Source organism: Leptosomus discolor, unplaced genomic scaffold, assembly GCF_034619465.1.
Source record: "Leptosomus discolor isolate bLepDis1 unplaced genomic scaffold, bLepDis1.hap2 HAP2_SCAFFOLD_135, whole genome shotgun sequence".
Lineage (NCBI taxonomy): Eukaryota > Metazoa > Chordata > Aves > Leptosomiformes > Leptosomidae > Leptosomus > Leptosomus discolor.
In genome coordinates, this window is record NW_028237792.1 from 1 (window position 1) to 57,565 (window position 57,565).

The 57,565-nt window shown below is 68.1% G+C and overlaps 10 protein-coding genes across 13 annotated transcripts; 5 read left to right on the forward strand and 5 right to left on the reverse strand.

Annotated features, from left to right (window-relative positions):
- Positions 1–2,659: 2,659 nt before the first annotated feature.
- LOC104349537 (5'-3' exonuclease PLD3) lies at positions 2,660–5,632 on the reverse strand. Its single transcript, XM_086481012.1, has 11 exons — positions 5,606–5,632; positions 5,080–5,130; positions 4,789–4,928; positions 4,508–4,691; positions 4,238–4,358; positions 4,030–4,157; positions 3,644–3,844; positions 3,417–3,556; positions 3,183–3,348; positions 3,006–3,105; positions 2,660–2,874 (listed from the first exon to the last, which is right to left on the reverse strand). The coding sequence occupies exons 1-11, from the start codon at positions 5,630–5,632 to the stop codon at positions 2,660–2,662; spliced, it is 1,473 nt and encodes a 490-aa protein (XP_086337138.1).
- Positions 5,633–7,119: 1,487 nt separating this feature from the next.
- CUNH19orf47 (chromosome unknown C19orf47 homolog) lies at positions 7,120–10,625 on the forward strand. Its single transcript, XM_086481036.1, has 8 exons — positions 7,120–7,165; positions 7,440–7,527; positions 7,823–7,937; positions 8,068–8,149; positions 8,382–8,507; positions 8,928–9,074; positions 9,410–9,480; positions 10,134–10,625. The coding sequence occupies exons 1-8, from the start codon at positions 7,147–7,149 to the stop codon at positions 10,623–10,625; spliced, it is 1,140 nt and encodes a 379-aa protein (XP_086337162.1). The 5' UTR covers positions 7,120–7,146.
- A 4,838-nt stretch (positions 10,626–15,463) lies between these two features.
- AKT2 (AKT serine/threonine kinase 2) lies at positions 15,464–20,957 on the forward strand. Of its 2 annotated transcripts, XM_086481040.1 has the most exons (13): positions 15,464–15,548; positions 16,638–16,766; positions 16,927–17,038; positions 17,233–17,386; positions 17,590–17,721; positions 18,189–18,254; positions 18,366–18,434; positions 19,026–19,148; positions 19,625–19,753; positions 19,983–20,197; positions 20,275–20,362; positions 20,446–20,548; positions 20,823–20,957. In XM_086481040.1, the coding sequence occupies exons 1-13, from the start codon at positions 15,503–15,505 to the stop codon at positions 20,900–20,902; spliced, it is 1,446 nt and encodes a 481-aa protein (XP_086337166.1). In that variant the 5' UTR covers positions 15,464–15,502; the 3' UTR covers positions 20,903–20,957. The 2 variants fall into 2 exon arrangements, with proteins under 2 accessions (XP_086337166.1, XP_086337167.1); XM_086481041.1 differs by lacking the exon at positions 19,625–19,753.
- A 1,529-nt stretch (positions 20,958–22,486) lies between these two features.
- Positions 22,487–25,006, reverse strand: QPCTL (glutaminyl-peptide cyclotransferase like). 2 transcript variants are annotated; one of them, XM_086481023.1, is made up of 7 exons: positions 24,794–25,006; positions 24,165–24,305; positions 23,765–24,052; positions 23,478–23,630; positions 23,180–23,279; positions 22,777–22,893; positions 22,487–22,632 (listed from the first exon to the last, which is right to left on the reverse strand). In XM_086481023.1, the coding sequence occupies exons 1-7, from the start codon at positions 25,004–25,006 to the stop codon at positions 22,487–22,489; spliced, it is 1,158 nt and encodes a 385-aa protein (XP_086337149.1). The 2 variants fall into 2 exon arrangements, with proteins under 2 accessions (XP_086337149.1, XP_086337148.1); XM_086481022.1 differs by having other exon boundaries at positions 24,165–24,337; positions 24,793–25,006.
- Positions 25,007–25,767: 761 nt separating this feature from the next.
- FBXO46 (F-box protein 46) lies at positions 25,768–27,621 on the reverse strand. The gene has a single exon (XM_086481039.1). The coding sequence runs from the start codon at positions 27,619–27,621 to the stop codon at positions 25,768–25,770; it is 1,854 nt and encodes a 617-aa protein (XP_086337165.1).
- Positions 27,622–29,673: 2,052 nt separating this feature from the next.
- On the reverse strand, positions 29,674–35,390 carry GIPR (gastric inhibitory polypeptide receptor). Its single transcript, XM_086481013.1, has 14 exons — positions 35,230–35,390; positions 34,929–35,048; positions 33,401–33,492; positions 33,215–33,322; positions 33,015–33,136; positions 32,164–32,267; positions 31,924–32,071; positions 31,513–31,672; positions 31,371–31,431; positions 31,186–31,255; positions 30,997–31,085; positions 30,339–30,477; positions 29,920–29,961; positions 29,674–29,835 (listed from the first exon to the last, which is right to left on the reverse strand). The coding sequence occupies exons 1-14, from the start codon at positions 35,388–35,390 to the stop codon at positions 29,674–29,676; spliced, it is 1,578 nt and encodes a 525-aa protein (XP_086337139.1).
- A 551-nt stretch (positions 35,391–35,941) lies between these two features.
- Positions 35,942–36,678, forward strand: OPA3 (outer mitochondrial membrane lipid metabolism regulator OPA3). Its single transcript, XM_086481014.1, has 2 exons — positions 35,942–36,083; positions 36,254–36,678. The coding sequence occupies exons 1-2, from the start codon at positions 35,942–35,944 to the stop codon at positions 36,676–36,678; spliced, it is 567 nt and encodes a 188-aa protein (XP_086337140.1).
- Positions 36,679–37,844: 1,166 nt separating this feature from the next.
- On the reverse strand, positions 37,845–41,022 carry VASP (vasodilator stimulated phosphoprotein). Its single transcript, XM_086481015.1, has 13 exons — positions 40,997–41,022; positions 40,587–40,761; positions 40,005–40,173; positions 39,848–39,911; positions 39,695–39,735; positions 39,371–39,582; positions 39,178–39,287; positions 38,998–39,058; positions 38,760–38,802; positions 38,551–38,596; positions 38,254–38,332; positions 38,110–38,167; positions 37,845–37,965 (listed from the first exon to the last, which is right to left on the reverse strand). The coding sequence occupies exons 1-13, from the start codon at positions 41,020–41,022 to the stop codon at positions 37,928–37,930; spliced, it is 1,122 nt and encodes a 373-aa protein (XP_086337141.1). The 3' UTR covers positions 37,845–37,927.
- Positions 41,023–43,099: 2,077 nt separating this feature from the next.
- On the forward strand, positions 43,100–47,789 carry RTN2 (reticulon 2). Its single transcript, XM_086481016.1, is given in 10 exon segments — positions 43,100–43,130; positions 43,822–43,866; positions 43,977–44,270; positions 44,802–44,915; positions 45,590–45,824; positions 46,522–46,630; positions 46,846–46,915; positions 47,405–47,451; positions 47,556–47,614; positions 47,747–47,789. Coding segments are annotated over 10 exon segments (1,047 nt in total).
- A 3,143-nt stretch (positions 47,790–50,932) lies between these two features.
- Positions 50,933–54,570, forward strand: FOSB (FosB proto-oncogene, AP-1 transcription factor subunit). 2 transcript variants are annotated; one of them, XM_086481035.1, is made up of 5 exons: positions 50,933–51,058; positions 52,378–52,662; positions 52,768–52,875; positions 54,151–54,303; positions 54,388–54,570. In XM_086481035.1, the coding sequence occupies exons 1-5, from the start codon at positions 50,933–50,935 to the stop codon at positions 54,568–54,570; spliced, it is 855 nt and encodes a 284-aa protein (XP_086337161.1). The 2 variants fall into 2 exon arrangements, with proteins under 2 accessions (XP_086337161.1, XP_086337160.1); XM_086481034.1 differs by having other exon boundaries at positions 54,151–54,570.
- Positions 54,571–57,565: the final 2,995 nt, after the last annotated feature.

The window sequence follows — 57,565 nt, forward strand, 5'->3', positions numbered from 1 at the left end:
GAGCCAGCCATCACCAGCAGGCCGCCGCGGCTGGAGGCGAAGCTGCCGGCACAGCGGCTGGAGTCGCTGCCGGCAGCAGCGGCTCCGTTGACCTTCCCGGAGGCGGTGGTGCCGTCCATCGATATCGCTGTGCCGCGTGTTGGCGTGGGTTTGGCATTGCCAGCCGGTGCTGGTGCCGCAGCGGATGAGGGGGATGCCGCAGCAACGCCAGACGTGGCGGCCCGGTTTGCCAAAGGGCTCAGAAAGCTCAGCCTGGAGCTGGAGCCCGCAGCACCGCTGCCGGCGGTGGAAATCACCACCCCGGCACGGCTCGCCACGGATGTGCCGGCCACTGGCGCCAAACCCAAACCCCCCAAGTTCACCCTGCCGCGGTTCGGGCTGTCCCTCGCCAAGCTCAAACTGGGCGGTGACGGCAACGGGTATCCCCCAGCGCCCCGTGGCACAGCCGCGCCGGCGCCGCCCAGCATCGCCGTCACCAGTCCCACCGTGGCCTTAGACCTGGGTTTGGGGGCAGCTGGTGCCGCCGGTGCCGGGGTCAAGCTGAAGGTCCCCAAATTATCCCTGGCGCCTTTCGGCGTCAAGGATGGGGACAAGGGTGCTGGCGGTAAGGAGGGTCCCCAGGATGCCAGCGCGGTGATGAAGCTGCCGCAGCTGGGAATCGGGGGGTCGCGGGGGGACGACGGGAGGTCAGCAGAACCAGGGTCTCCCAGGACCCCCCGGCTTCGGGTACCACAGGTGGGCATTGACCTGCCCGCAACTGGCAGCCGGCGCGTGCCATCGCTGCCTAAACTCCCTGCCGGGTCGGAGCTGGGCAGGGGGGTAAAGTTGCCAAAATTTGGGGGCTCCAGCCCCGACATCCGCGTTGGGGGTGACCTTAAAACGATGAGACGGGGGGGAAGCGCCGAGAGCCTGAGCATTGGCGCACCGGGGAGGAAGATGACGGAGTCTCCCAGCACGATCCGGTTGAAGCTGAAAACCCGGGGGGCGGCGGGTGACGGGGGTGCACAGCCATCGGCCACCCAGTTCACCATCCCCGCTGTGGGCTTCACCATGCCAGTAAAACGGCCGGAGGATCCAGCAAGCCGGAAGATCCCAAAAGCCACCGGTGTGCCGGCACTGAAGGTGCCAGCGTTGGAGCTGGCACCGCCGGGGATGGATGGGACGGAGGAGGCCAGCAGGAAGGATATGGCACCGGGACGCCGGTCTAGGGTCAAACTACCAAAATTCGGCGCGGGCTTTGCTGGGAGCAAGTTGGAAGGGGAGGGGAGGATGAGGATGGGCGGCATGAAGAAGGCGGTGCTGGTGTTGGTGAAGCCGAAGGAGAAAGGAGAAGACGAGCGGGTGGTGGACACGCAGCCGGTCAACGGGGAAGCAGAGGGCAAGGCCCAGCGCCGGCGGTGGGTGCCCAGGGTGGGCTTTTCCCCTGGGGGCTCCCCGCCAGAGCCCCCCATCACCCAAGCCAAGGGGGGGAAGATGTGGTTACCCAACCTTGAGCTCTCCCCTGGGGACCCCGAATTCAACCAGCAGCCACCAGTGATGACCGAAGCCACCCCACGCTTCAATTTGGGGGGGGTCGGGGGTTCGGGGACCCCTAAATTTCAGCTGCCTAAGCTGGCACTGAGCCCCCAGCCCTGCGGTGAGTGGTGAACACGCCCCCCCAAGCACGGGGGTCTTTGGGGACACCCTGAAATGGTGATGGGGTGCTGGAGCATCACTTGCTCCCCTAGAAGACCCTCTTTAACCCCCTTACCCCACCAAAAAAAACTCCTAATCCAGCTGGTTTTGGGTGTGCTTGAAGCTTTTTTGCCAATTTTCCAGGTGTTAGTATTAACTGGGGCGGGGAGGGGGGGGGGGGGTGAGCAGCAGCATCGCCCGCGCCCCCACATCCGCTTGCTCTCAGCTCAGCCAGAATAAATGTTAACCCAAAAAAAGCCCTGAGCGTGTCTGTGGGGTCTGGGGGTGGGCTTTGGGGGGACCAGGGGTGGGTTTTGGGGGGCTGGAAAGGGGTTTTAGGGGTCTGGGGATGGATTTTGGGGTCTGGGGATGGGTTTCAGAGGATCAGGGATGGGGTTTGGGGGGGCTGGGGATGGGCGAACGCTGGTGGCGGGTGCTGAGCGCTACGACGCGGTGGCGGCGGTGGGCTGGGGCCACCCCGCTGTCCCCGGCACGCTCCTCCTGGCGCAGCGCCGGCAGCACCCCCAGCACTGCTGAGCCACCACAGCAACCCCGGCGGCCGAGAGCTCGCCAAAGACCTTCCTCTTCCTCACCTCTGGTCACCCTGACCAGCAAAACTCAGCTCCGTGCCGGCAGAGGAGGCAGCCAGGGATGCACCAGGGTGCGTGCCCGATGCCGCCAGCACCGGTTCTTGCCATGATCCCCCAACAAATGGTTCATGGGTGGACGAGCTTTTCACCTGACCCTTTGCCAGGACGGGTTTGGCACCGCCGAGACTCGAGGGGTGTCTCGGCTTCCCTGCCGGTGCTGGCACGGCATCCGGCAAAGGCCCGGCGCTCTCCATCACCGTGGCGCGGAGGATCCCCCCCCCCCAATAACAGCAATGCAAAATCCAGAAAAATTCGAGGTTTGGGTGTTTTTCTTCCCCCAAATCGGAGCAGGACGGCCAGATTCAGCACAGCCAGGAACAGCGGCTCCCCGGCACCTACCGGGAGCCGCAGAGGCTCTCCCACCGCGCGGCATCGCCGATGTCAGCGCTGTACTGGGAGCTCCAGTCCCGCTCAAAAAGCGCCTGCAGCTGCTCCCGGATGGTGCTGGCGTCACCGGCGGCGCTGGCGCCAGCTCGGCTCACCGCCTGACTCACCACCAGCGCCGACCCCGCCGTCCGCACAAAGTAGTCACCGGACCAGTTGGACGTCCCTGCAAGGCGATGGGGGGGGTGGGGGGTGGGGAGCGATGAGACACGGACCCCAAAAACCGCCCCCCGAGCCACCGTCACCAGCAGCTGGCGGCGACTCGCAGGGCAGCGCCGCCGCTCGCGCCGCGCTCACCGACATACGCCGCCTTCTCCGTCACCATGTACTTGTTGTGGTTCACCCGGGCGTACGGGATCCGCGCTTGGGCCGCGCTCGCCGGCACCACGAAGAGCCGCTGCGGGGCGGGGGGGAGGCCGTCACGCGCCGAACCGCCGCCCGCCGGCACCCCCGCGGCCGCGCTGCGGTACCCACCACCTCCACGCTGTAGCGGGTCCGGTTATCGGCCACAGCCGCCAGGGATTTGAGGAAGGGGAACATGGTCGCCTTGCTGTGCCGCCAACAGCCCGCCAGCAACCGAACCCTGACCCGGCGTTCGAAGACAGCTTTCCGCAGCCGGTTGTCGATCGCTGGCCAAAACCTGCGGAGGAAAAGCGGTGAGGCCTCGCCAGGGCCGGCAAGCCAGGGCTGCCGTAGGACCGCACGAACCTCTCCGGGTGGGAGAACTCGGTGGTGGGCAGGTAGCTCATCACCGCGATGTCCACAAAGTCCTCGGCGGCATCGATGACGCCGAGGAGGGCGCCGAGATCCTGGGTCCGACCAGTGGCACAGAGCGCCGGCGGGGAGCTCTGCCGGAATCATCGGAGACGGGTCGAGCGCTGGCGCAGCCGATCCTCAGCGCCAAGACACCCAACCGCCGCGGGCCGGGGACGTACCGAGAAGTAGACGGCAGCGTCGGTGTCGTTGAGCTTCAGCTCCAACGGCGTCTCCATGTTGAAGGCGGTGGAATAATTCGCTGGCCACGGTACCGGGATGGAAGCGCCAGGAACACCAAGAGCCCAATAAGCTTCAAAAATTTTGCCTAAATCTTTGGCCAAGCAGCTGCAGTTGTAGACAGCAGCACCAAGCTCCTTCACCTGCGGCAAGCGGCACAGAAGCCCTCTCCTATCCCTGGAAGGTCCATCATCCCTCTCCAACGCCCGAAATCCCGTCTCATGGCATTGAGCAGCCCTTCACGGGGATGGGGGGGGCGGTTTGGGACCGCCCCAGTGCCGTTCAGCACCGGTTCGGCACCGTCTCCCGGTACGACGGTGCTGCCTACCTGGGTCAAAGATCTCCAGTCCATGTTGGCGCTCCCAAGGTAGAGGTGGGTGCCGTCAACGAGCCAAAACTTGGTGTGCAGCACGCCGCCCGTCAGCCGCGGCATGTCGACGGTGCGCACCGCAGCGCCTGCACGACCACGAGCTGGGCGTCTCCCACTCAAAACCGCCCCCAAACCCCCAATTTCGGTGGATCTTTCCGTCACTCACCGCTTTGCTCCAGCGCTTGGAGATCGTTCAGGGGGGATTTTGCTGACGGGTGGCTGACAGCGATTCGGACGGTGACGCCGCGCTGGGGTAACCGGAGGAGTTCCTCCAGGATTTGTTCACCCTGAATCAGCACACAGTTGCCAAAAAAAAAAAAAAAAAAAGGCAGAAATGATTAAAAATTACGGGGAGGCAAGGAAATGGCGGCTGGCACCAGGTTGAAGTGCCGGAATCGGCGCCGTGCCGCGCGTGCCGGCTGCCAGCAGCGCGGACCTGGGCAGCAGAGGGTTCGTGCGTCCGTGTGTCCTCGTTGGTCATGGTCCAGTAGAACGAGGCGATGTCCAGGCTGTGGGTGACAGTCCCCAAGAGGGTCATCCACGTGGAGAAGGTGGACGGGTTTGGCACGGAACCGCTGCCGAAGCTCATTCCCTCCGGGATGCTCTCCACCAGGACAATCCTATGGCGGAAACCCAACGGCACCGGCGCTGGTGAGGCTGTAGCGCCGGGACGCCAAGGGTCTCAGGGCAGCATCACCCCCCATCAGCTCATCTTACCGGCACGTGTCACCGCAGGATCTGGCATCGCCGCCAGCATCGTCATGGAGGGCTGAGCTCAGCCGAAGATTGAAGACGAGGAGGAAGATGAGGGTGAAGAGGGGGAGGAGGACGGCAAAGAGCAACGTGCTGCGGGAGCACTGGAATGGAGAGGGGGCATTGGCAACCCAAAATGAAGGAATCAATTAATTTATAAGGTTTAAAGCCACCCCCAGCACCGGTAGGATCCGGCAAGGTCGGCACTGGAGCCGGTCGGCACTGGAGCCAGCCCCCACAGGCCGAGGGAGTTACCTTCGGTGGGAAGCGGGTGGGCTGCACCCCACGGTCCTCCAGCGCGTCAAGCTGTGATGGGCACAGAGAACTGGGGTGGGGAGCAGCCCGAACCAGGGTGCGGGCTGGTTCGGGGGTAAAACCCATCCCAAAATGCCCGGCAACCCCAGGGAAAAGTAAGTGACACCACCCCCCCCCACCCCACCCCGGCCTGCAATATGGCCGGGGGTTCCCACAGGGTGCAGGGTCTGGGTGAAAACGGGTGTGCCCCGGTTTGGGGTTGGGCAGTACTGGGCAGGGAGCTGTGGAGCACCCTGGTTTGGGGTTGTAGGGTGCTGGGCAGGGGGCTGTGGGGCACCCCAGTTTAAGGCTGTAGGGTGACAGAGCAGAGCAGGGGCCTACGTGGCACCTCAGTTTGGGATTTCAGGGCGCCAGGACAAGGCAAGGAGCCATGGGGTGACCCAGTTTGGGGTTGCAGGGTGCCAGGGTGGGGCAGGGAGCTCCAGGACCTTCCATTTGGGGTCTTGGGACGCCGCCAACACTGTACCTGCTTGTAGGCGCCATCGGGCTTCATCGCGGCCTGACGCTGGAACAGAACACACCGGATTTCTGCCAACGCGCCTGGACAGGTGAGACCCCCACCCTCACCAGGCTGTGGCACCACCAGGATTTTCGGGGTGCGGATAAGTGCAGAGTTCCCCAAAAACCCGGGCGGGGCAGAGGCTTTCCCAGCTGACTCACGGGATCAGGGCGCTCACGTGCCCCGACCCATTTGGGGCGGGGAGGGGAAGTGCCTGGTTCTCCCCCGCCCTTGGAGCTGATCCCCCCTGGGAGTAGGGTGGGGCACACCAATTTTGGGGTGCAGACCCCCCCCCCCCCAGGCCCCCTATCCTGTGTCTCAGGGGCCTCACAAAAAGCGGGTGCTCAACCCCAGGGATCAGCCCCCCCCCCCCCCCCGCCCTGTTTGGGGGCAAGGGGTTAGGGTCGGGAGGGGGTGTTGAGCTCAGTCCGGTGTCACCTCCCTACCTCAGCTGAATTGGGGGGGTCAAGGCTGTGTTTTGGGCTGAAGATGATGTTTACGGGTGGGTGTAGGGCCAGAGCCGGGGTCAGGGTGATGTTTGGGGGTTGTTTAGGGGCAGGGACATCTTTAGGACCGGGTTTAGGGCCAGAGGCTTGTTTAGGGCAGGTGAAGCGGCCAGGAGGCACGTACAGGTGCAGGGTTGGGCCCAGGCCCGGGTTTAGGCCCGGGTTTAAGGCCAGGGCCACGGTCAGGGCCACGTTTGGGCCAGGGCCGGGCTCAGGGCCGCGGTCAGGGCCAGGGCCCCGCTCAAGGCCGCGGCTCCCGGGGGTGCCCGGTGCCCCCCACCGCCCCCCACCCCCCGGTACCGGAGACACCGGCGTCCGCGGGGGGGGCGGCTGTTCCCGGAGCCGCCCGCGGGGTGGCGCGCTCGGTCCTCCAGAGCTCTATGGTCGCCCCTCCCGCCGCTCCCGCGCCGCCGCTGCGTAGAGCGGCCCCCGCCCCGGCTCGCGCGACGGGCGGCGGGCTGGGCCGGCCCGCGAGGTCACTTCCGGCGCTCAGTGACCGGTATTTCCGGTGGGGAACGGCCCGGCTGCCGGACGGAGCGGGATGGGTCGCGGCGGAGGCGGAGAGGTGAGGGGAGGGGAGGGGAGGGGAGGGGGCGTGGGGCAGGGGGAGGGGGAGGGGGCGTGGGGGAGGGGGAGGGGGAGGGGCGTGGGGCAGGAGGCGGCAGGGGGGAAGGGGACGGTGTGTGGGGCAGGAGGAGGGGGCAGGAGGGGGCAGGGAACGGTGTGTGGGGCAGGAGGAGGGGGGTGTGGGGCAGGAGGAGGGGGCAGGAGGGGGCAGGGGGGGGAGGGAACGGTGTGTGGGGCAGGAGGAGGGGGGTGTGGGGCAGGAGGAGGGGGCAGGAGGAGGCAGGGGGGGAGGGAACGGGGTGTGGGGCAGGAGGAGGGGGCAGAGGGGCAGCAGCAGCCCCGTGCCTGCCCGCTGGCCCTCAGGGGGGGCCGCACGGCCGCCTCTCCCCCCGCAGGCTGCCCCCGGCGCTGCCCCCTAGCCCCGCGTCCTCCGCTATGGTGTCCGTCACGATGGGTAAGGGACATTTTCCTCTACACCCCCGCCCCCAAAATCACCCCAGTCGCTGTAAAACCCCTCAAATTGTGTGTTTTCACCTGGGAGACCATCCCCCCACCCCCTCACGGCCGCCCCGGGAGCCCTTTGCCTCCTGATCCCGTTAATCACCCGGCGACAGCTGCCAATGCCCGGAACGAGCCTCTTGGCCGGCGCCTGCTGAACCCTGGGCGGCCGGCCCACCCCCTTTTTCGTACCCTGCTTCATTTTCCCTTTTCTGTGGCTTTTTTTTCAGCAACATCCGAATGGATTCAGTTTTTCAAGGAAGCCGGGATCCCCCCGGGCCCCGCTGTCAACTACGCCGTCATGTTTGTGGATAACAGGTGAGGTCAGCGACACGGCGGTGCCTCTTCATGACATCACCGGGGGAAAATAGCCCCGAAAGTTCCCCCCCAGTGAGGGGGGAGGAAGGAATTAACCGGTTATCAGGCTCCTTAATTAGTGACATTAGTTATTCGTCTCTGCCGAGCTGGTTTTTCTTTAGCAGTGCGGGTTCTGTGAGGGCGGGGATGTCCGAACCCCGGCTGGGGGTGTCACGGTGCACCTCGCTCGAGGCTTAATTAACCACAGCCCGTCACGGGGGAGGACCTCGTTAAGCTGAGCCTTTCCTTCCTGCAGGATCCAGAAGAACATGTTGATGGATCTGAACAAGGAGATCATGAACGAGCTGGGGATCACAGTGGTGGGAGACATCATCGCCATCCTCAAACACGCCAAAATCGTGTACAGGCAGGTACGGTGGAGCCTCGCCGCCGCGGGGGGAGCCTCGCCGGCTCGTTTAGCAGCGGAGTTTTGCCCCGAGGCTCCTCATTTGCCTCCGACGAGCCCGAGGGAAAACGTTTCCCTGTGTTTTTTCCCTGCAGGAGGTGTGCAAGGCGGCCACCGAACTGCTCTGCCCCGGCTCCCCCAGCGTTCAGGCCGAGCTGCGCCGCAACGCCAGCAGCGGTGAGTGCGGGCGGGAGCTTTCCGGGAGGTAACACCCCCCCCTCGCCTGATTAACGAGGTGCATTAATCACCTTGAAACTGCAAGGTCTCTCCAACGGTTGCTGCCTTCCCCCCACCCCCCCGGGGAAGGGCCGCTCTTCCGTTTAGCCGAGGAGACGAACCCTCGTCCCGCTCGCCGGAGCCCCCCTGGGGGTTCACACCTCCCCCTCACGGCGCTGCCCTCCCCTTCCAGCCGCCAGCCGGATGATCGCCAACAGCTTGAGCCGGGAGTCGCCCCCCGCCACCCCGCTCCGGCCGCGGCCCCACGCCTCCAAAATCTCCGTCACCGTCTCCAACAAGCTGGCGGCCACGCAGGAGGGTAGGGAGGGAGGGGGCGGGGCCCGGTGGGAGCGGCCCCCAGAGCGGCTTTTTGGGTTTCTGCCCCCCATCAGTCCCTGTCCCCGCCTCGACCGTGAGGGTGGGGGGCACGGGGGGAGGTTGCCCAGGGAAGCTGCGGACGCCCCTGCCCTGGGCGCGTTCGAGTCCACCCGGGACAGGGCTGGGGGCGACGTCCCGGGCCACGGCAGGGGCTGGGTGGTCTCCAAGGTCCCCTCTGGCCCAAATGACACTGGGATGGGGCGGCTGGCAGGGGCAGGAGGGTGTTGGCAGAGCCCCGGGGCCGCTGGTGGTGCCGAGGCAGCGGGACTGGGAGCTCGTGCCCGAGCGCTCCTCCAACCCCTCTGACCCCCCAGTCGCGCCGCAGCGAGGGTCCTCGACCCGCTCCGCCTTCGCCCCCCAGGTCTCTGTGACGCGGCGGATGAAAATCCAACCGTCCCGGTAAAACGCCGGCGGGTGACGGCGGAAATGGAAGGGAAGTACGTCATCACCATGCCCAAGGGCACCACGCCGAGGACGAAGAAAATCCTGGAGCAGCAGGCGGCCAAAGGTACCAGCGGGGGGTGGGGGGGGTGGGGGGGGTGTTTCATCTCCATTTTCCTTCCCGGAAGCCCCGTTTAGTCCCGATTTAGCCCGTTCACCAGGATTTTCGTGCCCAGAGAGTCGCTGCCCAGGAGCTGTGTCGTCCCACGGGAGTTCTGACTCCTCGTGAGCCGTCAGGGCTCGGCGCGTGGCCAAGTCGCGTGGATTTTGTTTTGCCACGTGCCCCCGTGGCGGGATGAGGCTGAGAGGCCGCGAGCCCTCCGCTCCGACCCGGCGTAGCTTTGTTTTCCGGGCAAACCTCCCAAAAAAAACCCCACCCCCACGTTTTCTTGAAAACTTCAGGTCTGCAGAGGACGTCTGTGTTTGACCGGCTGGGAGCCGAGGCAAAAGCCGACACCCCCCCAGGAGGGAAGGTGAGAGGACGCGGGATTTTGGCCGTGGTTCCGTTTAGCCGTCGCTCTCGGCGGCTGGGCACAACCCTACCGAGACCCTGGCCTGAGGGTCCTCTCCCCAGAGATTGTTTGGGGATCTGCAGCCGCCCGCTCGCCACGGAGGTGCTGAAGGAACCTTGAAATAACTGGGAAATGGTGGGGAAAGACTGGGAAAAGCAGAGTGGAGCCCCCAGAGGGAAGCAGATCCCAGATCCCTGGGCGATCCCCATCTGCGCTTCTGGTTTGACCCCTTTAAGGGGGGGTACGGGAGGGTTTTTTCTCTCCTCTGAAGGCAAGAAGGTGTTTATTGGGGGGTACAGGGGATTTTTTGTGTCCTTTGGTGTTGAAAACCGCAGTGTGGAAGTCGTGGCGTGTCACACACGTTGCAGGCTCAGCCCCTGGAGAAAAACCGGAGGGAGGAAGGTTTTATAGGCGACTTATGGAGCTGTTTGGGAGCCTGATGGTTAATGGGATCGTATCGTTCCATCCCAAAACGCTTCCTGGGCGAGGCCGGCCTCCCCCTCGCCTCCACCCTGGCGGCAGAATTCGGGGGGGGGGCAAAGGGGGAGGGCAAGCCAAGCACCCCAAAACGGGGGGCGTGCATGCTGACGGGCTCCTCCTGCCTTGTCTCGCAGCCCACGGGGGTCTTCAGCAGGTTGGGTGACACCTTGGGGACCGGCGGGGACAAAGCCAGCGAGAGCGACGACGACGGCTCCGTCCTGCCGTACGCCGGCGTCCTCAAGGCCCTCCCCAAACCTCCCCGCCAGGAGGGCGCCGAGCCGGGGGGGACCGTCAAGGCCAAAGCCACCAGCTCGGAAGCCAAACCGGTCACTGCCCCCCTCCAGCGGCTCGCTCACCGCAACGCCGCCGCCGCCGCCCGCCCGGCGCCAAAACCCCAACCGGCGGCGGCCAAAACCGGCGCCGTCGGGATCGCCACGGTGCCGCCCGAGGCGCAGGACGGCGATGTCACCAGCACGAGGGATAAAGGCGACCCCGAGTTCCGGGTGACGATCAGGAGGACCTGGGGGTGCGGGAAGGTGAGCAGCACCAGCGAGAGCCCCGGCGCGCAGATGGACAGCGCCGGCGCCGTCAGCGTCTTCAAGCGGCTGGGCAAGAAGCCGGATTGATCCCGCGGCGCCGCTTCCCGCACGGTTTTCCGCTCGGCCCGGCCCCTCCCGACCGTCTCCTGCCGCCCCCCGGTACCGTTTCTTCCCCCCTCAAGAGCCAGCAGGGTCTCATCCCGCCTTCCTCCTCGCTAATCCCACGGGGAAGTGCTTAATCCCCTGGGAAAAGGTTTAATCCCGCAGGGAAACACGAATCCCGTGGGACAGCAGTGGAGGCAGGAGGGGAAAAGCTCTTCCTGATGGGTCTCCCGCCTGCAGAGCCGGCAGATCAAGGCCAAATGGTTGCTCTCCATCTTCTACCAGCACCAAAACCCTCTTTTTTCCCCCCCCCATTTTTCCCTCCTCTGCAGGTTCTTTCCTATATTTAGGAATTCAGACCTGGAGACATCCATACAGAGGGGTTTTTTCCCTATTTTTTCTGGGTCTGCAGGGGTGTTTTTTCCTGTATTTAGGAATTTACACCAAAACGACTCTGTAAATAATTGTTACCGAGTGGCGGCTTGCTGCGGGGGTTCTTAATTTTTAAGGATTTCAGAGCAGCCTCCACAAAAAGACAAACCCAAAAGCTTAAAAAAAAACCCAACTCCTTTGGGGGCTCAAAAAAAATCCCCAAATTGCCTTAATTTAACAACACCTTCAATCCCCGGCTCACGGTTTTGGGCGTGAGCTTGTCCCGCCGTGACACCTAAAATGGCCGCCATGGGGTTTTACCCGAATTATTTATTTCCCCCCAAATTCGTTTCCCCCCCCGCCCCCCCCAGTTTATTTCTGACGAGGTCACCAGGGGTGTCATCACCTCACGCCCGTCCAGTGTTGCTGCAAACCCTGAAAAGATGTTTTTTGTCCCCAAAATAAAGACAACGGGGATGGAGGCAGCTGCGTGGTAAGGCAGGGCCGTAACGGTGAGTCTTTTTAATACAAAAAAGCACCATTTTCGTTACTTTTATCGGGGGGAGGTTTCCTTTGTGGTTTGGGCATTGTTTGGCGTGTGAAAATGAGTGGTTTTTTCCCAATTTTTGGCTTTCTACGTTGCCCGCCCGCCTGCGGGGGAGCTTTTTGCAATAAAGCGTGGACACGGCTCTGTTGGGTGTCGGCTGAGCCCCCCGGGCCTGGGCCGGGACCCCCCGAAACCACCTCGGGGGGCTGAGATGGGGGGGGGGGGGGGGCACCCGGGGCGGGGGGGGCGTTCGCGCCCGGTGGGCGTCAAGCAAACGTCATGCCCTCGCTCCTCGGCCACGCGTGGGTAGAGGGAGCGCGAATTTAGGCAAAAATATTTAAATACATGCAAATGAGCGGAAGCGGGATGTGCGTGCGGGCAAGGTGGGCGCCGCGGGGCGTGGGGGCGCATGCGCGTTGGGGAGGCGGCGCGCTCCCGCCCCTCTCCCGCCCTCAGCGCGCAGGCGCACTGCCCTGGTTCCGCATGCGCAGTCGGAGGCGGCGGCGAGGCGCCTGCGCAGTGCGGCCCCGGGGAGACGAGCGGGGTCTTTGCCTCTCCGTCCCCCCTCGACAACCCCCCCCCCCCCCTTGCCCCCTCCCCGAACGTCTCCGCTTCCTGCGTGCGTGGGCCCGGAGCGGGGCGGAGTTTCCGGGAGCGCGGGCGCCGTCGGCGCTGATAAGGCGGAACGGGGAGGGGGGAAGCCCCACCGCTACCGGGATGAGCGGCGGCGGCCGGCCGGGCCCGCGGCGTCCATGACAGGTGAGGACCTGGCGCTGCTTCCCCACCCCCCCCCCCCCCCACGCACACGCGCTCGTCCTGCGCCGCGCGATGGGCTCGCCCGCCACGCGCTGGGTGCCGCGCGGAACGCACCACCCGCGCCCCTCCGCCAGGAGTGCGTGGCGCCGCCCCCCCCCCCCCCGCGCCGCCGAATGGACCCGCCTGTCTCCTGAGGGGCGCTGCGGGGACTGCACCACCCGCAGAAGGGGGGGGGGGGGCAGGTAGACCGTCCCCCCCCCCCCCCCATTGCCCGCGATGTGGCCGCCCGCCGCGGGGCGGGGGGATGCTGAGGGAACGAACCACTCGCTGCCGGAGCGGGGGGGGAGGCTGCAGGGAGAGGCCGAGCTGCGCTCGGGGGCTCCGTCCCAGTGGTCACTGGAGGGGGGGGGGGGGGGGTCCTGTGCGGGCTGAACTGGGGGGCCGTGGCAGGCCTGGGGGGCCCTGCGCTAGCGGCCTGAGGTGGGGGGGGGGGCAGGCAGTCTTGGGGGGCAGGGCCGGAGGTCTGTTGGGGGGCTTGTCCCAGGGGGCTGGGGGGGGGGGGAAGAGGGGCTCTCCTAGGGGTCTGATGTGGGGGCCCTGGCAGGCTTGGGGGTTCTCCGAGGACCCTGGCAGGCTTTGGGGGGGCCCTGGCATGTTTGGAGGGCCCTGTCCGAGGGGACTGAGGTGTGGGGGCTTGCGGGGGGGACTCCTTGTGTGCCTCTGCGGTGGGGCTCTGCCAGGGGAGAGCTGGGTTGGGGGGGGGCTCTCTGCAGGCTGGGGCATCTCTGCCGGGTGGAGGAGCTGTGCGGTGTCCTCCCGTTCCCCTCCCCAGCCACCCTCTGACTGAGGACCTGCCTGGGGGCTCTGCCCCCACATAAGGAACAGCTGCAGCCCCCTGCCCACCCCCGCAGCAAGGGGGGTGCCCGGCGCAGGGTGCTTGGGCCGTGCTGTCCCCGTGGCTTTTGGCCCCGACACCCCTCAGACCTTCTCTGAAAGTCCCTTGCTGCTCCTCCCGGGGACAGGATGCGCCGCCGCCGCGGTTCGAGATGCAGATCTTCCCCGGCACCGCTCCGCAGCCGGTTTAAAGTCTCTTGAATGGGCCTGAAATTAGGCCTTTTTTGGTGCTTTATTTTTAATCTTCACGCTTTGGCACGTGCCTGGGAACTGCTCTCAGGGGAGCTGTCGGGATTCCCTGGGAACTGCGCTCGGGGGAGCTGTCGGGATTCCTCAGTGGCAGATACGGTCCCTGCCCGTCATCAGAAATAACGATCAGGGCTCTGGGGACGTGTCCGATGGCCGCTGCTCGCTCCTGCTCTTCCTCAGCCTCAGGATCACGTTAAAAATCCCCCAGTGCCCACGAGGATCAGGAGGGGACCGTGGCGGGGTTTGAACGCTTCACGCTGCTGGCGATTCCTGAATCGCGGTCCTCCTGCTGCCGTAATTATCCTTAAACACACCCAAAAAGGAAGGATTTGGGGATTTTTTTTTTTAATCTTTTTTTTTTTTTAAACCAACACCATTATTTTTTCGTGTGGTGCTGTTGAAGGATGACTCTGTACCGGCTTGGAGAAGTCCGCGGGCTCCGGGCTTGAGAGCCTCAGCGTCCTGCGCTTTGCCCAAAAATGTGATGAAAGGTCAGGTACAATCACTGGAAGGCTTTTAATTGCAGCCAGGGTGATTAGCACAGCGTAGAAATAAGCCCCGCATGCAAACGAACAGTGCCCGGACCTCACCGAAAACACCTTCGCTGCTCTCTGCCGTGCCGGGGCTCCGCTGCGGGACGATCCCCAAATCCTGCAGCCTCCGCCCCGCTCAGACCGCTCGTTCAGGGGCCGTTTTTCACCATTTGGTGGATTTTTTTTTTTTTTTTCCATTAAAGCCCCTTACGGTCTCGTTCGCACCTGTGGTCCGACCCCCTCGTGGGACACTCGCAGCGAGCTCAGCCTCTCCAAGCCAGCTTCAAAATCCATTCGAGCCCTTTTCTGCAGCGACCTTTTCGTTTCCTTTTTGATTAACACCCATGAGCTCTTTGCCAGCGCCTGTCCAGGAGTGGATCCATCCAGAGATCGACCCTTCAGCAGCTGGAGCAATGCTGGCTCCCTGCGCTGCCAGATCCTGCCTGTTTTGGTTCTTCCCGAATTCCCTGGCCGCCTGCCCTGCGTCCTTGCCTGCTGCTGGGCGAGCGGTGGAGCCTCAGGGCGGGGGGGGCAAGTGGAGTCCCCAAAATCCTCCTCCCCGTCTGTGATTGCAGGAGCATCCTGGGATGCTCGTGGGGAGGGGCCGTTCCCATTGGGAAGGCACGGGCAGGTTTGTGGGAGCGAGGAAGAGGAGCTGGTTTCCTCCCTTCAGAAACCCCGTCACCCCCACGGCAGAGGCAGCTTCAGCGGTGAGAGCGGAGGTTTTACAAACGAGGCCGGAGTTGGGGAGTTAGGCGGGCACTGGGGGTGACCCAGCGGGGTTGGAGGGGAGCGGGAGCTCCGTCGGGATAACGCAGCGCCTGGGGGATTTCTCTCGGGCTGCTCCGGCTCTCGCCTCGCTCCGGATGCAGCCAGAAATCCTCCAGCCCTGGCGCCGGGACGTAAGGTTTTGGGGTAGGGTTTCGTCCCGCCCCGATGGAAGCCGGGGGTGGGCAGCGAGCCCAAGGTGACCTTGGGGAAACCCCAGGTGGGGACAGTCCCCCCCCCGCCTTGTCCTTCCGTTGCCTGGTGCAGCGGGATTTCGGAGCCAGGGGGGTTAATCCCGTCAGGTGACTCCGATTAATTTCTCTCTGGCTGTTTGTTTTGCAAGGGCCTGTGCCCCCCGCCCCCGAGCTCGTCCAACCCTCCCGAGGCTTTTTAATCCCTCGTGGCGAGGTGGCCCAGTGCAGGGGCGATGCCAGCAAACCTGCTCCGTCGTGGCACCTCCAGGTTCGCGAGGCCACCCTGCGGGTGGCTGGTGTTGGGGAGGGATTTTGGGGGGAAACTTGTGCAGCGGAGGAGTTTTTAACCGGCGTGTGGTGGGTGGCTCTGGGTTAAAACCAGCTGCCTCCCCTCGAGGGGGGGAGCAGAGGAGCGTCAGGAGCTTTGCCGAATTCCTTGGAGCATCTCTCTCTCCTGCAGGTCGCCTCTGCTCTCGACGCTCCTCCCGCCGCCGCTAGCCCCTGCCCCGGTCCTGCGGCAGAGAGGGGCTTGGAGCCCCCAGCACCACCATGAACGAGGTGTCGGTCGTGAAGGAGGGCTGGCTGCACAAGAGAGGTGAGGGGGGCGAGCTGGGGAGCCGGCGCAGCGGCAGTGGCATCCCTCCAGGGCCGGGTCACCGCGGGGAATCCTGCGCTGCAGCTGCTGCCTGGACCAGAGAGCTCTGGTTTCCAGTTACTGGCGGGTTTTAACCTTTCCCTGGCACAAATGCGGGGCGGGGGGGTGATGTGTCTCTGCTTCCCCTCACCCCAGAATGGGGCACGAGGCACCTTGGCACCGCAGGGCATCCCAAAAACCCCCTTCAGCTTCCTCCTCCCCCTGGCTCAGCTCGGCAGCTCTCCCGGCGCTCGGCAGCGCCGCTTGGCCGGTGCTCAGCCCGCGCCGTAAGCGGATCCTCCGGCAGCTCCGTTGTTCGTGGCCGCCTTGGGAGGCTGGAGGGTGATCCTGACCTCTCCCTGCGGACCCTCCAGCCCGCTCTCCCCATCCACCTGCCCCGGTGGCCCTGCAGCGAGCCCCCCAGCCAGCCCTCCTCCTTCCAGCCGGGCAAGGGCGGTGTCACAGCGCTGGAGCAGCGGCACACGTGGGCTTTTATTTTTAGACCCGTTGAAGGTGGCTCTTCCTTTCCCTTCCCTCGCTGAGGGCGGTTTGCAGGGGGAGCGGGCGGGAAGGCCGTCCCCCTCCGGCTCCTTCCTCCCACCAGCAGCCCAGCCGGATCCCAGTGTCCATCGGGTGCATTAATTCCTCCTTCTTCCGGGCAAATAGAGCTGGAGAGAGGGAAGCCAAGGCCTCCCTCCGAGGCTGTTTCTTTACCTGGAGCTGCTGATGCTGCTTTCAGGCCGTGTCAGAGCTGCCAGGGAGAGCATGAGGCCTTTTTTTTGCGCTGCGTTCCCTCCGAGCGAGCGTGTGTCAGCCCAACCCCCTGCTCACACCTCTCCCAGGTGACGGCAGCGGCTGCCCTTTGCAAGAGCTTCTCCGAAGCAGCTGCTAGAAACAGCCCGAAGGAGAACACCCGCTTCATTTTCCACCCCCGAGGGGTCCTTCTGCCGTTTGGTTTTCCATCTGGGCAGCAGGCCCACCCCCTGCAAGGGGTCCTTCCCCCAAAACCCCTGCGCCACCCCCATGCCCCCCTCTCTCTCTCTCTCGCAGGGGAGTACATCAAGACGTGGCGTCCCCGGTATTTCCTGCTGAAGAGCGACGGCTCCTTCATCGGCTACAAGGAGCGGCCGGAGGCGTCGGACCACAGCTTCCCGCCCCTCAATAACTTCTCGGTCGCGGGTACGTCGGCGTTGGGTGGCGTTGGGGGTGTCTGCGGTCACCAGCCGGCGTCGGGCAGGGCGTCTCCGTCCCCGGCGCTCTTAGGGGAGGTTTGAGGATGAGGCTGTTGGATGCCAAACCCTCCTCTTCCCTCTTTGGACTGGTTCTTGCGCCCTTGCAGAGTGCCAGCTGATGAAGACCGAGCGGCCTCGGCCCAACACCTTCGTCATCCGGTGCTTGCAGTGGACGACGGTCATCGAGAGGACCTTCCACGTGGACTCTCCGGAAGAGCGGTAGGCACGTGGGCTGGCCCCTCCGTTTGGGAATCCGGGACCAACGGAGTGTTGCGTTGATCCCGGCTGGAGGAGAGCCGGGAAACCCCTCAGCTCTGACTCCCCTCTGCCTGCAGAGGCCGGAGGGGTGGGCGCAGCCCCCCTTGGGGATCCTCACCACCTCCCTGTGCCGCCCCTCCCCTCTCGCTCCGCAGCGAGGAGTGGATGCGAGCCATCCAGACGGTCGCAAACAGCCTGAAGAACCAGGAACCGGAGCCGGACGCGATGGAGTACAAGTGCGGCTCTCCTAGCGACGGCACCGGCGCCGAGGAGATGGAGGTGGCCGTCAGCAAAACCCGGGCCAAGGCCGTAAGTCGCCCCCAGCGCGGCGCTGCCGGCGGGGTTGCATCGGGCGGGGACCCCCGAGCGATGAGGGAGGTTTATGGGGTGAACCTCACCCCCTGGTGTCTGCTGTCCCGGGATAATCGCGGGTGAAATGGCTTAGGAAACCCTTGGCCATCCCTCACCCCGCTTGCCCGCGCCACAGACTCTCTCTCCCCGTTCCTCCCCAGACCATGAACGACTTCGATTACCTGAAGCTCCTGGGAAAGGGCACGTTTGGCAAAGTCATCTTGGTGCGGGAGAAAGCCACAGGGCGCTACTATGCCATGAAAATCCTGCGGAAAGAGGTCATCATCGCCAAAGTACGTGCCCAGCCCCCGCGGAGGGCGAGGGGAAGAGCTGGGAGCCGGCAGGGCTTCGGGGGTCCAAGGCTCGTCGAGCAGGTTGGGGTGGACGGGACCTTTAAAGGTCGCCCAGTGCAGCCCCGCGGGCGTTGGGGTGGCGCCTCCAAAGCTGCCAAGCCGTGGCTGCCTCCCGGTGAGCCCCAAACGCCGGGGGATTCCAGGAATTATCCGGCCGTGCGTGGCGGGCTGGGATCCACGCGCTCGCCTCTCTTGGGGGAGGTAGCGCGGCCACGGCCTCCTCCGGTCGACCCGAGCGGCGAAGCTTCGCCCCGGGGGGGTGAAAACAGGGCAGAGGTTGGTGCCTCGAGCTCCCGTCCCGGTTTGGTCGGGATTTTTATTTTTTCCTGGGGATAGTTGTGAAAAACCTCTGATTTTTCCAGCAACGGTCGGGGATAAACAGCGCTTCATTTCTCCTCGCTTTGCAGGACGAGGTGGCGCACACCGTTACGGAGAGCCGGGTGCTGCAGAACACCAGGCACCCCTTCCTCACCGTAAGTGCCGCCGTCAAGGGGCCCCCGGAACGACCCTTCCCTTCCCCTCGCTGCCTCCACGGGAAGCGAAGCCCCACAGCTGCCCCAAGAGCTTCTTTGCCCCCCTTGCAGGCGCTGAAATACGCCTTCCAGACCAACGACCGGCTGTGCTTCGTCATGGAGTACGCCAACGGCGGCGAGGTGGGAGCGTGAGGCCCGGCGCTCCCCTGGGGGCCGGGGAGGGTCTTCCCCGCCTGCTCAGTGGCTGCTTTCAGCTCCTGGGGGCACAATTTATTCCCATTTCGGGGGGGGGGGGGGGCCACGCCGCTCGCCTCTGCCTGAGCTTCCTGGCTCCTCGCTTGCCCTCCTGCCGCCCCCGCGCACGGCGAGGCCGCGGGGTGCCCGAGGGAGCCGTCTGGGGCGGGGATCCCCCCGGCTTGGGGCGGGGGCTGCGGGCGTTGCAGCGCCTCCAGCCATCGCCGGCTCCTTCCCTTTCCACCCCGTCCAGCTCCGCTCCCCGCCCCGACACGCTTCCCTGGGGAGGGGGAGCGCAGCCCCTCGCAGAGGGGGCGCAGCGGCGTTTCCCCCCCAGCGAGGAGGGAGCAGCCGCCGGGGTTGTGCCGGCGCCGGGCGGGGGAGCTTAGGACACGCAGGACGGCGTTAGCTGCGCGCTGAGAGCGGTTAACCCGGCTTTCACCGGGTGGCTTGGGGGTTTTTGAGCCCTTGTCGATCAGCTCTTCTCTCTTCTTTTTTTTTTTTTCTTTTTTCTTTTTCTTTTTTCTTTCCCTCAAGCTGTTTTTCCACCTTTCAAGAGAGCGCGTCTTCACGGAGGACCGAGCCCGTTTTTACGGCGCAGAAATAGTCTCTGCACTGGAGTACCTGCACTCCCGGGACGTGGTGTACAGGGACATTAAGGTACGGCGTGGGGCACGGGGACGTTGAGGGACCAGCCCGGTGGCAGCAGCGTCCGTAAGGTGCCTTCTTGGCATCCTCATCCCATCTTGGCACCGCTGCAGTTTTAATCTTTCTGGGCTGGTTTGGAGGGGGGTGGAGCTGGTCCCAGCTCCCCCGAAAATCACCCCGAGGGGCCTGGGAGGGTTTCAGCCGCAGAGCATCGCGCTGGGTCACCGCAAGCCGCCTCCCTCCGCTGTGGGGGGCGCAGAGCCGCTCTCCGCCCGGGGCTGGGGCTGTTTCCAGCCGTGTTGTGCCGGGAGGGAGGGCACGAGCTTGGCTTGAGCCCACCCTGCGGGGAGGCGTCACTCTTGTCCCCGTCACCCATGCAGTGGATCGAGACCCCAGGCGCCCGACGGAGCCTTTTGGGGAGCAGTGTCCCATGCTCCCGCGTTTCCTCAGCTCCAAGCCTTTCCTCCCACCCGCCTGCTCTCTTCCAGCTGGAAAACCTTATGCTGGACAAAGATGGCCACATCAAAATCACCGACTTCGGGCTCTGCAAGGAAGGCATCACGGATGGAGCCACCATGAAGACCTTCTGCGGCACTCCCGAGTACCTGGCTCCGGAGGTAGAGCACAGCCTGGCTCTCCTCGGAACTCCTCTTGTGCCGCAGGGGTTTTCCTGCGGAGGTTGTTCCCAAAGTCCAGGGTGGCAGTGGCTCAGCGGGGCCTTTTCTGAACGCGTGGGCCGTGGGGGGGGGGGTTGTGTCGGGACGGGGTTCCCCTTCTCCCTCCTCGTGTGGCTGCCCGGCTCTTCGGTCTCAGCGGCACCGTCCCTCCCCACCTTCCCCCACGCAGGTCCTGGAGGACAACGACTACGGCCGGGCCGTGGACTGGTGGGGCCTGGGGGTCGTCATGTACGAGATGATGTGCGGCCGCCTCCCCTTCTACAACCAGGACCACGAACGCCTCTTCGAGCTGATCCTCATGGAGGAGATCCGCTTCCCTCGCACCCTCAGCCCCGAGGCCAAGTCCCTGCTGGCCGGGCTGCTCAAGAAGGATCCCAAACAGCGGTGAGGGGCCGCTGGGGACGGCGGGGAGGCACCGCGGCGCTGCCGGCAGTTCTGGACGTGCCTCTCTGTGCCCGCAGGCTGGGGGGAGGCCCCAACGACGCCAAGGAGGTGATGGAGCATCGCTTCTTCGCCCCCATCAACTGGCAGGACGTGGTTCAGAAGAAGGTAGGAAGGGAAGGGGGCACTGGGAGGGGGCGGTGGGTGCTGGGCGCGCTGCCGGCGAGCAAATTCCTCCTGGTCCCCGTCAGCTGGTCCCGCCGTTCAAGCCCCAAGTGACGTCCGAGATCGACACACGGTACTTCGACGATGAGTTCACCGCCCAGTCCATCACCATCACCCCGCCGGATCGCTGTGAGTGCCGGTGCCGCCCGGAAACGGGAACCCGCTGCCTCTCGTGCAGCCTGTCAGCGCCGTGGGGGCGGGTGTCACCTGGGGGGGGGCGGGGGGCTGGTGGTGTTGCTGTCACACCTCTGCAAAACCTCGGCGTCCCTCTCGCTGCCCTCAAGAGGTCTTGGGCAGCTTTGGTGGCATCTCCACCGCGGGAGGGAGCGGGGAAGCTCGTGAATGCACCGGGGGGGCTTTGCCAGCATCCCCCTGGCCCTCAGCCCCATCCCTGGCCTTGCAGATGACAACATGGGCTCCCTGGAGAGTGACCAGCGGACGCACTTCCCCCAGTTCTCGTACTCCGCCAGCATACGGGAGTAACCGGCAGCAGCGGGATTCGGCCTCTGAGGAGGAGGAGGAGGAGGGTTTGGGGGTTCACTCGCAGCGGGGAGCGGGGGGACCTCCGCTTCCGTGCCCGGCAGGAGGGGGCAGGACGCGGCAGCTCCCTGGCCCCGCACCACAGCGCCTTTCGGAAGCCGTACCCCTACCAAGTGCTCTTGCTCCGCGGCTCCCACCGGCACCGAGCCGCGCCGCCCGCCCCTCCCCTAGGACTGCTTCCATTTTAATTATTATTATTTTTATTTTTTAAACTAGAAGTGCTCGCAGCTTTTTAAACCAGCCCCCGCTTCCCCACAACCGTGGCCTTGACCTGCCCCCGGGAAGCTCAGCCAGCCCTCCACCCAGTAAAACCCACTGCTCCCACTTGGGGAGAAGCTGTTTGAGAGCAGAAGGGAGGGGGAGAGAGCGGGGAGAAACCCCGTGGCCAGGATCCAGCACCGGCTGCGATGGGGAGGGGGGAGACAACAGGACAGGACCCCCACCGAGGCCACGGTGGGGGCACGTCTCAGCCCCTCACCTCCTCCCAGCTCTGCTTTGAACTGAACCAGCAGGGACGGGACCCGCCCGTGCCCCCGGATCGGCGCCTCGGCAGCCGGGAGCGCCTCAGCCCCGGCGCGGCCCTAAGGAAACCGCGACCCTCAAAGCAATAGTTCGGCTTCTCCGTTGCCTTAAAGCCAGGAGCCGCCGGGACACCGGGCTTGGTGACACGGGCCAGGTCCTCTGGCACCTCGGTGGACGATGGCATCGCCAGAACCAACAGCCTCTGGTCCCGGCGCGCCGTGGCGGAGGGACAGGGCTTGTGCCGCCACAGCGCTGGCTCGCCGTCCCGGGCTGCTGGCGGCGGGACCGCGTTTCTTCCGGTGTGTGCCGTTACCGGCGCTGGATCCCGTTGGGCGCCTTTCGGTAGAGGCCACTGTCCCCGGGGCCGTTGGCACAGTGCTGGTGGGACCTGGCGGTCAGGGAGCAGTGCCTGCACCGTGGCACCCGCGCCGACAAGCCGGGCCAGTGACAAGCTGGACTTGCCGGCCGCCATCCCCTGGCGCAGCCGGCACCGGGGCTGCGGTTCGGAGGTAGGAGTTTGGCGCACGGGGCCACCTCCCTGCAGGGGGGGAACTGAGAAGAGTCGCTTTTTCTTTGCCCAAAATTCAGTTGAAGTAACTGAAAAACACTGGGGCAGGGGCCTGAGGCGCCTGGACAAGGTGGGGGTGGTGGGCACGGTGACCCGGCAGCCCCGGTGCGGCAGCAGCTCCTGCCACCCTTGTCTTTGTACGGTACAAGCAATAAATTGGGGGGGGTTGTTCTTTCTTTCCTTTTTTGGAGGAAAATTGGGATCTCGTGCTCCTTTGGGGAAGGGGAGGGTGAGGGGCCTGGAGAGCGCGCCCGGGGTCCCCGAGGAGCCCCAAAGGGTGCTCCCTGGAAATTGCTGTTGTATGTCTCTGTCCCCAGGAGTGTCCCTGTGGCAGGTGGCACCGCAGGACACGGCACTGGTCACCAAGCACTTTACTGGTGGTTCCCAGCCCAGCGTGGGGCTGCCCGGGGGGCTCGGGCTGGGGGTGACGGCGGGGCTCAGAGCTGCAGGAACTCGGCCACAAAGGCGACCAGGATCTTGCACAGGTCCTCCACGGTGGGGGGGTGCAGGTTGTCCTCGGTGTCCTCGAGGGTGTGCCACACGCGTGGGAAGGGCGTGGGGATGAGGTGCAGCACGGGGACACCTGCGGGGACACATGGAGGAGAGGGACATGCCCCCCCTGGGACATCAGCCCACAGGGTTCCAGCTGCTGCTTGCCTAGCCCTACAGCGTGGGGACATGGGGACAGCGTGTCCCAGGGGAGAGGGGGGGGAAAGGGGGATGTCACCTCGCTGGAGGAAGGGGACGTGGTCGTCCTCGACGGGTCCCGGGGCCGGGCTGAGGCGGAAGAAGGGCTGGTCCTGGGGGGGTGCGTGCAGCAGCCCCAGCAGCCGCAGCCGCTGCTCTGCACCGGGGACACGGGCGGGGGGGACACGGTATGGGGGAGCAGAACCTTCTGCACCACCACCCCCCACCCCCAGCCTCCCCTCTGTCCCCATCCCAACCCCTCATCCCCACCCTGCCCCAATCCCGTGTCCCCCCCCACCCGATCCCATGCCCACATCCCACCTGTGCCCTGTCCCCATCCCTGTCCCCACATCCCATCCCCTCCCCGGCGCTGTCCCCACATCCCGTCCCCTTGTCCCCACCCTGACCCCGTCCCCACCCACGCCCCTGTCCCCGTGTCCCACCGATGGCGACGAGGCGCAGGAACCAGGGGTGGGTGCGGAGGAAGTGGCTGTGGATGGCGGGGTGGCGAGCGCCCAGCAGGTCCAGCAGCACCAGCAGGCTCTGGGAACAGCAGCGTGGCCATGGGGACACCGGCACGGAGACACCACGGTGCCACCATTCAGAGGCCGCGGGACCGTCCCGGCTGGGCCACCGCCGCGTCACCCACGCTTGCCTGCCACCAGACCACCCCGCTGCCGCGCCACCACCCTTGGGAGCCACCAGACTCCCCCCAACGCCGCCGAGCTCGGTGCCGCTCACCATGGCGGTGATCTGGGTGCCGTGGGGCCCGTGGCGGGTGGTGGCCATACGTGCCGCCAGGTGCCGGGCACCATAGAGGGAGTCGGTGGCGCTCCAGTCCCCGAAGGCCTCCTCCCCGTCCAGGAACAGCAGCTGCAGCGTCACCTCCACGCCCTGCTGGGACCCCGGCAGTGGGGAAGGGACCCCGGTGTCCCAGGACAGACACAGGCGGCCCAGGTTGGGGGTCGGGAGAGACCCAGGCATCCCGGGAGGGGGGTGTCCAGGCCCTGGGGCCTCCCGTCACCCACCCTGTCCTTGGCACGTCGCAGGGGCTGGTCGAGGGCAGCTGCCAGCTCCAGGAGGATAGCGCAGGGCACAGCTGAATCGGTGGCCCCCAAAAAGAGCCGCTGGCCAGGGCCGGGGGGCAAGACCTTGGTGTCGTAGTGACAGGCGAGGACCAGGCGGCGGGGGGCGGCAGGGGCCACCGTGGCCACCACGTTGGTGAAGGTCACCGGCCCCCGGGGAGTCGCCGCTTCGAAGACGTCGAGCTCCAGGTGCCAGGCGGCCCCCAGGGCGCCCAAGCGCCCCATGATGTGCTGCAGGAACGGAGCGGGGACCCCGGTGAGGGGCACGGTGGCATCCTAGGGTGGATGCGGTGGCACTGAAGAGTGGGGGGGGGGTGGTATAGGTGTGGGGGGGGTGTCTTACCTGGCGGGCAGCACGGCTCCCAGGTCCCCCAGGCACCCGTTCACGCAGGAGGGGCCGCAGGAAGGTGTCCCGCAGGCGGGTGGGATCCAGCTGCCCCAGCAGGGCCCGTAGAGCCCGCTCCGACGGGGGTCCAGGGGGCGGCTGGGGGGGCTGTGTCAGTGTCTGGGGGGGGTTGGGGCGTCCCCGGAACGGGCCGGGGGGGACCTTGGGCAGTTCTTAGGCAGTTGGGCATCCGGGGGGGCGCGCACGGGCCCTAGGGGACGTTGGGGGGCTCAGGGGGTGCCTGGGTGCCCCTGGAGGGGTCTGGGATGCCCGTGGATGCACTGATGGTATCTGGAGGGTCCCGGGCGGGGGGACTTGGAGGGGGCTGAGGGCCGGGGGCAGAAGGGTGTCTCGGTGCCCCGGGATCCACTGGGTGCCCCCAAGATGCAGTCTGGGGGACACCCAGGGGCTGGGGGGGAGGGTCCTGACAGGGGCTGGGACCTTCGTGGGAGGTCGGGGGGGGCCCATGGGGTCTGGCGGCTCCCGAGGACAGCGGGATGCACACCCCCCCACCACCTCCCCGGGACTCCCCTCCCCGAGACCCACCGGGACCTCCCTTCCCCGCTCGCCGCCCCCTCCCCGCTCACCGGGCCGGCGCCCCGCTCCCCGCCGGGCCAGGCGACGTAGAGGAGGGCAGCGGCAGCCGCCAGCGCCAGCAGCGGCAGCAGCGGCCGGGGGCAGCGGCGGGACCGCGGGCAGAGCCCAGGGCCCGGCACCGGGACCGGCACCGCCACCGGGCCAGGCCCGGGCCCCGAACCCGCGGCCCGGGCCCGGCGGGAGCCACCGGCGCCCTTCCGCATGGCGCGGGGGCGGGGCCTCCTGGGGAGGGGGCGGGACCGTGGAGGGGGTAGGCTACGGACGAGGACGCTGCCGATAGGGCGGCGGAGCGATGCTTGTGCGCTAGGCCACGCCCCCTCTTCGAGCGGCGGGCTCGTGCTGTGACATCTTTCGCGCGTGCGCAGTAGCCGCCCGCGCAGGTTGGCACATGCGCAGCAGCGCGCGTGCAGCCACCACCACCACCGCCCCGCCCCCCCCCCCCCCGCCTCGACGTGATGTCACTCCTTCAACGTGTGATGTCAGCCGGGCTGGGGGAGGGGGGAGGGGCACCTCTCTGGTCGGGATGTCACCTCGCACCAGGACACCACCCCAGAGGGGGCCACCCTCCTCCCTGCGGCTGACGTCACCCCGGACGGGGATGTCACCCCCCCCCCCCCCCCCCGGAGGGCGACCACCCTCTTGGGGCCATCAGCCCCGCGGGGGTCATGGCCATGGAGCCACCACCCCCAACAGGGCCATCACCCCGGATGAGGTGTCACCCACCATCACCCCAGACGGTTCCACCGCCCTGCGCGCCCCCCCCCCACCCCCCCCCCCGCTTCATTCCTTTTTCTTTTTTTCTTTCCAGTTTCGGGGTTCGATGATTTTTTTTTTTTTCCCTCCATTTCATTTTTCCACCTTCTCCTCCGCCCTTTCCAGCAGCCGCCGCGGACACCCCCTCCCCCCCCCGCCCCGTCCGTGTCCCCGAGATCCGCCACCGCCACCCCTGCCGGCACTCGTCCCTTCACCGGCCGTCGTCGCGGCGGGCGGCCGGGTGCACCCAGTTGTTGTCATGGAGGCCCACCCGGCACCCGGGCGCCTCCTTGTCGGGGCGGCGGCAGCACATCCAGTAGGAGCGGCCGTAAGGCAGGTCGTGGTGGTAGGGCTTGGGGTGCCACCGGCACAGGGACACGTCCCCCTTCTCGTAGTGCTTCTTGCACTGCTTGCAGGGGTCGTCGCGGTAGAGGGGGTCGCGGTTCCAGCGGGAATCGGTGGCCTGCACCCCGAAGGTCTCGATGATGGACTTGAAGTAGTGGCAGGAGCACTTGAGGGCGGCCAGCGCTTGGGTGGGCAGGTAGCTGAAGATCTTCACCATGACGTGCTCCGGCAGCAGGAGCATGTACTGCCGCGGCTCCAGCAGCCGCTGGATCTTGAAGCGGATCTCCAAAAAGTCATGGGAGACGTGACGGTACAACCGGCAGAGCGAGGGGTCGGGGACGGCCGGCGGCTCCTCGCTGGGCTCCGCGTCTTCCGCCGCCGGCGTCTCCTCGGGGACGGGCAGGAGGAAGAGCTGCCCCGGCGGTGGGTCCTCCTGCGCCGCCGCCGGCAGCCGCACCGTCTCCTCCTTCATCTTCTTGGCGCTGTCCTTGCCGAAGAAGACGCATTGGTCCACCACCCCCGTCACCACCACGTCCACGTGGAAGCCGGAGGCGCAATCCCGCACCGACGCCCCCTCGCCGGTTCCTTCGCCCACCTCCGGCTTGACGGCGGTGGCCAAGCCCTCGCCGCACCCCATGTCCACGTCCGGGCCGTCCCCGTCCCCCTTGGGACCAGCGGTGGCCAGGAGGAACTCCACGTTGTTGGGCAGCGCGTCACGGGACGGGCTGATCAGCTGGTAGAGGTCGCAAGTGATCTTGTCCTTGGCGCGGCTGCCGGCATTGCCGCCGCCGCCGCTGCCCGCCGTCCCGCAGCTCATGAAGACGCAGTTGGGACGCCCAACGGCGCCCGGCTCGGCCGCGGCAGCTCCGGCCCGGGGTTCGCGGCCGCTGGAGATGCGGAAAGCGATGCGCACCTCACCGGGACCCGGTGCCGAGGCTGCCGCCGCTGCCGCTGCCGCGGCACATTCGGCACCAGGGCGGCACAACCCATTGGGTCGGGCGCTGCCATGCTCCCGCTGCCGCGACTCAAAGTGGGCGACGGCTTCAGCCACGCGGCTGCAATCGGAGCCGCTCGGCGCTTTCGTTTCACCGCCGGTGGCCTCCACAAAGACGACCGGCGCAGCGGGAGCGCCGCAGGGCCGGGGGAAGCTCTGCAGCGCCAGCGCCGTCCTCTGCTCCACCAGCGCCACCATCTCTGCCACCGACAGCAAGTCGGGGGTTTCGCCGGCAGCGGCGGAGGGTTCGCTGGGACGTGGGCACACCGGGTCCCTGCTGCCAGTGGCCCATGCTGGGCTTGGCTTGCCCTTCGTTGGGTCGTGGCAGCGCCGGCGCCGCTTAGCTTTGGAGCTATCGCTGCCCCAGTTGCCCTTGACCTTCATGGTGCTGGCACGGCTGCCGGTGCCACCGCCACCGATGCCACCGCCGCACTGGTGCGCCACAAAGAAAGCCACCTTCTCCTTGGTGTTGCCCGGTTTGATGACGTACCACGTGTCCAGCAGCACCCGACCTTCCTCCGCCGACGTCGGGGGAGCCGGGACTGCATCGGCGGGAGCCGGCGGCGTGTTTTCGGAGGGGGCCCGGGCTCCAGCGGGCTCCTCGGCGGGACGGCAGGAGAAAGGTTTCTTGGTGGAGCCAGGGCCGGGGCATGGCTTGTTCTGGGAGTAAGTGCCGAAGGGCCGCGGGCACCAAAGCTGCAGCTGGGGGAAGGCGTTGGGCTCCATCAGGGCAGCATGGCACTGCCGATGCCGCCAACGCCGTGGGCTGCCGGCACCGGTGCCCGGGCCTGCGGGAGAGAGAGGGACATCAGTGGAGCTGGCGGGGATGGGGGGAGGGTGGTGGGGCCAGCACGGGGCTGGCGGGGCCAGGATGGGGCAGCGGAGGGGGTTAACGGGGCCATTACTGGGCCATTCCCAGTACCAACACTGGGGTCACTGGGCTGGTCACTGGGGCAGTGCCAGGGCTGTGCTCCCTGCCCCCCCCGCCCCCCGGCTCCTCCCCCGTTGCACACTCACCCCCACGCTCCGCCCACTTTGCACACTCATCATCAGAAGCCCCGCCCACTCCGTGCCCATCCCGGGAAAAGCCCCGCCCTCCCGCCCCGAAGCCACGCCTCCCCCCCGAACGCACCGCCCCCTCACCGGCTCCGGCCTGGCGCGGCGCGGCCTGCAGGGGGGCGGGCCCGGCCCTTAAAGCGGCCGCGGCACCCGCGGCAGTTGGGCCTGCCAGCCGCGCGCCGCCCCGCCCTTTTAACGACTGGCGGCAGCAGCCGTCTGCGGACAGGCCCTGCGGCCGAGGCGGCGGCCAATCAGAGAGCAGCGTTCGGGCCATGCCCATATATGGACGGTGGCAGCGCGATGGGCTGGGGGCGTGGCCGGCGGATCGGGGGGCGTGGCCGGGCGTCGTCCCCGCCCTCCGCCGGGCCGCGGGGACGGGAGGGGCGCGGACACGGTCCCGCGTGGCCCCGGGGGGTCCCGCCCGCCCCAACCCTCCGCGGGGGGGGGAGGGGCGAGCGGAGGCGATGACCCGCGTGGGTGACTCGAGGCCGGGCCTGTCCCCGCCCCAGGAGCGACAGAGGGACACGCCCGACACCCCCTCCCCCCCCTCCGCGACACTGGGACACGCGCGTCCCCACGCGCGAGGCAGCACCGGGCCCCTGGTCTCGCGCACGGCGAGGGCAGTCTGGTCCCCGGGCGCAAACCGAGCGCACGCCCGTCCCCGGTGCGCCACGGGCGCGGAGCCGCGTCCCCCGCCGTGCCACGGACGGGACACGCCTGCCCCCCGCTGCGCCGCGGGTCCGGCCCCGCCAACCGCGGTGCGTCACGACTAGGAGCCGCCGGTCCCCGGTGTGACACGGGGGACACCCCCGCACCCCGCCTTTCCCCCGGCCCAGCGCCGTTACCGAGCGCCGGGCCCCGGGGCTCCCCCAGCGCCCCGCAGAGCCCCGCCACGCCCCGGGTCACCGCCTGCCCACGCCCCCCGCCCCCCTCCCCGCGGCCCGTGCCCCGCCCGGTGCCGCCGCCCCTCCCCCGCTCACCGGGCAGGTGCCGGGCGCGGCCCGCTCCGCCTCTCCGCGCCGCTTCCGGGGTGCCGCCGCGCATGCGCTCAGCCGCCGCATTTCGCGCATGCGCCGCGGGGGCTGGGCGCTGGGAGATGTAGTCCCCCTGGGGCGTTGCAGAAGACTCCGCGCATGCGCCGCGGGTGGCGGTCCGCTACTGTGCGGCTCGGTAACTCCGCGCATGCGCATCCTGGGTGCGGGGAGGTGTGGGCCACCCACGGAGGGGGTCTGGGGGTGACCGGGGGTCTCCGCCCGCAGTGTCCGTCCCCTCCCTCAGCCCGGTCTCCCGGTGACCCCCACACCCCTTGGCACCCACAGTAGCCCCCGCCAGTCACCAGTGACACCCAGCCCTGGTCACCTGTGACAGCCCAGTAGCACCCAGTGCCACCCCCCCCCCTCCCCGGCTACCAGTGCCCCCCCCAGGCGATTTCACAGGAGCCGCTTGTGGGTGTCACGCATTTCTTTAGAGTACAAAGCTCGGGGACGCCTGGGTCCCCCCAGCACACCGAGGTGGCAAGGACCCCACCCCGAGAACCCCCTGACCCTCCGCCAAACAGCACCCCAAGGTCTCAAAGGACCCCCTCCCAAGCCCCCCCTGACTCTCCCCCCAGCACCTAAAGGTGACAGAGACACCCCCCGTCTCCCTCAGCACCCCAAGGCCTTGGGACTGCCCCCCACACACACACCCCCCAGCAGCCAAAGTTGCCGCCCCCCCCCCTCAGCAGCAGCTCTCGGCGATCGGGTGCCCCCCAGGATCGGGGGGTGCCGGGCGCTGCCCCCCCACGGCCACGTAGCGGCGGGGGCCACGGGGAGGGGCCCGGGGGGGGCAGGGGGCACCCAGGCGGCACCGCTGCCACCCACGCCGCACCTCCGCCTGCACCTGCGGGCACGGGGTCGTGTCACGATATGTCACGCCGCGCCCTACCCCACCCCCCCCCCAGTGTCGCGACGCGCCCTGACGCACCTCCTTGTTGACGAAGCAGTAGAGGATGCTGACAACGAGGCCCTGGGGGTGGGGGGGAGGGGCCGGGGGCACCCCAGAGTGGGGGTGCACCCAGAGATGTGGGTGCATGTGGTACGTGTACCCCCTCCCTCAGACCCGCACCCCATTGCAACACCCACGTCCTGCAGCCTTCCCCCCCATTGCAGCCCCACCAATGCACCCCCCACATCTTAGCAACCCCCCATTACATCCCCCCCATCACAGACACACATCCTCCCCCCAATCTCACACACCTACACACACACACACACACACACACACACACACACCCCGTTGCAGACTCCCCATTGCACCCCCATGACCCCTGCATTGCCCCCCCCCTCCCAGTGCAGGGGCACCCACTCCCTTGCCCCCCCCCCCCGGTGCCCCCCACCCCCCACCTGGGAGGAGGAGAGCAGCAGCTGGAGGCAGAGCCGCGCCAGGCGCAGGGTGCTCCCCCCCTGCCCCTCCCCCACCAGGGCGAAGGCCACCTCGTGCACCCCCAGCAGCGGGATCAGCGTCAGCGTCGACCTGGCCAACCTGCGGGACACCCCCCGGGGACACCCTCAGGGACAGCCAGGGGTACCCCTGGGGGACGAGGATACCCCCGGGGACACCCTCAGGAATTGGGACCCCCCCCATCATGGGACACACTTGGAGACGGGGACACCCCCAGGGACACACACGGTGGCGTTACAGGGGTGGAGACACGCGTGGGGACACGCTTTGGGATGTCACGGGAATGGGGACGTGGTCGGGGACGTGCTTTGGGGTGTTCGATGCATGGGGACGCACTCGGGGTGTCATGAGGGCAGGGACACGCATGGGGACAAACTTGGGGACATCGCAGGGATGGGGACACCCGTAGGGACGTGCACGGGGCTGGGGTGGGCAGATGGACATTGCACAGACAGCATGGGGACCTGACGGGGACAGCAACGGGGTGAGCAACCCGTGCCTCTATGCACACCTCGGTGTCCCCATGCCATTGGCACCCCCACGCCCGTCCCCAGTGTCCCCACGTCCCCCCCGCACACCCCGATGTCCCCATGTCCCCACCTGACCCTGGTGTCTCCACGGGACATCTGATGCGCCCGGACTTTGGCCACCAAGATGCGGACGATGCGCACGAACACCACGAAGTTCACCTGGGGACGAGGATACCAGCGGTGACACCCCCTGCAGTGGGGACACGGCTCTGGGATGGCCACTTCCCCCCCCCCCACCCCCCCACCCCGTGTCACCCACCGCCACAGCCATCAGGATGGGACAGCGGATGATCCACCACACCGCCGCCTTCTCGTTCCTCTCCCAGCACCTGCCAGGGGGGTGGTGGGGGGTTAACCAGCTGCCTGGGTCCCCTGTTGGGGACATCACGGTGTCCCCCACATGGGACAAAGTGGTGGGGGAGGGGGGGTGTCCGGCAGCCTCACCCCTCATTCTCGTAGAGGTACCTTGCAACCACCCACGGTACCACAAAGAGCACGGGGGCCCCTGGAGGGATGGGGACAAGGTTGGGGAGGGGACGTTGGGACGCGGGGGGGGACACGGGGGGGGACACGGGGACAGACTCACCCCAGCCAAGGAGGAGGAAGGCGGGGAGGCAGCGCTCGCCGGAGAACGCCGCCAGCACCAGGAGCTTGTGGAGGAAGAGCCCCTCGGCCAGCAGCCATCCGTAGTTGGCCCCCACACAGTACTGGGTGAGAGCCTGGGCCAGCCGGCACCCTGCCACCGCCTGCCGCGGGGACACCCACACCGCCACCAGGACACCGGTGTCGAGGAACCACCGGCATCAGGGTGGCACCAACATCATGGTGGCACCAGCATTGCGTTCGATCGGGGTCACGGTGCCCCCAGCACCGTGATGGGACCCCCCTGGGGCGGCACCAGCAACGTGGTGGACCAGCCCCGACCCTTGGGTCCCCTCCGTGTCCCCCCAGCTCACCACACCCCGCCCACGGGCACCCCCCACCCTTGGGTGCCCACCTGCTGGCCCAGCAGCTGCAGCGGGTGCCCGGGGCCGGGGCGCAGGCGCCGCTGCAGCAGCGCGTCCCGCGTCAGGATGGCGCCCGCCCGCAGCACGAAGGAGAGGAAGAGGTTGGCGTGGATGAAGTTGCGGGTGCAACGCAGGCGCCTGCGGGAGGAGGGGAAGCGGGTGGCAGCACCCGCGGGTGGCAGCACCCACGGGTGCCCCACCAGCACCCAGGGGTGCCCCGGGGCGGGTACCTGAAGAGCAGGAGCAGCAGCAGCGCCAGGAGGAGGGCGACGAGGGAGACGGAGTAGCCCACGGTGTAGAGGAGGCGGAACTGCTCCAGCAGCCAGGCCTGCCGCTGCGGGGACAGGGGGACAGGGAGGTGGCACCGCGCTGGCAGGTGGCACCGGGGCACATGGCGTGGGGCGATGCGGTGTGGCACGGTGCATGGGGCAGCGTGGCATGGGGCAGCGTGGCATGGTGCAGCGTGACATGGCATGGCACAGAGGAACACGGCATGGCACAGAGGAACAGGGCACGGCGTGGTGCGTGGTACGGTGCAACATGCCATAGCGCAACATGGCACAGGACAACGCGTCATGGTGTACGGCACGGTGCCGCACAGCACAGCACAGCGTGGTGGAAAGAGGAGTGGCACGGTGCAGCACGGCATGGCGCGGTGCAGCACGGCACAGCACGGTGCAGCACAGCACAGCCCAGCCCACGTCACGGCACAGCACGACCCGGTGCAGCCCAGCAGCTCCCGGCACGGCGCACGCCGCAGCGCAGCCCGACGGTGCGTGGCACGGCACGACGTGGGGTACGGCACATGTCAGCCTGGTGCGGCGCAGCCCCCGGCACGTGGCTCAGCGCGGCACAGCATGGCACGAGGCACAGCACGGGGCACAGCACGGGTGCACGACACGGCGGCGTGGCACAGCACGGGGCACAGCACGGCTCAGCGCAGCACAGGGCACAACGCAGCACGGCACAGCACGACGCGCAGCATAGCGCACGCCACAGCACAGCGTGGCACGGCGGAGCGAGGGGCCCCAGCACGGCATCCCCCACCACGGTGCCACCGGCTCGGTGCCCGGGCGCCCACCTGCAGCGGCTGCTCCGGTGCCAGGTCCTCGCACTGCGAATGGTCCCGCCAGGGCCGTCCCGTCTCGTCCATCACCCACCGCCCGTCAGGGCCGCAGCGCCGAGCCACCACCCCGTCCTGCACTGAGCACCCGGTGCCATCACCGCGCGGCACCCAGGGGCACCCTCGGGGTGGGTGGCATACCCTCGTCCCCCCATTACCTCGGTGGTGCCAGGGCAGGTACCACGGGCAGGGGACGGTGACGGTGCTGTTGGGGGCCGCGTCCCCCCAGCAGGCGTACATGTCGAAGCTGCGGTTGCAGACGGGTCCTGGGAGGGCGGGTGGGGGCGGTCAGGGTGTCCCCGGTGTGTGTCCCCCCCCAGCATCCCCACCGCATCTCCACTCACCGGGTGCCGGCGGGTCGAGGCGCAGGCGCAGCTCGCAGGCGTGCCGGTACTCGCGCCAGGCGGCCAGCGTCGCCTGGGCTGAGCGCTCCTCCTGCAAGGGGACCCCACGGGGTGGGGGACACACACACACTGTGGGGACATCACTGGGGTCACCGTGCTGGGGCAACTGCCACGGGGCCACCACCATGGGGAACACCACTGTGATGGGACCACCACGACTGGGGTAGCCATGGGGCTACCACCAGTGGGGTCACCACCGTGGTGAAAATTATGACGGGGGCTGACATCGTGGGGCCACCGCCACCGCAGGGACACCACCGTGATGGGGCGACCATCATGCGGCCACCACCACAGGGACACCACCACCATGGGGGGCGCTACCGTAGGTTCACCATGGCGGGGGGCTACCATGAATGGGGACACCATCATGAGGTGACCAGGATAGGGACACCACCATGGGGACACCACAACCAGGGGCGCTACCATGGGGTGACCAGGACAGGGACACCACCATGGCCCTGGGGGTGGGGGGGAGGTTCTGGAGGTGGCAGCTGGGGGGGGGGGGGGTGGGTTATGTGTTCCTGGTGGGGTCCCCATGAGGCAATGGGAGAGTCCTGAGGGGGTCCCAAGGGATGGGGGGGACCCCAGGGTGATGTTGGGGAGGACCTGGAAGGGGGGGTTTCTCACCTCTGCCCCACGCAGGACCCGGCTGAGCATGGGGGGGGGCGCTGCCTGGTGGCCCATGACGGTGACAGCAGCTCCTGGGGGGAGGGTGGGGTGGGGGGGGGTGTCTGTGTGTGTGCGCGCATACACACCGGGAAGGATGGGGGTACCGGTGTCGCCCCCCCCCCCCCCCCTTATCGGCACCGCCCGCCCCCCCCCTAGCCTTTGACGCGCTCGTTACCAGGGAGCTGCAAGTGGTGCCCGACGCCCGGGTCCCTCCAGGGAGGGGGACAGGACCGGGACACCCCCCCCCCCCAACACACACACCCACCCCAGGTCGTCGGACACGCGTGGGGACCGCGGGACGGGACGGCCGTCGTGGGGGGTGGGCAGCAGCAGCCCCCCCTCCCTGTGATTCTGGCTCCTCCCGGTGCCACTTATGTGCCCCCCCTCGATGTCCCGGGTCCCCCACGCGTGTCCCCCGCTGTTCCCCAAGTCCGCTCTGCTTCATCCCGACACCCCCCTCATCCCCCCCGGGTGATGCCGGTGCCTCCCGGTGCCCCCCCGCCGGAGTCCCGGGTCCCCTCACACTGTCCCAGTTCCCCCCACGCGTGTCCCCTCGCTGCCCCCCCCAATCCCCTACGCCGACACCCCCGCGGGCCTCTCCGTGCCCCCCGCCCCCCCACCCCGGTGCTCCTCGGGACCCCCCTCCCGGGACCCCCGGTACCGGCTCGGCGCGGGTCTCCGCCGCCCTCCGGCACCGGCTCCAGCGGCACCGCCCCCGGGAGGGGCGGGGGCACGGGGGGGCGGGGGGGGCACCCGGGGGGGGCTCAGTCGGAGCCCGGCCCACGTCTCGGGTGGGGGGGAGCCGGGAGGCCGCTCCACGTGTCCCGGGGGTCCAGGGTCACCCAGGGGTGCCCCAGTGTCACCCGCGAGTGCTCCAGTGTCACCCGCGTGGGCTCCAGCATCACCCAGGGGTGCTTCACTGTCACCCGCGAGTCAGCCGGTGTCACCGGGGGGGGGGGGGGGTGTCCAGCATCACCTGTGTGTGCTCCAGCCTCACCCAGGGGTCTTCAGCATCACCTACGGGTGCTTCAGAGTGACTTGGGGAGGTCCACAGTCACCCACGGGTGCTCCAGCATCACCCACGGGTGGCTCAGTGTCACCCGGGGTACTCCACTGTCACCCACGGGTGCTCCAGCGTCACCCAGGGGTCTCCAGAGTCACCCACAGGTCTCTCAGTGTCTCCTATGGGTCTCTCAGTGTCACCCGGTGCGCTCCAGTGTGACTTGGGGAGGTCCACTGTCACCCATGGGTGCCCCAGCATCACTGACGGGTGCTCCAGTGTCACCCAGGGGTCGCCAGCATCACCCACGGCTGCTTCAGAGTAATTCGGGGAGGTCCACAGTCACCCACGAGGGCTCCAATGTCACCCACGGGTGCTCTAGTGTCACCCACGGGTGCGCCAGCGTCACCCACGGGTCTCTCAGTGTCTCCCATGTGTGGCTCAGTGCCACCCGGGGCGCTCCAGTGTCACCCACGGGTGCTCCAATGTGACTTGGGGAGATCCACGGTCACCCACTGGTGCTCCAGCGTCACCCACGGGTGCTCTAGTGTCACCCAGGGGAGTCCAGCATCACCCACAGGTCTCCAGCGTCACGCACGGGTGCCCCAGGTCACCGGGAGGGCCCAAGGTCACCCACGGGTGCCCCGACGTGCGCGGGCCTCTTTGAGCCGGGGGGGTGGTGTGTCTCAGAGGCGGGAGGGGGCGTGGTCAACGGGCGGGATGACACGCCTTCTCCCCGCCCCTTCCCCCCGGGTCGCGCGGCGCTGAGGTCACGGCGCGCGTCGGCGGCGGCGGCGGCGGCGGCGGCGGGGATGGTGGCGGGCGCGTTCCCGCTGGCCAAGCTGCTGACGCTGGGCGCGCGCCAGCTGAGCCGCCCCCTGGCGGCGCGCATCAAGGCCGGGGCGCGCGCCAGCCCCTTCTTCCGCGCCTACATCTGCCTCCCGCCCGCGCAGCGTGAGTGGGGGGGGGCACCGGGAGGCGGGGGGGAAGGACACGGGAGGGGGAAGGCCGCGAGGAGGGGGGCGGGACGCGGGGCGGGGAGAGGGCGCCGGGACGCACGCCCACACCGGGGCCTTGCCGGTGCCCGCCGCTCCCCGCCGGTGTTGTGTGTACCCCCCCCGCAGTGTATCACTGGGTGGAGATGCGCGCCAAGATGCGGCTGATGGGCTTCCGCGGCGCCGCCGTGAAACCGCTGAACGAGGAAGCGGCGGCGGAGCTGGGGGCGGAGCTGCTGGGGGAGGCGATCGTGTTCGGCGTGGGAGGGCTCTGCCTCTACCTGGAGTACGCCCGGCAGGCGGGGCAGGCGCGGCGGCGGGAGGACGAGCAGGCGGCGGCGCTGCGGGAGGTGCGGGAGCAACTGGAGCGGCTGCGGGAGGAGCTGGACGCCATGGCGGTGCGGCTGCCGCCCGGACACGCCCCCGGACACGCCCCCGCCGGCTCTGGGAACGCCCCCGCGCCCGCCGCCGGCCACGCCCCCGGAGCCGAAGGGGGTGGCTCAGGACACGCCCCCGCAGGAGCTGGACACGCCCCCGCTGGACACGGTCATTAAAAGCACCCTCGTGCTCTTCCCGCCGACGGTTTCCTTTAGGGGCGGGGCTTGGTAGAGGGGGGCAGTGATAGGGTGCTGGGGGGCGGAGCCCCGAGGGGAGGGGTGGGGCTTTCCCGCTCGGTGGTGGGCGGGGCCTAGTCTGACATGGAAAGGACCATTTGAGGCGGGACTAATGGTGGTGGGCGTGGCCAGGTATTTCATTGAAAGGGCCATTTGGGGCGGAGCTATTAGTGGTGGGCGGGGCCTGGGGTGAGGGCAGGCCTTCGAGTGGAGCACTGCTGAGGGGCGGAGGTAGTGGTGGTGGGTGGGGCCTGGAATGTGGGTGGGGCTTTGGGTGTAGCCACATAGGGGCGGGGCCTGGGGCAGGGCAGGCCTCCACATGGGATTGACACTTGGGGGCAGAGCCAGCAGCAGTGGGTGGGGCCTTGGGGGTAGCATGCAGTTTGGGGGTGGGGCCTAATGCCCTTGCACCAAGGATTGGAGCAGTGCTGAGGTGTGGGGCGGGGCCAAGGGTTGGGGTGGTGACATGTCAGGGGCGGGGCCAGGACCCTGGGAAGTTCACAGTGCGGGGGGGGGATGTGGGGTGTGGGTGTGTGCTTTGGGGGCGGGGCCACAACCCTATGGCTGGGTTGAGATTGGTGGGGAGCTGCTCAGGGCAGAGCTAGGAGCAACGGGCAGGGCTGGGGTGGGCGGGGCTTTTCTCCTGCAGGGCGTGACACGTGCCATTAAAGCGAAGCAAAGCCCTCGTTGTCCCTCTCGTTGCTGGGGGGAAGGGGGGGTGTGACAGGCCCCCCCCGCGGGCGACACAGATGACGGCACAGGTGTCACATACAAAACACCCACATTTATTCGTGGCAGGGGAGGGCGGACACCCCAACCCCCTCCCGCAAAGACGAACAAACCAACAAACGAAAAGGTGAAAAAACGCAAAAGTGGCATTAAAAAAAAAAAAGACCCCAGGGGTGGGTGGAAGGGGGGGTGGGGGCCACCCCTTTTTTGCCCCCCCTCAAGTATTAAAAAAGGGGGTCCCAAAACTGGCAGTGAGGGGGTGCACAGTGGAGGGGGGGCCTCATTGGCCCCCCCCAGCCGGTAAGGCACAGCCTGGGGGGGTCCAGCCCAGAGCACACACACCACCCCCCCCCCCCAGGGCAGTAGGAGGTGAAATAGAGGCGGGGGTGAGGCTTGGGGTGGGAGAGGGGAGTAGAGGGGGATCCCCCATCTGAGCCCATCTGGGGGGGGCTGGGGGGCATTAGGGCATGCTCCGCTTCCGTAGCTCCACCACAAATGCTGCGGGGGAGAAAAGCAGTGTCATGGGGGGGGGGGTGTCCCCCAATTACACCCCCATTGCCCCTATTCCCCCATCTTTTCCTGTGACCTCCTCCCTTTCCTCTCATGCAACCCCTCCCTTGCCCCTCATGCAACCCCCCCCACCTTCGATGATCTCCTCCTTCATCTTCTGCAGCTCCCTCCGCACCTCCTCCAGCAGCTCCTGCGGGGGGGAGGGGTGTGGTGTGGAGGCACACGGTGAGGGGATTTGAGGGGACCCCCCCATAACCCACCCCCCGACCCTGGTACCTGTTTGATTCGCTCCAAATCGGGCTCGTCATTGGGGCCGGGGGGGTCAGCGGGGGCGGCTGGGACTGCCGACTTCATTCTGGGGTGGGGTGGGGATGTGTCAGAAATAAGTTGGGACCCTCCGCAGAGCTCCGCGGCTGCACCCCATCTTGTGTCTCAGGCACCGCCCATCCCCCTCAAATCCTGCTCTGGGGATACTGGAGACTCCCCCAGAAGCCCAAACACCTCCCATGAGCACCCCAACCTCCCCCCCCCCCCCCTCCAGCCCCTGGCCATCTTTTCACCCCCCAAACCCACCTGGGCAGCGTGGAGCTGGCCTTCTCCCAGGGCCTCCGCACGGGCTCTGCGGGGAAGATGAAGGGGGTGAGGGGGGGGGGGCGGCCCCCCCAACCCCTTCCCTTAAAGGAACCCCCACAACGCTCCCCCGCCCGCCGGACTACATTTCCCAGCGTGCCCGGCCACGGCGGGGCGAGGAGCACGCTGGGAATTGTAGTCCCCGCACTCACCCGCGGGCTGCCCCGTGGTCCTAGTGCCCGGCTCCGCCTCGTCCTGCGGGGGTAGAGAGAGGCGTCGGGGGAGGGGGGGGGGCGGGTGTGTGTGTGGACACGGTGGGGGTCCACCAGCATCGGAGGACAACGGCATTAACTGCCCCTGTGGCGGGACAGGGGGAACGGGGAAAGGGCACACGGGGTACCCCTCCAATCGGGGAGGCCCCCCAGAAGTGGTATTTGGGGGGGCACTCACACTGGTGAGGTCCTCATCCTTCTTTGGCACTGGCTTGTCTCCCTGCAGGGTGGCTTTCCTCCTGCGGGGGGGGGGGGGGGGGGGCGGGGTCAGCGTGGGCACAAGTGTGCCCCCACCTTGGTGGGGGGCTGCTGGGCAGGGTGGAGTCCGTGTGTTCCCCAGTCATGCCCCCCCCCTCACCGTCGGGCCAGCATGGCGCTCATCTCCTCCATCAAACCCCCCCCGGTCCCCCCTCGGGCACCCTCGCCCTTGGGGGGTGCAGGGGGGGCCCCCGCACCCGGCGCCTCATCCTGCCAGGAGAAAGGGGGTGATGCAGAGCCCCCCCCCGGTTATTGCCCTCCCCCCCCCCCAACTGTGCCCCCCCCCCCCTCACCTTGCCGACTTTCCTGAGTTTAGCACCCGCGATGGCAGCGGCAAAGCCGGAGCCCCCCCCGGGCCCCCCCCCGGCAGCACCCGTCGCCACCGGCAAGGGGGGAGCCGGCGGAACCCCCGCGGTTGGCGGGGGGCCGGGGGGTGGGGGGGGGCCCGGGGGCGGGGGGGGGCCAGGGGGTGGCGGGGGGCCTCCGGTGGGCACAGCCTGGGTGCCTGGGGGGTAGGGAAAGGTGTTTAGGGGGGCGTTCGCAGGGGGGACCCATCCCCAGTGTTGGGGGGGTGGGAGGGTGAAGTCAGCCTTGGACACCCTCCCCACATCACCCACCTGCAGCTGCCACCCGGCGCTCAGGCTCCTCCGGTGCCTGCCTGGGGGGAAAGGGTCAGCACCACGGTCCCCCATAGGCATGGGACCTCCCCTCCCAGCACCCCAACATCATGGTGCCCCCCCCCCAGCACCCCGAATTTGGGGGTCACCCACCTCTCCTGCTGCTCAGGCTCCTCCGGAGCCAAACCATCGGGGTCCGGCCAGGACAGCGGGGTGCCTGGATGGGTGGGGTGGGCACACAAGGCAAGGCTAAGGGGTCCGACCCCCCATGAGCGCCCCCAGTACACCCCCCAACCCCCCTCATACTCACCCTCCTCCAGTGCCCGCAGGGCCCGCAGGACAGCGGTGGCGAAGAGGGCGGCCTCGCGGGGGGCCCCGAAGCTGAGCCCCCAGACCCGGCGAGCCTCCCGCCACTGGTGGAACTGGGGGGTGGCCTGGCTGTAGCGCAGCCCCCGGCCCAGCGGACAGTTCAGCACCACCTGCGGGGCACCCGCAGGCATGGGGGGGCAGCCGCGCACCCAGGGGTGCCCCCCGCACCCGGGGCGGCCCACAGAGCCCCCTTCCCCCCCAGTACCCACAGGTGCTCCGTGGAGCATCCCCGTGCTTTGCGTTGCCGCATAGCCTCTACAGCACCCACAGGTGCCCCGTGTTCACCCTATACCCGCTGTTGACCCATAGCCCCTCCTGCATCCATGGGTGCCCCATACCCACCCCCCACGTCCAGCATTCCTCCATAACTCCTACCCTCATGGTTGCCCCATAGCCCCCTGCACCCATGGGTGCCCCATAGGCTTCCCCCCATCTTCACCGTTACCCCATAGACCCCACACCCAGGGCTGCCCCGTCACACACACCCCCCCCGCACCCATGGGTGCCCCCCGGGCACCCTCACCTGCTGGTCGGGCTGCATCTTGCGCCCCACCAGGCGGAAGGCGTTGGCACCGGGGTGGTGGTAGAGCTGGACGCAGCTGAGGGTCTGGGGACCCCCCCCCGCCGCCACCCACTGCTTGTGGGTGTCATCGTAGAGCAGCACGGCCGCCCGGGCGCTGCACAGCACCGTCTCGCTGCTGTGGGGGGCAACGCTGGGTGGGCACTCCCCCCCCACATAGGGTGGGCACCCCCTGGGTGCTGGACACCCCCTGGGTGCTGGACCCCTCGGCATGGGCACTCCCATGGAGTGGGACCCCCTGGCACGGGCCCCCCCGGGTGCCAGTCCCGCCCCCTGTATAGTTCCCCCCCCCGGGCGCGGGGGCTGCTGGTGTGGGGATCTGGGGACCCCCAGGGTTCTGGACCCCCCCTAACTTGGAGGTTCCCTGGGTGGGGGACATGCCCCCCTTTACAGGGTTCCCCAGGGTTGAGGACCTTCTGAGTGCGGGGAACCCCCTCCAGCAGGCACCCCCTGGGTGAGGGTACACCCTCATGGGTAAATCCTGGGGGGGGAACCCACGAGTGGGCACCCCCTGGGGCAGGGGCACCCCAATGCGTGGGGCACCCCCAGGACCAGCCGTGGAGCACCCGTGGGCTCTGCCCCCCACCCCTCCCCCGAGCACCCAACCCACAAGCGCACCCCAATATCCCCCCCCGCCCCCCCGTTTTCCTTCCTCTTCTCCACGGGGGACCCAGGCGTCCGGGCCCTGCCCCTCCCCCACTTCCTTAGGGTGCGCTGCCCCTCCCCCAGACCCGGCCCGGGACATCCGGGTGGGGGGGGGGGGGGGCTGGGGGGCTGTGTTTATGTAGGACCGACCCGACCCGACACCCCCCCCCGCCGAGAGGGCGGGGGGCAACACCCGTGGGGAGGGGGACCCACGGGCCGGGTGTCTCCGCTGTCACCCACCCCACACCTCCCCCCCCCCGGGTTCCCACCCAACACCGGGGCGGCTCCCGGTGCTCCCAGTGCCAGCTCCCAGTTCTCCCCAGTGCTTCCAGTGCCCCCAGTGTCCCTGGTACCAGTTCCCGGTGCTCCCCAGTGCTCCCCGTACCCCCAGTGTCCCCGGCGGTCCCCAGTGCTCCCAGTTCCCCCAGTGTCCCTGGTACCATTTCCCGGTGTTCCCCGTGTTGCCAGTTCCCCCAGTGCCCCCGGGACCAGTTCCCGTTGCTCCCTGGTGCTCCCAGTTCCCCCAGTGTCCCCGGTACCACTTCCCAGTGCTTCCCGGTGCCCCCCAGTGTCTCCAGCGCCAGCTCCCAGTATTCCCCAGTTCTCCGAGTGCCCCCAGTGCTTCTCGGTGCAAACTTCCAGTACCAGATCCTGGTGATTCCCGGTGCTCCCAGTACCCCCCCGTGCCCGTTCCCGGTGCTCCCCAGTGCTCCCCGGTTCTCCCAGTACCAGCTCCCAGTGTGGGTTCCCTGGGCTTTTCGGTGCCCCCGGTGCTCCCCAGTTCTCCCGGGGCCAGCTCCCGGTGCTCCCCAGTTCTCCCGGGGCCAGCTCCCGGTGATCCCTGGTGCTCCCCAGTGCCAGCCCCCGGTGCCCCCCGCCCCGGCCGCTCACCTCATGCTGGCGGCGGCGGCGACGCGCTGGGGCCGGGCCGGGCCCTTCCGGTGGCAGCGGGCGGGGGAAAGGACCGGCCGGTCCCGGCCCGTGGCCCCGCCCCGCCCTTCCCGCGAGGCCCCGCCCCTCCCGGTAACGGCGGCAGAGTGGCCCCCGGCTTCTTAAAGGGGCAACGGCTCCGCTGTGCCCCACCGAGGAGGGGCGGGTGCCCAGTACCCCCAGTTCCCTCTCAGCACACACCCCCCCTCCGCAAAATGTCCACCCGATGTCCCCCAAAGCTTTCCAGTTCCGGGGACTGGGAGTACTGGAGAGGTTCTGGGAGGGTACTGAGGGCACTGGGAGGTACTAGGGCCTGTGGGAAGTATTGGCGGGATCTCTGGCAGGGTACTGGGGGTACTGGCAGGGTACTGGGGGCACTGGGAGCGTACTGGAGGCACTGGGAGGTCAGCAGGGGAGGCTCTAGGGAGTACTGGGAGGCTCTGGGAGGTCATTGGGGGACTTTGACAGGTACTGGGTGGCACTGGGGCATACTGGGAGGGGGGGTCTCGACGGTACTGGAAGGCTCTGGGAGGGTTCGGGGCGGGTTCTGGGGACTCCGAGGAGTACTGGCGGGCGCCGGTGCCAGTTCCCGATGTATGTGCCCGGTACCCGGTGTGCGTGCCCGGTATCCGGTGCACGCTGTCGGTTCCCGGTGCCAGTGCCCGGTGTCTGGTGTCAGTCTCCGGTTCCCGGCTCTCCGGTGCGGCCCCGCCCCGAGCCCCGCCCGCCGCCGCCCCACCCCCGCCGCCGCCGCCGCCGCCGCCGCCGCCCTTTGTCCGCCGCCGCGGGCCCCGCCATGGCGCCGCGGTGATGCGCGGCGGGGCCGGCCCGGGGGCAACGGGGCCGAGGGCAACCGGGAGCCCCATGCGGGGGCCGCCGCCATGGGGCAGGTCCTGGGCTTCGCCCACTGCAGTACGCACCGGCACCGGGAACCGGGAGGGGCGGCGGCGGCACCGGGAGGGGCAGGGCTTGGGGGAACGGGGATGGGGCGCTAGGAGGGGCAGGGGATGGAGGTACTGGGGATGGGGAACCGGGAGGGTCCGAGGACGGAGGCATCCTCGGCGGCGGCACCGGGAGGGGCCGAGGATGGAAGCACGGGGGATGGGGGTACGGGGAGGCACCGGGGATGGAGGGACCAGGAGCGGCCAGGGATGGGGGGACCGGGAATGGAGGGGCCGGGAGCGGCTGGGGATGGAGGCACCGGTGATGGAGCACCGGGAGGGGCCGGGGATGGAGGCACCGGGAGTGGTTGGAGATGCGGGAGCCGGGATGGGAGTACAGGGGACGGGGCGCTGGGAGGGGCCGGGGATGCGTGCACCGGGGACGGGGAAACGGGATAGAGGCACCGGGGATTGGAGGGACCGGGAACGGCTGCGGGTGGGGGTACCCGGGATGGGGCACCGGGAGTACCGGGGGACAGGGAGTACCGGGGGACAGGGCGTGTCCGGGGAGGGGATACGGGGGGGCAGCGTAGGGACTGGGAGGGTAGGAGCCGGTTTGGCGGGGCACCGTGCGCCGGGGCGACGACCCAGGGACGCGGGGGGGGGTGGGTGGGTGGGTGGGGGGGGGGCACGCCTCCCCCATCCGCTTTGCCCCCCTCCAGAAGAGGCTCCATCCACGGCCTCCACCACGCCGGACTCCACGGAGGGTGAGCGGGGCCGAGCCCCCCCATTTTGGGGTACAACTTTGGGGAGGGGGGGACATGGGGGTGCCCCGATCCTCCCCTTAATCCCCGCCCAAATTCCCCCCCCCCCCAAGGTGGCAACGAGGAGTCGGACTTCCCCGAGCTGCAGGCGGCACCGGAGCCCCCCGAGGAGGAAGAGGAGGATGAGGATGAAGATGGGGCGACGGCGGCAGGGGAGGGGACCCGGGGACCCCCCCGGGAACTCACCTTCTCCTACATCGCCTTTGGAGGGGGGGGGTCCCCCAACGAGCCGGGACCCCGCTGTCGCCGAGAGTCCCGTCGGGGACGCCCCCCCCGCCTGAGCTCGGGGCCCCCCGGGTGGTCCCCTCGGGGGCCGGACCCCCGCTTGGCTCCCAGGGCCCCCAAGCGTCCCGAGGAGCCCCCGGCCACTCCCGAGGGGCAGCTGGAGGGGGGGGGGGGGGCTGCCAGAGTTGGGGGGTCCCGAGACTGAGGAGATCCTGACGAGCCTGGGTATGGGGGGTCTGGGGGGGGGTCGGGGTGATGGCGTTCCCGGGAGGGGGCAGTTCGAGCTGATGGGAGTCCCTGGGGGGGCAGCTCGGGGCCATGGGGGGGTCCCGGGGCACTCTGGGGGGAGGGGGTGGGAGCCATGGGGGGGGGTCCCCGGGAGGGTTCAGAGCAATGGGGGGGTCCCCAAGGGAGGATTTGGGATATGAAGGGTCCTGGGGGGGCTGGTGGCGATAGGGGGTGTCGCAGGATACCCAAGGGGGGACTGGAGGCCATGGGGGGGTCTCTAGAGGGGGTTCCCGGAGGGGCTCGGGGGCCATGGGGATCCCAGGGCACTGTTTCGGTGTTTGTCCCGCCCCACGCAGCCCCCTGACCCTCCCCACTCTCCCCCTTTCCCGCAGCAGCAGCCCCCGCGGCCCCCCCCCCGCCCGCAGGGGGCGCCCCGCGCCCGCCCCCCTCCGCGACACCCCCGGACCCCCCCCCAATCCCGGAGCCGCCCCCGGCGCCCCCCGACCAATCACCGAGCCCGCCGGGAGCCGATGTGCTGGGTGAGCGGCCAATCAGGACCCCGGGGCACTGCGGAGGGGAAGCTCACGGCGGGGAGGGGGGGGGCGGGGGGAACCCAGGAGTCCGGTTGCAGGGTGGACGCAGGCGTCCGGGCGGGATTGGTGGCTAAAAATAGGGGTGACCCCCCAAAAGTCCCCCCCTCCTCACCCAGCAGCACCCGCGGGAGCCATGGAGGGCCAAGGTGGGTGCGGGGGGCACCCTGGGGGGGTGAGGTGGGTGAGGTGGGTGCTCCCCTTCCCCGCACCTGGGGCTGTCACTCGGGGTGGGGACAGCTGTGTGCTGGGGGCGGGGGCTTGGGGACGCTGGGAGCACCCAGGGGGCTCTGGAGATGATACTGGGAGACACTGGGAAGCACTGTGGAGGGCTCTGGGAGCACTGGAGGGGCCCTGGGAGGGTTCTCAAGAGGGAATACTGGAGCACCGGAGGGGGCTGAGGAGCACTGGAGGGACACTGGGAGTACCGAGGGAGCTCGGGAGGGGGGCACTGAGAGGTACTGGGAAGTGCTGGAGGTGATACTGGGAAGCACTGGGGGTCTCTGGGAGCACTAGAACGGCTCGAGGGCACTCGGGGAGGGCATTGGGAGGCATGGGCGGCGATGCTGGGAGGCTCTGTTGGGCATACTGGGAGGCCTGGGCGCAGCACGGTGTCCCCGCAGTGTGGGAGCTGCTGTACTGGCGGGCACCGGGGCGATCAGCGCTGGCGCTGGTGGGAACCCTGGGCACCCTGGGGTGCCTGGCGAGGTTCAGCGCCATCAGCGTGGGCGCCTACGGGGCGCTGGCCGTGCTGGGGGTCACCCTGCCCCTGCGCCTGCACCGCGCCGCCCTGCGGGTGCTGCGCCGGCAGCCCCCCGAGCCCCCCTGCCGGTGAGTGCCCCGGCAGGGACCCTTGTGGTGCCGTCCCCCAGCCTGCCCCGTCCCCGCGGCATGGGGTGGCACTGCCATCCCTGGGGCACAGGGTGGCCGTGCCATCCCTGGCCCTGTGGGGTGGCCCCCATGTCCCTGTCCCCATGGCATGGGGTGGCCTCCATGTCCCTTTCCCCCTGCCCTGGGTGGCCCCAAAGCCCCTGTCCCTATGGCACAAGGTGGCCCCAATGTCCCTGTCCTCTCGCCCTGGTTGACCCCGAAGTCCCTGTCCCCATGGCATGGGGTGGTCCCCATGTCCCTTTCCCCCTGCCCTGGGTGGCCCCAAAGTCCCTGTCCCTATGGCATGAGGTGGCCCCGATGTCCCCGTCCTCTCGCCCTGGGTGACCCCGAAGTCCCTGTCCCCATGGCATGGGTTGGCCCCCTGTCCCTCTTCCCCTGCCCTGGGTGGCCCCAAAGTCCCTATCCCTATGGCATGAGGTGGCCCTGATGTCCCTGTCCTCTCGCCCTGGGTGGCCCCGATGTCCCCGTCCCCATGACATGGAGGTGGTGCCAATGTCCCTGTCCCCATCCTACAAAGTGTCCCTGCCACCCCTATCCCCACCCCACGGGCTGTCCCCACCACCCCTGTCCCCATCCCCAGAGCTGCACCCGCGGTCTCCGTCCCCACCCCACGTCTGTCCCCATCCCCGCGCAGGGCACAGCCGGAGGTGGCCGTGGGGCTGAGCCCCGAGGAGCAGCAGCGCTGGGCCCGGCGCCTGGCCCGGCACCTCGCCGCAGCCACCCACACCCTGGCTCGCCTCTTCCTTGTCCACAGCCTCCCCGAGTCCCTCAAGGTGACCGTCACCCTGCATGGGGGACACCATGGGGGATGTGGGAGGCACAGGGGACATGGAGGACACTGGGGGCACGGGGTCACGAGGGACGCTGAGGGACAGGGGGATATGGGGTGCCCCACAGGCACAAGAGCGTGGGGGGTGCGGGGCGCGAGGGTGCTGGTGGGATGGGGGACACCCGGGGCGGTGACGGTGACGCTGGGCTCTGGCCGCAGTTCGCCTTCTTGTTCTACCTGCTGACCTACGTGGGGGCTGTCTGCAACGGGCTGACGCTGCTGGGAGCGGGTACGGCACCGGGACGGCACCGGGACGACACCGGGACGGGGCATTGGCGCGGGAGACAAGGGTCAGGGGTTGGGGATAGGGGATGTGGGATGGAGACAAGGACATGGGATGGGGCATGAGGATGGGGACATGGGAGAGGGATGGGTAAATAAGGGGCACGGGATGGGGAATGGGACAGGGACATGGGATAGGGACAGGGGACAGGGATGGAGCCTGGGGACAGGTAGAGGGACACGGGCTGGCATAGGGACAGGGTGTGGGTATGGCTGGGGGACAGGGGTACAGGGGCAGGGGACACAAGTAGTGCCTGGGGACAGGGGGATGGCGCAGGGATGGGTATGGCATGAGGATGGGGGTCACCACAGGGACAGGTGGCAGAGTATGGGGGCAGGGTTTTGAGGGGACGGGGTTATGGCACACGGTCAGGAGACAGGAGGGGATGGTGGGGACAGGACGGGGATGCAGTGTGACATGGTGCTCCCTGTCCAGGCGTCATCTGTGCGTTCACCTTCCCCGTGCTCTACCGGCACCACCAGGTACGGCGCCACGGGGGGCCACCAGGGTCTGGAAGGGTCGAGGGGTACCCCTCTGCCCCACCCCCCATGTCCCCAATTGCCCCCCACATCCCCGATGTCCCCAGGCCCAGATCGACCAGTACATGAGTCTGGTGAGGAACCACCTGAGTGACCTCCGAGCCAGGTGAGGGCACCCCCTGCCCCCCCAAACCGCCCCTTGCACCGCAAACTCGGCCTAGGGGTGCCCCGGGGGGTCTTGGGGTGCCCCAGGGGGGTTTTGGAGTGCCCCGCCCCCCCAACTCCCCTCTGCCCCCAGGATCCAGGCCAAGCTCCCAAGTGCCAAAGCGAAGCCGCAGTGACTCCCCCGGCCCCCCGCGAGGTGACAGCTGGGGGCGGGGGGGGTGGCCGGGGTCCCCCCACATCCCTCTCACCCTGCATGGGGGGGGTCACTCGGGGGAGGCAGGGGTCGTGTCCCCGCTCCCGTGTGTCCTGTCCCCGCCCCCTCCCCGCATGGGGGGGGGTGTCACACTTTAATAAAAACTCTTGTGACAGACGGTTTCGGTTGTGCAGGGGGTGTGGGGACGGGGCGGGGGACACACAGGGACGCGGGGGCGCTCCTGGGTATTTTTGCCATCCCCGCAGCCGGGTTGGGCCGCGCCGCCCCAGTGGCGGTGGAAGTTGGAGCCCGGTCGCCGGGGCCCCGCCGGTCCAGTCCCCCCCGCCCCCCCCCGGGGCGCCCCGTGTCCCCCCGCGTCCCCTCCCGCCCCGCGAAACGCGCGGGAAAACGGCGGCTCAGACCCCGCCCCCTCCGGCCTCGCCCCGCCCCCCCTCCCCGTTGCCAAGGGCACGGCAGTTGCCTCGCGACGTAAACAAAGGACGCCGGACGTGGTGACGTCAGGGACATGGAACGCCGTCGCCGGGGCGACACGCGCCGTGTTTACTCCGGCCGCGGCGGCGGCACGTGGAGACGGGACGGGTTGGGGACACCGGGACCGGGCGTGGGGTCCCGGGGAGAGCCCGACCGGGACCCCGGGACAGGGACGGCGGAGCTGGGGACCCCGGGGAGAGCCCGGCAGGGAACCCGGGACCGGGATACCGGAGCTGGGGACCCCGGGGAGAGCCCGGCCGAGATCCCGGGACAGGGATACCGGAGCTGGGGACCCCGGGGAGAGCCCGGCCAGGACACCGGGACCGGGACACCGGGGAGAACTTGGCCGGGACCCAGACAGTGGGGAAAGTCTGGCCGGGATAGCGGGGGCCGGGGCTGGGACACGAAGACCCCCGGGGCCGGGACACCGGGGAGAGCCCGATCAGGGCCCGGACACCGGGATCGGCACCCCGGGGCTGCGGCCACCTGGCAGAAGGAACAATGGGGAGCCCCGGGACCGAGGACACCCGGGGCCTGGGGACAGCACGGGGGGGCGGGGTCAACCGGAGCTGCGACCCCACCGGCCCCGCCCCCCCTCGAGCTGGGGCGGGGCATGAGTGAAAGCCGGGGGGTGAATGAATGAAGGAACGAATGAATGAAAGAGCGGGCGTGGGAACTGCCCCCGTGGTCGCCGTGGCCTCGTCGTGACTCAGCGCCGGTTCCCGCCGGTGACATCAGCCTCCGGTGTCAGCCCCGGTCCTGTAAAGGGACCGGGACTCCCCGAGTGCTCTGGTTGCCGACACCCCCGTACCGCCCCCCCGCCCCCCGCCGCTCTCCGTGCCCATGCCGGGGGTGCGGGGGATGAGAATGGTGGCCCCTGCACCCCGGTACCGGGACACCCCCCTCCGGTGTGCACCACTCGGTACCGGAGACACTCTGGTGCTCTCTAGCCCAGCCCCAGTGGCGTACCGGAGGTGAGGGAGGTGTTCCTTTGCCCCGGTACCGGGACCCCCCCTCAGTGCTTTGCAGTCCGCTAGCAGTAACACCCCGGGTGAAAGTTCCTATTGCCCCAGTACCGGGAACGTCCCCGCCCCCCCGCCACTGATTCGCTGCCCGGTCCCGGTAACCCGGGGAGAAGTTCCCATTGCTCCGGTACTGGGGCCCTGCAGCCCGGGCCCCATCCTCCCCCCTCGCCAACGGGACACCCCCACCCCGGGACGGTCCTTTGGGCTGCGGCGCCCAGGGCGGGGGTTACCGGGAGGGGTCACCGGGGCGGGATGTCACCGGGGAGGGAGAGGGTACTGGCAGGGTTACCGGGTGGGGAAGGAGCACCGGGGGGGGGGGATTACCGGGGAGAAAGGGAGCGCCGGGGGCTCACGGGGGGGTTACCGGGTGCGGTGGGGGTCCAGGGAGGATGTTACCGGGTTGAGGGGGGGGGTCCCGGGGACGGTGTTACTGGGGGGGGTGGTGTCATAGGGTTGGGGCGGGGGTCCCGGGGGGGTCACCGCGGCGGTTACCGGGGGTGCGGGGCCGTCGCACCGGACGGTTCAGGCCGTTTCTAGAACCGCGGCGCCCGTTTCTATTAATACGCCTTTCGGCGGCGGCGGCGGCGGCGGCGGCGAAGGGATTCCCTGTGACGTCATTGCTAGGATACCAAACAAACACTCCGAGACAAGCCCATATATGGCTAATTGCGTCACAGGAACTCCGGAGGGGCGGGGCGAGGGATCTCCCCCGTTCCCCGCCCGCCGCGGAGCCTCTTAACGGCGGCGGCGGCTCCTGGGGCCGCAGAACGGCGGCAGCAACAACGGCGGCGGCGACTGCGGGGTCGAGGTGGTCCCGGGGGGCCCGGAGCGGCAGCGGCGGCGGGCGTGACGTCAGCCCAGGGGGCGGGGCGCCGCCGTATAAAGCGGCGGAGCGGCGGTGAGCGGTTCATTCATAAAAAGCGGAGACCGGGGGAGAAGCGGCGGGAGCGTCACCGGCACTTTGCACCGGCGGAGCTGGGGAGCGGATGTACCGTGCCTCATAGCGGCTGAACCGGAGCCTGGGAAGGGATTTACCGGAACTTATAGCGGCCAACCGGGACTTTGCACCGGAGGACCGGAGTCTGGGAACGGATGTACCGGGGCTTATAGCGGCGAACCGGGAGTTTGTACCAGCGAACCGGAGCTTGGGGACGGATGCACCGGGGTTTGTAGAGGCGCACCGGGGCTTCGTACCGGAGGACCAGAGCCTGGCACGGATGCACCGGGGCTTATAGCAGCGCACCGGGGCTTTGTACCAGCGAACCGGAGCCTGGGACGGATACACCGGGGCTTATAGCGGCGAACCGGAGCCTGGGACGGCCGCACCGGGGCTTATAGCGGCGAACCGGAGCTTGTAGCAGCGCAGCGGCACTTTGCACCAACTGAACCGGACCCCTGGACGGACGCACCGCGCCTCGCAGCGGCGCACCGGCGCTTCCCCGCGGGACGCCAGACCGGAGCCGGACCCTTTGCCCCCGGGGACTCCTATCACCGCCGCCAAAACCGGCGAAGGGGGAGCGAGTAGCCGGCGGGCGCTTGGTAGCGCGGGATGCCGGTGGCCTGACCCGCAGCCTTGGCGCGGCGGGGCGGCCCCCGCGCCCCCGGGGCCATGTACCAGGGCTTCCCCGGTGACTACGACTCGGGCTCTCGCTGCAGCTCCTCGCCTTCCGCCGAGTCTCAGTACCTCTCCTCGGTCGACTCCTTCGGGAGCCCCGCGGCGGCGGCGGCCGCGCAGGTGAGCGAGGGACGGACCGACCGGGCGAGCGAGCGCCGCGCCGGGCCGCCAGGGGGAGGCGGGCGAGGGGGCGGGGTCGTGCGTAAACGCGTGACGCGCTGGAACCCTCCGTGATGACGCGGCGCACGTACGGCGCGCGGCGGGGTTTATTTTGGAACGCGGCGGCCGCCCCCTGTTGCTAAGGGAGGCGCGCGGAGGGGGGGGGGAGGGGGGGGCGGGAGACGCGCGTGGGGGACACACCCCCTCACCGCGTGGCCAAACCCACCGCGCTGATTGGACACGCCCACCCGCCCTCCCGCCGGCGCCCGCTGCGGCGGGTGGGGGCGTGTCTGGGGCTCGCGCCTCGCGAGCACTGACCCCCCCCTTGGGTCCCGGTGCAACCGGGGGATGGGTGGGTGGGGGTGTGTGTGTCAGTGCATTACCCCCCCCCCTTGGGTCCCGGTGCAACCGGGGGGGGTGTCAGTGCATCCCCCCCCCCCCCCCCCCACGTCCCGGTGCAACCGGGGAACAGCCAGTTCGTGGTCGGTTCAGCTCCTCCCCCACGTGGAAATTAAGGGGCTGGGAGGGGGGAGGGCGCGATGCTTCCCCCCCCCCCCCCCCGCCTCAGGTCCCGGTACAACGGGGGCGGGGGTAAGCTGTGTGTCCCCTGTCCCGGTGCAATTCCCCCCCCCAGCCCATATCAGGGCCAGGTGCAACTGGGAAAGGCGGGGCTCAGTGCCCCCTTCCCCCCCCCCCCCCCCCCCCGTTTCCATGTGGGATTTGGGTCCTGTTGTGATTTGGGGGGGGGGGGGGGCGTCCCTCAGAGCCCCCCAATGCCCTCAGGGTGCCGTAGGGTGGGGGGGCACTGCCAGCTGCAAACAGCTGGAGGCAGAAGGGGCGTCCCTGGGGGGCCGGGGGCAACCCGAGCTGGGTGCTGGGGGGGCTGCACAAGCGCTGGGGCCTCATGTGTTGGTGCCAGGGGCACAGGGGTGTCGCACACGGGTGCAGGGGAGCACGAGGGTGCTGTGCACCAGGCTTTGGGTGCCGGGGCACAAGGGGGTCCCGCAGCGGGGCTGGGGGGCTTTCGCACATGAGTGCCAGGGGCACGATGGTGTCGTGCACCAGTGCCAGGGAGCTCTTGCATGTCGGTGCCGGGGGCACAAGGGTGTCGCATGGCAGTGCCAGGGCGGCTCTCACCCATCGGTGCCGGGGGCGCAACAGCGTCACACGTCAGTGCTGGGGGCATGAGGCCCTGGTGCGGGGTGGGGAGGGGTGGTTGGCGCCAGCCCCCCATGGGTGCTGCCGGGCAGGATCTAACCCTGTCCCCGCCATCTCCACAGGAGTGCAGTGGCCTGGGGGACATGCCCGGCTCCTTCGTGCCCACGGTGACGGCCATCACCACCAGCCAGGACCTGCAGTGGCTGGTGCAGCCCACCCTCATCTCCTCTGTGGCCCAGTCGCAGCCCCCAGGGGCACCCATGGCGCACCCCCCTCCCGTCGATCCCTATGACCTCCCAGGACCCAGCTACTCCACGCCGGGCATGGGTGCCTTTGCCACAGGGCCAGCGGTGCCACCGCCGGCACGTTCCACCCGTGCCCGCCCCCGGCGCAGCCGCGAGGAGACGGTGAGTGGCGTCCCTGTCCTTTAAGTGGGGTGGGGGCTACCCCGAGGGTGGGGGGACCTTGGGGACATGGGTGGCAGCTGGCTAACGGTCCCATCCCTCTGGCAGCTGACACCGGAGGAGGAGGAGAAGCGCCGGGTACGTCGTGAGAGGAACAAGTTGGCAGCGGCCAAGTGCCGTAACCGGCGCCGGGAGCTGACTGATCGGCTGCAGGCGGTGAGTGCTTGGGGACACGCTGGGGACGGCAGTGTCACTGCAGCTGGGGGTGTCTGAGGGGGGAGGGCAGTGCCTCCTTGGGGTGGTGGAGTGATGGCGATGACCCCAGTGGCTGGGGACAGTGTAAGGGGATGGGTCGATGTCTGTGGGGGCAGGTCCCAAGGGATGTTTGGGGACAGCGGTGTCCCCAGGACCCACGCACACAAAGGGGGCAACGATGTCCCAGGACTTAGATGTGTTGGAGGTGGATGGGTCAATGCCCCCAGATGCAGATCCTGGGGCCATTAGATGGGGACATTGTTGTCCCCACGACCACGGGTCACTGGAAGGGGTTGATGGTGCCCTCAGAGCTGGGGACATCACAGGGGGGACAGAGGGATGCCTGTAGACCCTGATTTCAGGGAGCCGGGGACAGCGGTGTCCCAAAACCAAGGTGCACTGGGGGGGTGGTGATGTCCCCAGGTCTGGCTGTGTTGGAAGGGACAGATGGATGCCCATGGGTGCATGTCCTGGGGAGCTGGGGTTGTTCGATGGGGACAACAGTGTCCCCAGGACCAAGGGACACTGGAAGGGGGCGATGATGTCCCCAGGAGCTGGGGACATCAGAGGGGACAGACTGATGCCCAGGGATGTTGGAGTGGGACAGTATGTCCCAAACCCCAGGGGCATCAGGGAAGGGAACCACTCCTGGCAGCTGGAAATGGCAGAGGGGGACAGGCCAATGTCCAGAGGGAGCAGTGTTGTCCCCCAGGGATGTCAGGGGACACACACACAATGCCATTCCCAGGAGCAGGGGACACGGTGGGAGGACACATAGAGACACCGGAGGAGGAGGATGCCATCTGTGGGAACAGGAGACATCAGAGGGGGAGAGACAGACAGACACCAGGGATGCTGGGGGGGGGAACAAGGCTGTCCCCAGAAGCATGGGATGCCAGAGGGGAAGGTGGTGCAGGGATGCTGTGGACATAGGAGGGGGACAGATGGACACCTAGGGCTGCTGGAGAGGGACAGCACTCCCCTCATGAGCAGGGGAAGGTCAAGGGGGGCAGATCGAGACCTGAGGATGCTGGAGGAGGGGTGACGCCGTCCCCACGAGCAGGGGACATCAGAGGAGGATGTACGGATCCCCAGGGAAGCCGGAGGGAGGAATGACCCCATCCTGGAGGACACGGGAGGATGATATCCCCAGGATTGGGGAGGTTGGGGGGATACATGACAGGGAGGGTGCCACACCCCACAGCCCTGTCTCATGCCACCCCCCTGCCACCCCAGGAGACGGACCAGCTGGAGGAGGAGAAAGCCGAGCTGGAGTCGGAGATCGCAGAGCTGCAGAAGGAGAAGGAACGTCTGGAGTTCGTCCTGGTGGCCCACGCCCCAGCCTGCAAGCTCCCCTTCGAGGACGTCGGCTCCTTGGGTGCCGGCCCCGCCGAGGTGAGCACCCTGGGCAAGGAAGAGCCGGCGGGGACCGTCGCCTTCCTACCCCCGGGTCCGTTCCAGCCGAGCGCCCAGGGCCCCTTCCCCAGCTGCTGCTTCGCGCCCGGGGTCCCCTCAGGGCCCCCTAACCCATCCTATACGTCTTCGTTTGTGTTCACCCACCCAGAGGGAGCCACCTGCGGAGCCTCGCATCAGCGGAGCAGCAGCAGCGACCAGTCCTCGGACTCCTTGAATTCTCCCTCGCTCCTCGCGTTGTGAACGGGGTCCCTCCCCCCGCCCCCCAAAACTGGGCACCTCCTCCCTCGCTCCCTCCTCGGGTGGTGTTTTTTGTGGTTTTTTGGCTTTTTGTCCCCTCCTCTCCCTTTTTTTTTTTTTTCTTGGATCAGTTGGCCCAGGGGTTGGGGTGTTGGTGAGGCTGAAGGGCAGCTTTGGTGCCTGGATGCGGGGTGTCAGCAACGGGGCTGGTGGTGTTGGACGTGTCCATGATGTGTCTCCATCATTCCTGCAGCATCCTGGCTGCTCTAGAGGTTGTCAGTCCTCAATCCCCATCAGCTCATGGGGCTTCATGCAGCATCTCCATCCCTTTGGAGATGTTCCTGCCCAGTTTCCACCACCCGGGGAAGGTGTCTTTGTTGTTTCCATTGCCTTAGAGGTGTCCGTGCCTGATCCACATCAACTCATGGGGCTTTATGCGGCATCTCCATCCCCTTGGAGATGTCCATGCCTGATTTCCACCACTCTGGGAATGTCCCTGTGGTGTCTCCATCACCTTAGAGGTGTCTGTCCCTGCAGCATCTCCTTCACTTTGGAGATGTCCATGCCTGATCTTGATCACCCCGGGAAGGTACCTGTGGCACCTATGACACCTTAGAGGTGTCTGTGCCTAATCTCTGTTGTCCTGGAGGGGGTGTCCCTGTGCCATCTCCATCACTTTGGAGCTGTCCATGCTTGATCTTGGTCACCCTGGGAAGGTCCCTGTGTTGTTTCTGTTACACTGGAGGTGTCTGTATCATCTCCATCATCCCAGAGGGGTCCGTGTGGCATCATCTTCACCCCAGAGGTGTCCATGCCACATCCCCATCTCCCTTGGAGAGTCCTTGTGGCACCTCCATCACCTTAGAGGTGTCTATGTCACAGCTGCACCATCCCATGGGGTCTTTACCCTGGAGGGGTGTCTCCTATGTCTCCGCTACCCCATGGGGGTCCTTGCAGCATCTCCACCCCCTTGGAGGTGCCCCTGCCAAATCTCCCTGGGGTGGGGGGGTCCATGTGCTGTCTCCATGCCCCCCGTGGTGTCCATGCTCCGTGTCCCCAGCCCCCACCGCTGATGCTGGGCCTCCAGGTGACCTCTCCGGCACCCACAGTGTTGGGTGGGCTCCCACCCTGCTTGTCCCCCACCCAACTGTGAACGGCTCTGCCCCGTTCACCCTCCCTGCACGGGTCCCGCCGGTGGCTCCGGCGTCCCCAACCCTGCGCCGTCCCTCTCTCGTGACCAAGCTTCGCCAGCCTTGACTCTGTCCTCTCTCTCTCTATATTATATATATATTTTTGTTGCACGGGGCCACCAGCCCCAGGGAGATGTTTAATTTTTTATTATTATTATTATTATTAATATTATTGCCTGTGCTGTATTTGTGACTGTTCCAGGGCCAGCTTGGCCCCCGCGTCCGCGCTCGACCCATCCCAACGTGGCCAATAAAGCAGCTTTGGATCGGCCCTGTGTGTCTTCTTTCTTGCCAGAAGGGTGGCACCAGAGGGGGACCCACAGCCACCCGGAGGTCTGGGGACGTGGAGGCTGTGGAGTGAGGAGCTCCCCAGGTCGTGGGTCCTTGGGGATGTGCACCAAGGACCATGAGTCCGGGGGGCCAGGGACCACCATGGTGGTGAAGCTGTGGACATGCTTGAGTCTGTGCCACACAGAGCTTCTGGGGACATGGAGCCCTTGGGTGGGGGTCCCTGAGGAGAGGGAGCCCTGGGGACCAGGGTTCATGAGCGTGTGGAGCCCCTGGGTTGGAGACACTTGGGGCCATGGAGCCTGTGGGGGGTGTCTCCCAGGTCCACCTGCCTGCCAATCAAATGTAAAGATGGGCTGGCCTTGCTTGTAAAAAAGACCACACCTTTCCAAACCACGCCTCCACAGCTCAAAGCCACGCCCCCGGCGGCTGCAGCGCCCCGGTTGGTCACCAGGGGGAGCCAGTACCAAGGGGCGGGGACGGGGGGGTCCTTTCCCAGTTTGGGGGGGGTGTATTACCCAGCTGGGAGAGGGTCTTTGCCCAGTTTGGGGATACACTGCTCAATGTGGGGGGGGGGGTGTGTCTCTATGCAGTTTGGGGGGTCCCTGTCCAGTCTGGGGGGATCCCTGCCCAGTTTGGAGGGTCCATGCCCAATCTGAGGGAGTCCCTGCCCAGTCTGTGAGTGCCCTTCCCAGCTGGGTGCCGTGGGGAGCCCGTGTCAGCCATTCCGTGTTGGGGGGGGGGGGGGGTGTGCCCCCCCCCCCCCCCGGCTCTGCTGCTGGTGGGGGGGTTGTTTCCTTCCTTGCCCCGAGGCCTTGACGTCAGGCGCCCGGTGATTCACACTGGGGCTGGCACAGGAGACACGCCAGGACACGCCAGGCACACCCTAGGGTGGGTGTCATTGTCCTGTGTCGTCCCCCCCCCCTGTGCCCAGAGATGCACTCGGGCACTGTGGGGACAATGTGGCTCCATGTCCCCATGTGTCCCTACAAGGTGAGATCTGTCCCTGTGCATCCCTACAAAGTGGGATCCACCCCCCGTGTGCCCCTTGCGTGGTCCCATCTCTGTCCCCATGTGTCCCTGTGTGGTCCCGTGGTCTGTGCATGGTGACACCCCTGCCCCCATTGACCTGTGTGTGGTGACACCCCTGTCCCCATGCATCTGGACACAGCGACATCCTTCTCCCCGTGTGCCTGGACACGGTGACATCCCTGTGCCCACGTTCCCATTCCTGTGCCACGCCCCCCCCCCGCTGTCCCATGCCCCGTCCCTGTCCAGGGGCCACCCCTGTCCCCCCCCCCCCCAGCTCTCTCCGTCCCTTCCCGACGCCCCCGCCCGGCGCTGCCGCTTCCGCCCCTGCCGCCGCCGTCCCCTTCCCACGGCACGGGGGGACGGTGACCCTGGCCCTGCTCCCGCCACGGCCGCGCCGGGGCCACTTATTTTTAGCCCTTGCTCCTTCCTGGCTGGATCCGGCACTCGCCTATTTTTGACACGCGGGGGGGGGGGGCAGGGGTCACACT

What these genes read in the sequence shown, in the direction of transcription:
- LOC104349537 (XM_086481012.1), bottom strand. Translation starts at nt 5,632, where the DNA reads ATGAAGCCCGATGGCGCCTACAAGCAG. An exon ending in CCGATGGCGCCTACAAGCAG is followed by an intron (nt 5,131 to 5,605) that starts GTACAGTGTTGG and finishes TGCCCATCACAG; the next exon opens with CTTGACGCGCTGGAGGACCG. An exon ending in CCCGCTACAGCGTGGAGGTG is followed by an intron (nt 3,106 to 3,182) that starts GTGGGTACCGCA and finishes CCCGCCCCGCAG; the next exon opens with CGGCTCTTCGTGGTGCCGGC.
- CUNH19orf47 (XM_086481036.1), top strand. An exon ending in GCGCCGCAACGCCAGCAGCG is followed by an intron (nt 8,150 to 8,381) that starts GTGAGTGCGGGC and finishes CTCCCCTTCCAG; the next exon opens with CCGCCAGCCGGATGATCGCC. An exon ending in GCTGGCGGCCACGCAGGAGG is followed by an intron (nt 8,508 to 8,927) that starts GTAGGGAGGGAG and finishes TTCGCCCCCCAG; the next exon opens with GTCTCTGTGACGCGGCGGAT.
- AKT2 (XM_086481040.1), top strand. Translation starts at nt 15,503, where the DNA reads ATGAACGAGGTGTCGGTCGTGAAGGAGGGCTGGCTGCACAAGAGAG. An exon ending in CCGAGTACCTGGCTCCGGAG is followed by an intron (nt 19,754 to 19,982) that starts GTAGAGCACAGC and finishes TCCCCCACGCAG; the next exon opens with GTCCTGGAGGACAACGACTA. An exon ending in AAGAAGGATCCCAAACAGCG is followed by an intron (nt 20,198 to 20,274) that starts GTGAGGGGCCGC and finishes CTGTGCCCGCAG; the next exon opens with GCTGGGGGGAGGCCCCAACG.
- QPCTL (XM_086481022.1), bottom strand. Translation starts at nt 25,006, where the DNA reads ATGCGGAAGGGCGCCGGTGGCTCCCGCCGGGCCCGGGCCGCGGGTTCG. An exon ending in GGAGCGGGGCGCCGGCCCGG is followed by an intron (nt 24,338 to 24,792) that starts TGAGCGGGGAGG and finishes GGGGACGCCCCA; the next exon opens with ACCCCCCCCAGACACTGACA. An exon ending in CGTCCCCTTCCTCCAGCGAG is followed by an intron (nt 22,633 to 22,776) that starts GTGACATCCCCC and finishes GTGTCCCCGCAG; the next exon opens with GTGTCCCCGTGCTGCACCTC.
- FBXO46 (XM_086481039.1), bottom strand. Translation starts at nt 27,621, where the DNA reads ATGGAGCCCAACGCCTTCCCCCAGCTGCAGCTTTGGTGCCCGCGGCCC.
- GIPR (XM_086481013.1), bottom strand. Translation starts at nt 35,390, where the DNA reads ATGCTGGGGCACCCATGGGTGACAGTGGACCTCCCCAAGTCACACTGG. An exon ending in CCTGCCCTGGCACCACCGAG is followed by an intron (nt 33,137 to 33,214) that starts GTAATGGGGGGA and finishes CCGGGTGCTCAG; the next exon opens with TGCAGGACGGGGTGGTGGCT. An exon ending in CGTGGAGACACCAGGGTCAG is followed by an intron (nt 30,478 to 30,996) that starts GTGGGGACATGG and finishes GGTGTCCCGCAG; the next exon opens with GTTGGCCAGGTCGACGCTGA.
- OPA3 (XM_086481014.1), top strand. Translation starts at nt 35,942, where the DNA reads ATGGTGGCGGGCGCGTTCCCGCTGGCCAAGCTGCTGACGCTGGGCGCG. An exon ending in CTGCCTCCCGCCCGCGCAGC is followed by an intron (nt 36,084 to 36,253) that starts GTGAGTGGGGGG and finishes CCCCCCCCGCAG; the next exon opens with TGTATCACTGGGTGGAGATG.
- VASP (XM_086481015.1), bottom strand. Translation starts at nt 41,022, where the DNA reads ATGTCCCCCACCCAGGGAACCTCCAA. An exon ending in GCCAGCTCCACGCTGCCCAG is followed by an intron (nt 38,333 to 38,550) that starts GTGGGTTTGGGG and finishes ACCCCACCCCAG; the next exon opens with AATGAAGTCGGCAGTCCCAG. An exon ending in ATTTGGAGCGAATCAAACAG is followed by an intron (nt 38,168 to 38,253) that starts GTACCAGGGTCG and finishes TCCCCCCCGCAG; the next exon opens with GAGCTGCTGGAGGAGGTGCG.
- FOSB (XM_086481034.1), top strand. Translation starts at nt 50,933, where the DNA reads ATGTACCAGGGCTTCCCCGGTGACTACGACTCGGGCTCTCGCTGCAGC. An exon ending in CGGCGGCGGCGGCCGCGCAG is followed by an intron (nt 51,059 to 52,377) that starts GTGAGCGAGGGA and finishes CCATCTCCACAG; the next exon opens with GAGTGCAGTGGCCTGGGGGA. An exon ending in GGCGCAGCCGCGAGGAGACG is followed by an intron (nt 52,663 to 52,767) that starts GTGAGTGGCGTC and finishes TCCCTCTGGCAG; the next exon opens with CTGACACCGGAGGAGGAGGA.